At 44.0% G+C, this 72089-nt stretch overlaps 1 protein-coding gene across 5 annotated transcripts; it reads right to left on the bottom strand.

The window, feature by feature from the left end:
- Window positions 1-20670: 20670 nt before the first annotated feature.
- Window positions 20671-49801, bottom strand: il2rb (interleukin 2 receptor, beta). 5 transcript variants are annotated; one of them, XR_009651141.1, is made up of 12 exons: window positions 49456-49801; window positions 47328-47466; window positions 45921-45998; window positions 45701-45836; window positions 44440-44494; window positions 44260-44350; window positions 43517-43650; window positions 43181-43421; window positions 42257-42332; window positions 41647-41731; window positions 26177-26959; window positions 20671-24154 (listed from the first exon to the last, which is right to left on the bottom strand). XR_009651141.1 is itself a non-coding variant. In XM_060904280.1 (11 exons), exons 3-11 carry the CDS (start codon window positions 45988-45990, stop codon window positions 26237-26239), a joined length of 1611 nt encoding a protein of 536 aa, XP_060760263.1. In that variant the 5' UTR covers window positions 45991-45998; window positions 47328-47466; window positions 49456-49801; the 3' UTR covers window positions 20671-26236. The 5 variants fall into 5 exon arrangements, 4 of the variants coding, with proteins under 4 accessions (XP_060760263.1, XP_060760265.1, XP_060760264.1 ...); XM_060904280.1 differs by having other exon boundaries at window positions 20671-26959; XM_060904282.1 differs by having other exon boundaries at window positions 20671-26959; window positions 45921-45995.
- Between the last annotated feature and the right edge of the window lie 22288 nt (window positions 49802-72089).

The raw sequence follows: 72089 nt of genomic DNA, 5'->3' as shown, positions 1-72089 counted from the left end.
TACATTTGTTTGCAGATGATGCCAATTTACTTCTTATCATTGGCGGAGCTACAGGGGTGGCTGGGGGGGCACTAGCCTCCCCTGGAATCTGATTGGCTACCCCAGATGATTGACATGTTACGGCACCGCACGAGAAAAGCCAGTTGCATTGAAGTCTGTGACTGCTAGGTTCCTCCTGTACAGTAGATGGCACAATGCAAGCTACCACAAGGCATTGCAATCCAATTTACAATAGAAGACATGGGAAAGAAGAAAAAGAAGAAGAAGGAACCATTGAACAGAAAAGGCAGCTGCTCCTCAGCCAGATGGATTTTAAGACTGACCTATATCGGTGAGTACACGACCGCAGTTTATCCCAAAATAAGTTAGATGAAGCTAGATGCCTTCTGCACATTCTTAATAAACAGTGGCATCTTTTGCGTCATTTGTAGAGGCTAGCTGCGGATTACAGCTTCTCTGCCTTACAGCTAATAAAAACACATCTCAGGACAACAATGGTCGATGACCGGTTAAATCATCTGGGTATTCTAAGTGTTGAGTCCAGGAGGGCACGTACCCTTAACATGGATGACTTTGTCAGTTATTTTGCCACTTCTCATCACAATAGAAGAATTATGCTTTTTTGAAGCTAAGATGGGTATTGTTAGGCTTTGGTTATGACCAAGCTCTGCACTGTGTCCTGCTTACCTGTGTAGTATGTTCTACTTAGTTAAATCTTGGTGGTCTTCATATGTCATGTCAAATTGGTAATTGGCAATTTATTTATTTATTTTTTGTGGAAAGTTGATGGTTTGATGGACTACTGGCTGTGTGAACAACTGACTATATGTACCTGTGTGTGTGAGTAACTGTGTGACTGTGTAACTGACTCAGTGTGTCAGTAACTGAGTAACTGTGTGACTTGAATTACTATGTGCATTTTAGTTCCAGTCAATGGTGTCAGGGTGTTGGTAAATGCACCATATTCATTTTGTACATTAATAAACTACAAATTACACTCAAAATGACATCTGTGTGCTTAATACGTAGCTACTTAAGCATGATTGTAAATTGAAAGTATTGTTTATAAGTTTATTTATTTAAGAAGGATCACTGTGTATTAATTAACATGTAAATGCACTAGAAATAATCACTGACTAGTTTTCTTTCATCTGTAGTCCCTGGAATTTTAATGTTGAAAGAAAGAAAGGTGTGTATGTACTGTATATATAACAAAAAGACAAAAATAATTAGAAGTCATAACATGGCCAAGAACACAAGACAAGAACAGGTGCAACACCATGTAAGAATAAATAATAATAATAACAATAATGCATAATTTAAACACATAAGATAAAAAACAGATATACAGCACACAATCGCTAACATTAATCGTGAGTGCTCATGCATATTTGTGTGTGTAGTAGTAGGAACCATTGACCCCCCCTGAAATAGTCCTGGCCACCCCCTTGCCCCCCCCAAGGAAAAAAGTCTAGTTCCACCACTGCTTCTTATGGATTCCTCCTTAGACTCTCTACAAGTCAAAATTAATTCAGAACTTGAGAGAGTCAATCTCTGGCTGTGTGCAAACAAAGTATCCCTTAATATAGACAAAACTAATTTTGTGATTTTTCATCCATCTCATCTCATTATCTGTAGCCGCTTTATCCTGTTCTACAGGGTCGCAGGCAAGCTGGAGCCTATCCCAGCTGACTACGGGCGAAAGGCGGGGTACACCCTGGACAAGTCGCCAGGTCATCACAGGGCTGACACATAGACACAGACAACCATTCACACTCACATTCACACCTACGGTCAATTTAGAGTCACCAGTTAACCTAACCTGCATGTCTTTGGACTGTGGGGGAAACCGGAGCACCCGGAGGAAACCCACGCGGACACGGGGAGAACATGCAAACTCCGCACAGAAAGGCCCTCGCTGGCCACGGGGCTCGAGCCCAGACCTTCTTGCTGTGAGGCGACAGCGCTAACCACTACACCACCGTGCCGCCCCTATTTTTCATCCATTTCAAAATAAATTGTTAAGCCCTTTTTATAATTACATTGAATCAGAAGCTAATTAAACAAAAATCTAGTATTAAATATCTTGGAGTAATAATAGATTCTCATCTTATTTGGAAAGAGTATATTAATCAACTGTCAAAGAAAATATCTAGGGGTGTTGGAATCTTGTCTAAACTTCGCTATTATGTTCTTCAGAACATTCTTGTGCAGTGTTATTCTCTTATTTACCCATTTTTAATTTATGGTATTTTAGTATGGGGAAACACCTACCCAACAACTTTAAAGCCCTTAGTAATATTACAAAAGAAAGCTGTAAGAATTATAACTTTTTCTTCATTTACTGAACACAATTCTCATATTTTTAAAAGGCTGAACATTCTCAAATTTTGTGATATAGTCTTTAATTGTAATTCTATATTTATGTATAAATTCAACACAAATGTTTTGCCTTCTTTTTTTGATAATTTTTTCTTAAGTGTCAGAACAAGGCACAAATACAATACCAGGCTGGCCTCAAGGTCAAGTTATTCTCTGCCTCCAGCTCGTACTAATTTTGGTAAATTTAATATTCGATTTAAAGGGGCAGTAATCTGGAATAGTATTAATGAATCATTTAAATCTTTCAATCTCGGTAAATTCAAGTCTTCTACCAAAGCCAATTTTTAAAATTCATATTAGTCTCTTCCAAATTTGTTTGTGTGGTTTTTTTTTTTTTTAGGTTTTTATGTTTTTGCATCTTCATTTTCATTTCTCATTGTTTTTTTCCTTTTTTGTCAATGTTTGATTGTATTTGTGCTTCATCTGACTTTTTCAATGAATCATAAAAAGATTTGCTGCCTAGCTCGATTAGCTTTTCAGTTATTTCTAGGCAGCATCATACTATTTGTCTGTTTTATGTTTTTATTTGTAAATTTTAGTGTTTAGTATGAAATAAAGATATATTGTTCTTGTTGTACAGCTTTGGCATCATCTCGTGGACAAACCATGAGCTTAAGAACATGGATCGCAAGACCAGAAAGCTCCTCACAATGCACAGCCTTCTGCATCGTAGAGCAGAGGTCGAGCATTTAGACATCTTGCAACGTCTAGGAGGCCGAGGACTACTAGAGTTTGAGTCCTCAGAGGAGGATGCCATAGCTGGATTGTGCGAGTACTTGGAATGGACTGACAGGCGCTTCCTGCGACTCTTGTGAGCACACTAAAAAGACATGGACAACCGCAAATCAGTTGTGAAGAGAGGTTGCAAGATCAAAAGGAGGTACGGTTTACCCAAGACCGCGAGCACTAGCAGCGAGATCACCAAGAAACTATTCCGCGTCAAGATCATGGAGGTCAGAATGCAGTGCTGAAACCATTGCATGGTGAGTTTTTTTTACCAGCCTGGACAGGCCATACATTGACAAAGAGCAGACACATGCATGGCTCCGAAGTGCAGGACTCAAGGGTGAAACCGAGAGCCTCATCACAGCCGCACAAGATCAGGCCTTGAACACCCGTCACCACCATGTCATGGGCATGCAGGTCAAAAGCAAGTGCTGTCTATTTGGTGAAGCCGAGGAGACAGTCAGCCACATAGTGTCCGGATGCTGGGTACTGGCTCCAAAAGAGTATCTCTCATGACACAACAGGGTTGGTACCTATGTGCACTGGGCACTGTGTCGGCAACTGGGTGTTCCTGTGGCAGACAGTTGGTATTAACACAAGCCAGATACAGTCATCAATAACAGAGACTACGTGGTCATGTGGGATAAGATGGTGCCCATGGACCAAGCCATATCTGCCAACAGGCCAGACATCATGTTCCAGGATAAAAAGAACAAAACATGCATGTTCATCGATGTGGCCATCCTGGAAGACAACAACATACTGAGTAGGGAGGCCAAGAAGATCATCAAGTACAAAGACCTCAAGATTGAGGTGCAACACATGTGGAACATGAAGATACGAGTGGCCCCAATAGTAGTAGGTGCACTGGGGACTATCAACACCGGGTTCCAAGACCAGCTGGACAAACTCCCATGCAAGAGGAGTGTGAAAAAGATCCAGAAGATCGCACTCCTCAGGACAGCACACATCCTTCATAGAATCCTCAGCTGAGTACCTAGCTGTTCAAAAAGTCTGAGAGGTCTGGTTGACCTCTGGCGAATGAACCACTGTGCTATGCCCCAGGGCGCTGAGAGGAGGGTGTAGAATAATAATAATAACAACTTTGCTTATATAGCTTTTTCCAGCAGTTCAAATACTTAAAGTATTTTATATGCAATTGTATTTATGGTAAAGCATATTAAAAGGATCAAATCCAAATATGAACCCAACACAAACCCAAATATAAACCCAGTATAAACCCAACACAAACCCAAATATCAACCCAAATATAAACCCAACATAAATGTAAATACAAACCCAATATGAACCCAAATATCAACCCAAATATAAACCCAACATAAATGTAAATACAAACCCAATATCAACCCAAATATAAACCCAACACAATCCCAAATATAAACTCAGTATAAACCCAAATATAAACCCAAATATAAACCCAACATGAACCCAAATATAAATCCAACATGATCCCAAATATGAACCCAACTATAAACCCAATATAAACCCAAAACCAACCCAACATAAACCCAAATATAAACCCAACACAAACACAAATATAAGCCCAATGTCAGTCCTGCATGCTGTGGCGTGTGCACCTGAAGGCGCGCCTCGGGCTGCGTGCACACTGAGTGAGCTCCAGCACATGCGCCATGAACAAGGTGCACCTGTTCTCAATTAGAGAACTATGTATTGGGCTATTTAAGGACTGCGCTGATGTGAAGGCGAGGGAAGTATTATGCTACGTTCAGTGCACATTACTGAGCTTTTCCTCCCATCTTTGTGGTTTTTCTGGTTTCTTGATTCTTGTTCCTGTGCCTAGTTCTCATTTTGCCTCTGACATACTGTGTGCGCCTCGATTGACCCTTTGCCTGTTTTCTCGTTTATGATCTTGCCGGCTGATTTGGACTGTTTGCCTTTGTGTTTTTGTATATATATAGCCTCAGCTGAGGAGGCTGTTGCTCCTCCCAGTGGCTGATACAGAGACAGCAAAGGAGGCTGTCTCTTTTGAGCTGGTTTCTCAGCTAGAACCAGCACCTGAATCCATGCCTGAACCCATGCCAGAGGCGCAGTCCCGTTACAAGACCTCAGTCTTAAGGGGGGCTTATGAAATCCACCAGGGGGGCACCACTATTATTAGCTTATTTTTGCACACTATTCAGGCAGCCCTAATCCCGCACAGTAATCATCACATTAAACATAACCAATAGCAAACATGACTGGACCAGCAACAGCCTGCAACATCAGTCCCCTCTCTCTCTCTCTCTCTCTCTCTCTCTCACACACACACACACACACACACACACACACACACACACACACACACACACGTGCACGCACACAACAAGTACACATAAAGTATTAGATCACAAGCAGCATCTCAAACTAAACAACAACAACAAAAAAAACGCCACGGCGGGTGCATTTCAAAGCAACCAAGAGGGGTAGCTACCAATTGCCATTACACACACGCACGCACACACCACCACCAACAACAACAGTGTGCATATGACATATTAGATGACAAGCAGCATCTCAAACTAAACAAAAAAAACACCACGGCAGGTGCATTTCAAAGCAACCAACAGAAGGGTAGCTACCAATTGCCATTACACACACACACACACACACACACACACACACTTTTCAGCGGAATACTCAAGCCAATCCCTGTTCACATACCAGCTAGAGGAAAATGAACGTCTTTTCGAACCAAAAGATCTCACTGGGTATTTTTTCAACAAAACCTGATTGGGTTTATCCATGCCGAGGTCATTCACAGATCCAACATTCGGGGCAGTCACAGTCGTTGACCTGCTCGTGCTAGCCTCCTCTTCGTGGTCGCTGCAGGCCCGGTCAGGCTCCACGGAGCTAGAAATGGGTCCATGGTCTTCTTTGCCAACGACATCATGTGTTGGTTTATCCGAAGTTGCCAGTGTTGGGGTTTTGAACCAATTACGTATATCCATATTTAAGAAAGCGCGGAAACTAGCTGCTGTCTGCTGGCACAAACTCGCACTTCATTTTCCACCCAAAAATGCGGGTAACTGATTGTTGCTTGGCAACACTGACTGACGTAATTACGTAGCCAAACTTTCCAACAAACTCACATGGTTTTAATATGTTTAATGTCTTAGTGATTATGCAACACTGGAAGTTTTAACCCAAAGCGAGTAAAATAAAATGAAATTAGGATTTTATTTATCCATTTATTTATTTGAGATCTGTGATTGTGATCTGGCTTGGGTGGGCAGGCCAGGCGGGCCCACGCATATTGGTGGGCAGGCACTGCCCCCAATGGCCCACCCACAGCGACGGGTGTGCAGAGGCAGAGCCAGAGTCAGCGCCAGCATCTGCTCCCGTGACAGAGGCAGAGCCAGAGTCAGCACCAGCGTCTGCTCCCATGACAGAGGCAGAGCCAGAGTCAATGCCAGCATCTGCTCCCATGCCAGAGCCCGCTCCAGAACCAGAGCCTGCTCCACAGCCAGAGCCTGTGCCAGATCCCGCGTCACAGCCCATGTCAGAGCCTGTGTCTACTCCAGAGCCTACTCCAGTGCCAGAGCCAGTGTCAGTACCTACTCCAAGGCCAGCATCAAAGCCTGCATCAGTCTACTCCAGAGCCAGTGCTGGAGTTAAGGCCAGAATCTGAGCCTGTTCCTGAACCGGTGTCAGAGGACATTGGAACAACCTCTGCCTCAGCTGGCCACAAAGACGTCTGCATTGTCTTGTCACCAGGCCCTAACCCGGACCAAAGCAGTGTGCTGACAGAGCTCGAACCTGTACCTGAGTCAAGTCCAGAGTTCAAAAGAGAGCCAAGTCCACAGTTTGAGCCATCTCCAGAGCCTGATTCTAGTCTCGAGCCATCTCCAGAGCCCAAGTCCAGTCTCGAGCCATCTCCAGAGATCAAGCCCAGTCCAGAGTCCACATCATCTTCAGAGCCCGAGTCAAGTCCCGAGGTCAAGTCTACTCCTAACCAAGAACGCAAGTCGTGTCCAGAGCCTGAGCCCAAACCCCCACCGGGGCCAAGTATGATAGATTTTTGCTCCCAGAGGGAGCTCTTTGGGAGGGGGTTCTGTCAGTCCTGTGTGCTGTGGTGTGTGCACCTGAAGGCGCGCCCCGGGCTGCGCGCACGCCAATTGAGCTCCAGCACGCGCACCGTGAACAAGGTGCACCTGTTCTCAATTAGAGAACTATGTATTGGGCTATTTAAGGACTGCACTGATGCGAAGGCGAGGGAAATATTATGCCACATTCAGTGCGCATTACCAAGCCTTTCTTCCCATGTTTTTGTGGTTTTCCTGGTTTCTCGATTCTTGTTCCTAGTTCTCGTTCTCATTTTGCCTCTGACATACTGTGTGTGCCTTGATTGACCCTTTGCCTGTTTTTTCTCATTTATGACCTTGCCTGCCGAATTGGACTGTTTGCCTTTGTGTGTGTGTGTATACAGGGGCGCCGCTAGAAATCTTGGGCCCTATGGAAGATTACAATTTAGGGCCCCCCCCGGTAAAATTTTTAAGTGCAAGCAACTGAATTTGAAGTCTGTTTTTGGCTGGCACTTCTACTTTACTATGCATGTGATCAGCTGCCTAGCAAGTTTAGGTGATACAATTATTTGGTATATGAACCTTTTAAATGCAGAACTGTCAGAATTAGACTGAATAGACTGTTGCCGGTTTAACAGCATCAATTCTTGCACTCCAGCGAGTGTCAGACAAGCTGTGGAGAGAGCAGCCGGTAGTTTCTTTGTATATGGCCCAACGTTCTGGACTGGCACTTACAAATTTGTAAAGACAATTGATGAAGCCAAAAAAATCTGACACTTCCTCACTTGATCCTGCAGTGTGTACCCCAGCGAGATTTAACACATGAACATTTTGATTGAATTAACTCCATACTAAGTTACCTAAGAATAGTTGCTCATAAAAAAAGAGATGTCTTTTCATTTTAATGTAAGTCTTAATAGTCTAATGCTGCTTACTGTAGCCTAGCAATTAAAATAGTTTTTAACCCTAAATCCTTTATTCATGGATTGTATTGCTCACCTCCTTCTCCTAGGATTTGGGTTGAGGGCTGGGGTCCTATTCCTGAGGCTGAATCTGTGGATGTTGAGGGCACCTCATTAGTTTTGAAACCAGTTATTAGCACCAGTATCATGTAGGCTAGCCTAATATTTTGCCTCACATATTAGCCCAGTAGGCTAGTTTACTGCACAAGTTTAGCTAGTTCTGTGCAGACCTTCTACATTGCATTCATCTGATCTTCCATGGCAATAAACATGAAGTATTTAAATAAAATGACACTGCACTGCTTATTGAAAAGTGTTGTCTTGATATTCCAACTCGGTTAAAATGAAATCTGCTAGTTTATCATTAGCTAACATGCTGTAATGGCATCGAGTGCCAGTGAATAATAGGCTAGCTTTCTCTGGGAAAAACTGAGTCACCAATTGTCGACCCTTTTTCTCCCTTTCAGCTTTCTGCTGCTTCTCCTTCCGTTTTTGATATCCGGACTTCATAATTTATCTCACCACCATCACACCTGCTCCTGCTTCGCAACTTCTAGAATGTTCACCTCTGTTGCGCGCAGAGAGAAACTGCCAGCTGCTGTGAACTGCGCTAATAGCGCCGCTGTGCACACACGGAGCTACACATTTCACTGTCCCCACCCACAATCAGACTGTACCATTACTAAAAAGGGAGGGGGGTGAAATGACAATATCATAAATAATTCAAGGAAAATGTGATAGCAAATCATAACCATGTATAATTTGCATATTTTAACAGATGAAATGAAATATTTTATTTCAAAAACTTACACAAGGCAATACTATTAAAATAATATTAATATCCCTCACAGGCCCCCCTGTCAGTGCCAGGCCCTTAGAATCGTCCTAACTTTCCCCCCCTAGCGGCACTCCTGTGTGTGTGTGTGTGTGTATATATATATATATATATATATATATATATATATATATATGCACTTCATTAGTTTTTTTCGATTGCTTACACACAAAACCTTTATATATTACCCTATTTCTAAACTCTGTCACTCAAACTTCACAACTCCACCTCAAATCAGCAAAACCATAAACTAATTCTCAGCCTTGACACAGTTTTCAATTTAGCTATTCACTTTCTGCAAATCAATGCACACAATTCTCTACCTAACACACGAAAATCTAACAGGAAGTAACTTGATTTCCTATTTCAAACACAACCAATCAAAATGCCACACTTATTCATCAGTGCCTCAGACTATGTCCTCATAGGTGCAAACAATAATTGCTTTAATGAACACCAACCAATCACTGCCTGTCATAGGCCTATAAACAGGGTAAAGGTCAAGTTATCAATCTTGAACAATGGATAACAACAATGCAGAGAGAGCCAGGGGAGTCAGAGGAAGGCACAGAGGATGATGAGGAGTTCGGGTTCGTGGAGGACGCTTTGGAAGGGGAGCAGGAAGAGGACGAGGATGAGTTGAAGGAGGAAGGGATGAAGAACCAAGAAGAATAGTCTCTGATGAGATTAGGGCTACTCTGATTGATCACGTGATCAATCATGGGTTGACCATGAGAGAGGCTGGACTCAGAGTCCAGCCCAACTTGAGTCGATTTACAGTGGCAGCCATAATTTCTCCTTTTCGAAAGGAGAACAGGTATGCAACAATCAACAGTACTGTAATGTACATGTACATGTAATAGCCATTCCTGCATAGCTGTAAAATACATGTATACTATTGTAGCTCCAAGCATCCATTTTACTGCACTACACTATGAATGGTCACAGGGCAGTACAACCTTGACTTTATACAGCACTCTTACAGTACTACTGTATTTCTGAATTTTCTAGAGTGGAAAGACAACAGCGTCATGGAGGACGAGGTCATATATTTTCACAAGAGCAGGAGCCCGCAATTGTGAATATGGGTTTGGCAAATAATGCCATTAGAATCTGTGAGATTCAAAATCATATTTTGGAAGATATCACCATATTCAACAATATTGATGCTGTTAGTCTATCTGTGATACATCGGGTCCTCCAGAGGAATCAGTTACGGATGAAGCAGCTGTACAGGGTCCCATTTGAAAGGAACTGTGACAGAGTCAAGAACCTGCAGTGTGACTATGTGGAGGTATGTACATAGCACTGCCAGTACATCAGACTTTCACCTGCTGAGACAGACTATTGTATTGTGTGTATCCTAATCTATTCTTTTGTCCAATACAGAGAATTTTGGAGATGGATGCCCACCCCATCCTCCATGAATACATTTATGTGGATGAGGTGGGATTCAACCTCACAAAGTCAAGACGGAGGGAGAGAAACATCATTGGACAGAGGGCAATTGTCAATGTCCCAGGCCAACGTGGAGGAAATGTCACCATGTGTGCCGCCATAATGCAGAATGGTGTCCTGCACCACCATGCAACACTTGGCCCCTATAACACTGGTCATATCCTAACATTTCTGGACAATATTCATGGTATTCTTGCTCCAAAAGAAGAGAATCCAGAACAGGCAAGATTTGTGGTTATATGGGATAATGTCAGTTTTCATCGCTCCCAGCTGGTCCAAAATTGGTTTGTCAACCATCCCCATTTTTCTGTTGTCAACCTGCCTCCATATTCACCATTTCTTAACCCGATCGAAGAATTCTTCTCAACATGGCGTTGGAAAGTGTATAATCATTGTCCCTATGCCCGCCTTACACTTCTCCAGGCAATGGAGGAAGCATGTGGTGACACTGATGCTGCTTCTATCCAAGGTTGGATACGCCACACAAGACGATTTTTTCCTCGATGTTTGGCAAGAGAAAATATAGCATGCGATGTTGATGAAATATTGTGGCCAGACCCAGCCCAGAGGAGAGCTTGATCCTAAATACACACCCAACTTGCTCTCCCCATCAACACACACACACACACACACACACACACACACACACACACACACACACACTTTTTCATAAATGTCTATTTTTTGGTTGCTGTATCACCATATGTGGTGGTTGGTGTACTTTGCTTTCTTTTTTTATTATATGCTGTACAATACTGCATTCACAACAGCAACTGATTTATTCAGAAAATTAAATATTTTTGGTTCCAATATTGCTTGTGTTGACTTCTATTTGCATAATACTGTATTTTCATTCTTGTATGGCTATATATATATATATATATATATATATATATATATATAACAAAAGAGCTTTAGATTTAGAGCAACAGTGTGTAAATGATATACACATGTATGTGATACTATGGGAAATGTGTTTGATATGAGACAAATGCTTGCTTTTGAGGTGTGTTTAGGCCGAATCCCATTTCACCCCTTGGACCAACCCCTTGGCCCTTCCCCTCCATTTTGCGCGTTCACGTGAAGGGGTAGGGGTATCCCAGTTAACGGGTAGGGGAAGGGGTAGGGCTTCTGTACCCCTCCAAACGGAGATTTTCCTGGAGCTGACTCCGAACGAAGGGGTTTGAGTGATTTCCCACAATGCCATGCGGATTTCAGCGAGATTTCATGCGGATTTCAGAAAGATGGTGGTTCCCGCGGCGAAAGATTGTCATAAATGTATTTTCTCCATTATTTACGTGTTTTAAGTTGTTATCCAGAGGAAACACGCCGCTTGATTCGCTTTCGAGCTGAGAATGAGCAGCGATTTCTGAAATCCAAGCTGCTGCTAAAAAGCTTTGGGAGTGAGTATTGTTTTCGGTTGCTTGACTGCGTACGTTTTGTTCTGTTATTCTTGCTTTTATTGTTTACATGAGTGTTCTGACACCTCATTCTGTCGGATGTGGTGCACGAAGTGCCAAAGATATTCCATTCAGTGGTGTTAGTTAACAAATCACACCCTGCCAGCAGAGATTTCTGGTTCTGCCTCTGGCTCTGACTGTAGTGGCTGGTCGCAGCCAATGACGCATTTGGTCGCGTTTTGCTAACGTAAACGCTGACGGAGGTACGCGATGACGTATGCGATCGTTGAAGGGCTATCCCAATACATAGGGGTTGAATTTCAAGCCCTATCCCTTGTAGCTCAGTTTCAAGGGGAAGGGCCAAGGGGGAGGGGAAGGGGTAGGGGTAGAAATTGGGATTGGGCCTTAGAATATTCTGAATACTGTGTTTCATTTTGCAGGAGATAGGGCACTTTTTGCATTTCGTGTGAGCAATAGTTGGATTTGTGTGTACAGTTTTGAGAGAAAGACACAGAGCTTTGAAAATGTGTGTAAGCAGTTGAAAAAAACTGTGAAATAAACACTTCTGCACATACATCCGCCTCCCTAGCGTACTTAACACCCAAATATAAACCCAACACAAACCCCAATATAAGCCCAAATATAAACGCAATACAAACCCAAATATAAGCCCAAATATAAACCCAGTACAAACCCAAATATAAACTCAACATAAACTTAGTTTTAAAATGTGTGAAATGGCAGGGCTTCAGTCCACATTATCTCCAACTTTCATGGGTGTGAATCTGCTAGATGGCTTCGCACTTGCTACAACACTAGTGGGCCTCACATGTGATTAACATACACACACACCCATCAGCAAGTATAACAGTTCAGTGTCCAACAGTTCTCTCTTAGGTGGGGTTTACATTAGACCGTATCAGCGGATCATCAGATTAACCTTTTTAAAAACGATTAGCGTGCACACAGCAACGCCAATACACGATTCACGTGCACACAGCAACGCCAATACACGGATACGCTAATCACATGACTAATTTGGCCCGTAAGTTGAAATGTGTCAGTGCGGCTCATCGCTTCCTCCTCAGCGGCTGCGCTCCAAATCACTCCGCCCTGAACAGCGAGTGTAGTGTACGAGCAGTGATTCAGGACTGAGCCGCTGTGCGCAAGTCACTTACCACTTGCAAGTGGAAGGATGGCAAGCCTAAAGACCATCATAACTACACAATGGGCAGTATTTGCATCAGTATTTGCAGTATTTTCATACTTTTATACTCTTTAATGAAAGGTGATACAAGGCGGAAGTCCGCGCCGTTTTTCAGCAGTCGCGTCACATGACCAACGCCAGCGAATCAGGAAGGTGGATGTCACAGTGACGTTGTCCAATGACGATGCCAGCTAGAGCTCAGCACAGCGTATCCGAGTATTCTCAGGCCCGGTCCACACGGCAACGGATTCAGGTGACTCTGATACAATTGCTTATCGTTTAGGCCTGGCGTCCACACGGCACCGGCATTTTGGGTGCCCAAAACGCAATCTTTTTGAGAACGGGTTCCAGAGTGGAAAGATCTGGCAACGTTGCCGTTGTGAAGTCGTCTGGATGAGTAGAATGGATTTGTTTACGATGACGTCACAACCACATGACTGTGAGTGCTTCACGCCGGGTAGAAGTGTAACGAATATCACCAGGATATCACCAGGAAAAAGCCTTACAGAGCACTATCACCCAATCAAGCATTCATCACCCAATCAAGCATCCAGCCAGAGCAGGGTCATGATATATTTTACCATATTAACATGCCATTGTTGTGTGTTATGCCTGATGTAAAGACTCTCGTCTCTGTGAGCCTACCACACAGATTTAATACTTGTCATTTTTAGGGCATACCTAACAACGTGTTTTTTTTTTTCTCTCTCTTCCCCCCCCCCCCCCCCCCCCCCCCAATCAGTCCCTCTGAGTTACATGTTGATCCTGGGATTAAGATGCTGGCCTCTTCTGCCCCTCGGACCTGCTTGATCCATCCTGGTGCCCTGTGTCTGGTCGGAGTTTTATCGCACCGCTCCTGTGAAGGACGGCCCCATGAGGACAGTTGAGGGTTATACCTGTTAAAACTGTTAATATTATAGTCAGGCTGTCTGTTGTTGCCCAAATGAGGGTGGGTTCCCTTTTGAGTCTGGTTCCTCTCAAGGTTTCTTCCTCATGTCGTCTGAGGGAGTTTTTCCTTGCCACCGTCGCCACAGGCTTGCTCATTGGGGATAGATTAGGGATAAAATTAGCTCATGTTTCAAGTCGTTCAAATTCTGTAAAGCTGCTTTGCGACAATGTTTATTGTTAAAAGCGCTATACAAATAAACTTGATTTTGACTAGTGAGAGTGAAACACGAGCTTGGATATTATTATTATTATTATTATTATTATTATTATTATTATTATGTTCAGTGTTAGTTCACAGTAGTAATGCAAGAAGCAGAATAGTGACAGTAATAGTGAAGCAAAAACATGCAATTGTACAAACACTGCAGCTCTACAGCAAAATATTCATTTATAAAATGGTCTGATTCTTAACACCAGTAGTGCCAATGATCTTCTCATTGCGATGCGATGCGAGTTATCAACAAATCCTATAACTTGGTTCATGAAACGCGCTTACAAAATATTTTCACTGTGAATATTTATTGTGTAATGGTGCAAAGTGAGAGATAGAGAGACTCTGCCCTTAGGGCAGAGTCAATCCCGCCAGCAAAAATAGGGAAAAAAAGGAGCGATCTCACCTCTTCAGATGTTGGTTTTAGTCCTACAATACAGTCCTCAAAAAGGGCGTAGAGGAGCAAATTAATCCATCAACGTGTAGCATTCAATTTATTCCGGACCATTAAAGACGCCGCCTTCCGTGTAGAATCATACGTCATCCTCGCCGCCATATTGGATAGGTCAAAGTGGAGAATAAAGATTCATGCGCTGCCTTTAACTGTACCAACAGGTTTACCGTACAAACGAGATCACATGGGATTACCTTTCACAGGTGAGAAACAACAAATTAATCCATCAACGTGTAGCATTCAATTTATTCCGGACCATTAAAGACGCCGCCTTCCGCGTAGAATCATACGTCATCCTCGCCGCCATATTGGAGAGGTCAAAGCGGAGAATAAAGATTAGCTGCGTTTAACTGTACCAACAGGTTTGCCGTCCAAATGAGATCACATGGGATTACCTTTCACAGGTGAGACTGGAAAAATACTTTTCATTGTATTTGGTCATTATAATGTAATTTTACGAACCGATTTTCCTGACTTTGTGGCTAATATGAAGTCTCGCGCATAATAGTTTATGCGCATGCGTCCTTACTTCTTCTATTGTTCTGGTGTCTCTGAAGGGACCGTCTTACAGCGCCCCTAGAGGTGTGGCATGTGTATTGCATCGTTTTCAGCAAGCGTTGCGTTGCCATATGGACCTGATATTTTACTGATCGTTGCCCATTTGGATGCGATATATTTTTAAATAACATCTCATTGCCGTTGTCGTGTGGATGTAGCCTCAATGTTTACACAGCACTGGATCAGACACGATCTGGATTGAATACGTGGACTCTGGCGGATTCCCATTTCCCGGCGTTTCCAGGCGTTTTAATGTAAACGGACAGTGCATCCGCGAAGAAAATGAGACAGATACGGTCTAATGTAAACTTGGCCTTAGGTGATATGATCTTTAACAGTTCTGTAGACTCAGTGCATATGGATTAGCATGGAAAAGCTCTCCACCGAACAACAGATGCAATAATCTGTGTGTGCGCATTAAACCTACCATGTTTCTTCATACTGAGCCTGCAGACAGAGAAAAGAAGAAAAAAATACTTTCTCCACTTTCTACTTCCTGTCTTCCCTCCTTCATCAGTCTCTAACTCCCTCCCTTCCTTTTTTCCTACACATTACACTGTCCTCATTTTCTCTCTCTCTCTCACACACACACACACACACACACTATATATATATATATATATATATATATATATATATATATATGTATATATATATATATATATATATATATACAACAAAATAAAGAGAGAAAATACTTCAATTTGTACGCATAATTTTATAGCTCACGACAAGCCTGTTTCGAGAACGACTTGCTCTCTTCTCAGGTGCAGCGAGAATATCGATACACGGCTGCTTTTGTACTCAAGAGGTGTTTGCTAAAATAAACCTACTAGCGTGCTAGCATGCGCTGGCGAGTTCATTGCACTTGTTTAGTGTGCCTAGGTGTGGTTTGCATACAATGTAATATTTTTCTGCGAGGCACAAGTTACAGCGCTTAGTGCTATTATTGTATGCCGGGGTGCGTGCTATAATGTCCCATGTCAGTGTATAATTTTCTCCGGATTCCTTTAGAATCCATATACTAGTATGTTTGCTCAGCTCTGTCGTGTGACGCTTGCCCTCGTGACAGAATGATGCAGTGTGATTGCTGTAGCGTGACTTGAATGTATCCCCCGTAAGCCCGATATAGGTTTCCTTACCATGCTCGCTCTCAACGGTGGCTTGGTAAATAACATTCCTTGTAAGGCACGCGACGCGCCGTTGAGGGGGCAGGTTGTCTTATTGCGGCAGTTACACATCTTGGGTGGCTCCGATGTTTCCGTCAGTATTTTCTTGTTGTGTGCGCTGATTTTGGCAGCCAGACTTGGCATACAGGAATAACTCAACTTGAGGGTGTTCTTGTTGAAAATCCTGGCCAGGGGATGCCCACGTCTAAAGCAATCCTTGATTGTTGCGAGGAATTTTCTCTCCACGTTTGTTTTGACCTGTTTGTTGTAAGGGAACCCCCACGTTATCTTCCGGCCATGATTTAGTTTGGCGCGGAGTCTTTGGGCATTGGCCGCATCAAAGCATAGACGGTGCCCTTAGCCGCTACTGTCAAGGGCATGTTGGTATTGTGGCGCTGCTCTGTCAAAGCGTTCGGCGGACGAAGATATTTCATTGAGGCATTTATTTACCCCTACTGGAATGTTCTTGGTGATGGTAGGGGGGTGGTTGCTTTCCTTGTGTACATACAGTGGGATGTTGTTAGGTTTAGTGTATGGCTCATATGATTGCTTATTAAGATCTAGAGTCACATCCAGGAAATTAAATATCCACTTTTTTGTTTGCATCTATTGTTATTTTCAGGCCGTTGTTGGTAAATACTTTGCATATTTCCTTCTTTATTCCCTCGATGCGCTGTGGCGTATCATGAAAAGCGCTGAGGCCATCATCTCTGTACAGGCCCACGTGCCCACGGGAGCTGGGGGGAAGTTGATGTAAAAGGAACATTCCCACGAGCTCACACGTTTCTGCCTCGTCGTACGACCCCATTGTGACGTCGAAGCAGTCTTGGGAGTCTTTCTTTATCCAAGCGTTGTTATTGCTGAACAGCAAAGATTGTTTGGCATGCAAGATTATTTCTTTGTCTTCGGCGCTTATGTTGGTGTACGCAGCCGCAAAGTCAAGTGCCTTAATTAGGAGCTCTCATGAGATGGACGGATAAAAGTTCACGATGTCGAAGGCAATAAAATAACAATTGTTCTTGTTTGGGATGGCATTAAACCAGTCTAGCGTGGCCTTTGTGTTTTTCCATTGGAGGATGCCTGTTTTGCTCATTATATCTGTGTTTATTCTATCCAGGATCTTTTTACTAATTATGCCTATTTCTGATTTGGTGGGGTTTATAAGACGGCATGTCGGATTGTTGACAAAGTTTTCTTTATGATCCTTAAGGGTAATAAAGGCATCTTTATGTGCTAGAGATTCGATGCGGTCATCTAATTTGAGGCGGTTGGCGATGGATTTTGCCTTGATGTTAATTTGCTGTTCGAGGTTTCCAGGTGCCTTCTTATATTCCTTATGAGAATGGAATTTTGGCTGAGTGACACATTTCATGGATCTGTCAGTTTGATAAAGTGCTAAAACACACACACGCACAGCTGTTTTGCTTTAACACTATAGGCCAGTGCATTACATTTTCTTTGACTTGTGTAACTGTAATTATATCCCATTCATAAGCACTGCTTCAAAACCTGCTGGATCTTGTGTGTGTTTAATCCATACAAGGTCTCTCTCACACACACACACACACACACACACACACACACACACACACACACACACACACACACACACATGCCAGAAACACACAGAGAATATGGAAATTACTGTCGATAATATATTTCCATTCCCTAACTTGTTTGGTTCTTTTTATTTAGTGGGGCAAGACTGTGTAAAAGTCTTAGCACCCTCATTTTTCAAACTCTATATAGAATAGTTTTGTCTTAGATGTTTACTTTATAACGTCTGCATGATTTGGTCAGTAAAAGAAAATAAAAATAAAAATGTCCAAATATTACCTTTCCAACAAAAATTAAATGCTACAGATTTTTTTTTCTTACTTCAACATAATAAACCACTTTTTAAACAAAAGCATAATGAGGTCTGTCAGGGATTAGTGGCAAAACCTGAAGCAATTTTTTTTCTTTTTTTAAAACCGTACTTTATTAATTTCAGCCAAATTTCCCACACACATAGTCCAGTTCTTTCTCTCCTTAACCCAGGTAGGAATCTTCTGACATTGTCTCTGGTTCAGGAGGCTTGATATTAGGAACGCAACAGTTAGCCAGTTGTACTGAACTAGACCGAGAGTTACACAGGATTTATACAGTTTTACCCAAACTCAAAATCAAATACTCTAATAATTTGAGATATTGGATTTCTGATTTTCATGAGCTATAAGTCATAATCAGCAAAACTGAAACAAAAAAAGGCTTGAAATATTTCACTTTACATGTAATGAATACAGAATATATGAAAGTTTACCATTTGGAATTAAATTATGAAAAAAATGAACTTTTTCACAATATTCCAATATTTTGAGATGCACTAGTATTGCACAAAAAATGTCATGGACTCATGCATTGGAGACGAGGACTTGGATTTTTCCTTAATTTTTTGTAACATGCCATAATAATTTGGTATAAGATATTTATATCTACATTAATTCTATACTAATTTTGTGCAAGAGACTGCACACTCACCTGTTCATACGTCATGTTTGGGAAGAAACTAATGTTAATGATGCTAAAATGCCTGGACAGAACGCCCCTAGGATTGTCCGCTTTGCTTATACAGACTTCTCGTGCAGTGGGAAAAAATGCACTGCTGTGTGTTCCATATGTAGAAGAACTATCGAGGAGACGACAGGGACAACCTTGAACTTCAATCGCCATTTGGCAAGATTCCACCCAGAGAAGTAAGTGACACGCTATGTTCATACCTCTGTTGATAGTGGGCGGGGCTTGCTGAGTGATGAACTAGCTAGTGTTAACCCTCTCTCATGTTATTTGCCCTGTTGATAGTAGGTGGGGCTTGTGTCAAACTCAACTCGGATCAGTAGTGGACTTGACTTGGACTTGAACACTGGGGACTTGTGACTGGACTTGGACTCAAGGTTTAGTGACTCAACTACAACACTATGTTCTAGCCTTCATGCCCCATACAAATCAATGAGCCTTCGACACCCATGACTCTGTCACCGGTTGGCCTTCAGATCCTTGGACCACTTTTCTAACCACTGCATACCGGGAACATCCCACAAGATGTGCCATTTTGGAGATGCTCAGACCCAGTCATCTAGCCATCACAATTTGTCAAAGCTCCTTACTCTCACCTGTTTTTCCTGTTTCCAAAATGTCAACTTCAAGAACTGACTGTTCTCTTGCTGTATAATAAACCCCACCCCCTGACAGGTGCCACTGTAATGAGATAATCAACGTTATTCACTTCTTCACCTGTCATTGGTTTAATGTTATGGCTGATCAGTGTGTATATAAATACACGGAATATCAAGTATTAATAATAAAAACATTAAAGAATATTAAATATATATACTGATTATATATCATATATGATCTCTATTTAGTATCCCTTAATAAATTTCATCTCATCTCATTATCTCTAGCCGCTTTATCCTTCTACAGGGTCGCAGGCAAGCTGGAGCCTATCCCAGCTGACTACGGGCGAAAGGCGGGGTACACCCTGGACAAGTCGCCAGGTCATCACAGGGCTGACACATAGACACAGACAACCATTCACACTCACATTCACACCTACAGTCAATTTAGAGTCACCAGTTAACCTAACCTGCATGTCTTTGGACTGTGGGGGAAACCGGAGCACCCGGAGGAAACCCACGCGGACACGGGGAGAACATGCAAACTCCACACAGAAAGGCCCTCGCCGGCCACGGGGCTCGAACCCGGACCTTCTTGCTGTGAGGCGACAGCACGAACCACTACACCACCGTGCTGCCCCCTTAATAAATTTATTATTAATAATTCATATTATTAATCCTATACCGTACACCATGTTGACCTCAGAAAAGTTTATACACCCCTGGGCAAAAATAAGCAATATTTTTTTACTTCCACCAAAAAACACAGTGCATTAGGAGTAAACTAAATGTTAATGAATTTAAATATTAAAGAATAGCACTTAATAATACTGTATATAAAATGATAGTAATTGAAAGCAAAAATGTAAATGTGGCAACAAATACAAATGGCCGTGTAGTTTCTCTCTCTCCACCCTCTTTCTCTCTCTCTCTCTCTCTCCCCTCTCCCCCTTTTTTCTCTCTCTCTCTCTCTCCCTCCCTCTCTCTGCCCCCCCCCCCACATCTTGTGGTGAATGGAACGGAAACTGCAAACGCTTATAAATGTCACACCACACACTAGTGCATGGCTACACGCTAACACACTCACACCTTGACCTGTAAACATACACATGTGCACACTCTCTCTCTCCTACACACACCCACACACCTGACCACAAGCCACTTTTGTAAACACCCTTTAGACACAGCATTTATTTTCGTATTTAGTGAGAAACATGACACACACAAAGTATCATATCAGAACAGCATATTATAGGAATACAAATGATCTTTCTTTAATGACATATTCATTCTTCCTTCTTATACAGTCGAGTAAATATAGAGAATACATTTCGGGTTAGTTTCCACAGGACAGCTAGACACTGCTGAAAAAAAAGAAAACTGAGCAATACAGTCTGTTATAAGTTCCCACCAAATTCATGAAGAATTTTCTGGTTATGATTAAATATCACTAGAACCAATGAGTATGTGCAAAAGTACATGCACTTCCTGACCATAACACCCATATGTGGTTCTTCCCCCAAACTGTGACCAAAAACTTTAAAGCACACAGTTGTGTAGAATGTCTCTGTATGTTGTAGGATGATGACAATTTCCCTTCACTGGAAATAAGAGGCCCAAATGTGTTCCAGCATGACGATGCTCCTGTGCACAAAGCGTTAAGGTTAAGGTTGGAGTGAAGAACTTGAGTGTCCTGCACAGAGCCCCAACTGAAGTCAACTCCACTGAAGACGTTTGGGATGAACTGGAACTGGAGCCTCAATATCAGAATCTGATCTCACTAATGCTCTTCTAACTGAATGAACACTAATCCCCATAGCCACGCCCCAAAATCTAGTGGAAACCTTCCCAGAAGAGAAGGAAAGAGTTGAGCTCATTATAACAGCAAACCTGGAATAAACATATGGGTGTAATGGTTAGGGGTGCACATACTTTTGGCCATGAAGCTGAATCCTGGAGTCTGATTGGTCAGAATTTATTAACAATGTAATGCCCTATAACAGCAACTCTGACATTAGTGCATGTTTATATTAATGCACTCGTTCTAATACGTTGTTTCTATACCTTCCACATCAGAGCAGCTTGTAATCTCTATTACCAATTGAACCCTTATAGAACCATTATGGAACCCTTATGGAACCCTTGAAGTGCCACGAGTTAAATGTTAAACTCTTGATTGGTTCTTGGTTTCAGGGAAAGACGTGTAGCTTGTACCACATCCCCAGTTAATACAACAAGAGTTGTTTCATTCAGTAGTTCTGGATTCTGAATGATGGGGTTCTCCTGAATAGGGTTCTATGTGGAGGCCTTTTGATAGAACGATTTGTTGTTGGGTTTTAATCTTTAAACAGTAGACACAGCTATTAGAGACACAATAAACGTATATGGAAATATGAATATATTTAAACAGGTAAATGATAAAGCATGTAAATAAGAATTAATATACAGTATTAGTATTGAAATCTTGTACATTTCTGTCAGTCTCTTTTGCTTCGTATGATGAGATATAGATTGCATACATTTGCTTTAATTCTTATCCAACTTTTTACTTTCAGGTCTGTAAAAGTTTGTAAAAGTGTGTTTGTATCAACCACATGATCTGCTGAATGTTATGAGACAGAACAAGTGGTGAAAATTGAGCATGCGCTCATTACATCACTGCTTACTCCAGGTAATCTGTTTCCATCACCATTTACAACACCAACAACAACAGCAACCATCTTTTTCTAATGTTTATCCTTAGCCAGGAATCTAAGAGGACATAACTGCCAGGAAGGATGGCCTACATCTACTTTCCTCTGTCGATCAAAGAAACGCTAGCTTTATATAAAGAATGCGGCTGTTAGCATTCTCGTCCTGTGATGTCAGAAAAAGCACGTGTTCGCCTTTTATTCTCCTGGAAGGAATCTAGTTGGATGGCTATGACCAAATGATGAAAATATTGCTTGAAGAAAAAAATGAAAAGCATAAAAATAACCTGATATATGTGTTAATGCTTTAAAGTAAAGGCAGCACACTGAATCCCTCACTGAATGTAACTTAGCTCTTTAAAGAGCTAGTCTTACGAAAATGACATCACCCCTGAAAATTTTACCTTATAAAACTAGACATGTTAAATAGTTTACTGTCTGAATTGTATTTTAATACGAGACCAGGAACATGTTCTGTTTAGCCGGTAAAGTCTGGCTCTTTGAGTCCGCCGTTACACGAACGCGTTCCTGGTAAGTTATTGTTAATTCAAAGGAAGTGACATCATATGCGCAACACTTGAAAATTCACAGCATTTCTGGCTTCGTCTGCTTTGCAAAGTGCAGCACGTTTTTAATTATTTTTTTAAATTAAAAAAACAAAAAACAAACAAAGCATGCTTCCTAAGAGGTGTGTTGTTCAAGGCTGTTCAAGTGTAGCTGATTAAAAATAATTAAAAAAAAAAAACAGAATTTTGAACCGTTACAGCCTAAAATTGGCAGGAATGAATGGGTTCGATTTGTACGGACAAAGAGAGGTAACGTCAAGCTGACTGGACTTGGAATTTGGTGTCTGCTCCATACATTTTGAAAAAGATAAATTTGTGAGGCGGATTCACACAGAAGGATTTGAGCGGCGTCTGGTACGCAGAGCAGTTCCTACCATCTGGAAACAGAAGTCAGAAGCAGCGTCCCAAAGAGCTCACCGCCATACAGGAAGTGTCAAGCTCATGCTTAACCTGTTGTTTGAATTGATTAGTTGTCCTTCATCAGCTCAATAACATTCTAAGATAGTTTCTATGTGGCCAAATATAATACTTAGATAGACGACAGACAATTACTGATCTAAAAACAAACCAAAACACGCTCACTCTGAGTCACTTCTTCGTCCTTGTTGTCGTCAAGTTGTGTCAAGAGTTTTACAAAAGAAGGCAGTGGCGCGTATGGTGTCACACATGCAGCGCTATTGACCAATAAATCGCTGCGATCTAATGGCGGACAAGCTTTTAATGATTTTTGGAATAGAATTCAGATGCAAAAGAATTATTTTTCAAGCCAATTTTTTATTTACCAGTAAACTTTACAACCTATTTGAGTAGATTACACACAGAAAACCAGGGATTTTATGATGTCGTTTTCGTAAGACTAGCACTTTAAACTCAAACTAGAACCCTGACATAGAATTTAACATAGAATTCATATTCTGGGTCAAGTTTTCCAAAAGCATCATGGTAATCATAGAGTGAGCATCATACTGAACTCTCCTGTGTCCCAGTAAAACGAGAAAGTGTTTGAGATGGTTTTGGGAAACTTAGCCTTGTGTCTGCCGAACTTGGAGGAAGCTTTAAGCATGGAGCTTTCACTGTAATTCAATGAATTCGGCATGAGATCTTCAGTGTGTGTGTGTGTGTGTGTGTGTGTGTGAGAGATTCAGGACAATCGCATGGTGTCCACTAGCAGCAAAAAAACCCAAGAAAAACAGGAACACATGCTGCTCAAAATATAGGTGGAACAAGTTGTATTCCTTAATAATAATAATAATAATAATAATAATAATAATGAAGGTTAGCAACGTTACATGGTAATGATGAGATACAAGTTGAGATACGAGTTGAAATAGTCACAAGTTAGCGCAGTTATCAGGATATCGGTTAAACCCACTGCACACAGGATGAATATCTGAAAACAGATGAAAGACAGCAGACAGTTAAAACTGACGTGAAAATGCTGCTGTCTTTTATACTCTACAATATCAACAGCAGACGTTTTGCAAAAGAATCTGCTTATCTCCCTGTGATCACGAATCACTATACCTTTGTTTATTGTTGACTTGAATTTCCTGCTGGCTTTTGCAGTTTCACAACTAGCTAGTTTAACACGTGATAGTGAACTGAAATCTGTTCTAATTAGCAAATTGGCAAGTGTTTATAGTATGATTTAAACTAGTCAGCTTCACTTTACACTGTTCCAAACTCTTCAAACTCAAATTCCAAGATCATTCCGACTGAGCAGTTTTCCAAGCCTGAACAATTGTTTCATATTTTACATCCTGATATACTTGAAGTGAGTTTGCTACAAGTCAACATATCAGATGCTTGCTGGCCATGGTGTGAAAATTGTCCATGCAGATGCTCATCTGAGTTTCCAAATCTGTCATTGCTTAACTCTTGAATATTTTCTATCATGAATACTCTCATTAAAAAGCTTATAATATCTGCTTTCCACAGAAATGTATCTGGTTAAGATCTGTTCAGTACTTTGGGAGTAGTGGCAGGTTGAAGTCGGTACAACAGAGTAAAAATTCTGCTCGCGTGACAGCGGGAAACTGCCGGTGTTTTTCTTTTTAAGTCACGGCAAAGTGGTCAAGCTCTCTCTCTCTCTCTCTTCTGATTGGTTTCCCACTGGATTACTCATCAATATCAATCAGATCACTTTTATAGGGATGTTCTCTTGCTCTCACTGTTTCTGATGAAGGAGTCAGCAAAATTTTCCCTCTGCTAGTTTTGATGTTATGATTCACGGGAGACTTTGAAGTGAGTTTTCAGAGCTTTACCTACTTATTTTTTCAAATCAAACTGATTCCTGTAAATAAATAACTATTTTAGAATATAACTGGAGTTGGTTTGATGAAAAATATTGAGATCTTAGTGGTCGGAATGAGATTTTAAAAAACCTGAAGTCAGAAACGTACAGTAAGTGTCAATTTCAGTTCAGTTAATGTGAATTGTTTATTGGATGTGGATCAGACAGTTTTTTCGAGGTTCGCCTTGAAAGCTGTGAAAATTAATCGAAATAATCATTTATATTATTTCATACAAACACTAGTAGGCGCTACTGAGAAATACAAAGGCCTACAGAGCACAAAGAGGGGATTATTACTTTTTATTTTGATAGAGAATGGTAGATGTGAATGACATTCAGTACTTATTTCTTCATATTTTATAATTAACACTGATTTCTCCTTCTTTGTGATGTATAAATGAGAGTTAAGATCAGCTTTATATTGCATAAATAAAGCCTTTTGGTGAAACTTTAAGAAGAGTGTACCAATTTAACCTTTGACCTAATTAGCATAATTAATACTAATTTGCCTAATTTGTTTTTACTAATTTTTAACATTTTGTATTCAGTATACAACCATCTATGTTCCTGCCAATTTCCATGTAAATATCTTTAAAAATAAAGAAGTTATTAAGAAAAGAAACATTTGATTTCATTGGTTAATGGCCCATTTTGGACCATGTGATCCTCATACAGAACAACACGGCAGTTTTCTAAAAATTAAGCCGTTTCTTCAATCTTTGATTTGTAATATCTCAAGAACAGGTAAACACATTTTAATTTTTTTAATTAGAAAGTATGTTGTTCTGCATTCAATTCTGAATTCAATTCAATGAGACCAGTTTCAAGCAATTTGGATTGAATTTAGATTTTCACCTGATATGCCGACTACAAGTAATAGACAGATAATGTTTTAATTGGTGAAAAAAGAAGTGTCCTAATTGTCTCACACTTCCATTGATATTCATTCGTCACACTGCCTCACTCATGGCATATGTACATGAAGTTCAACACTGGCCTGCCCACTTCACTCTGCCAGTAATCACTAAACACCCTGTCCTGACACTGAAAATTCGACTCTTGCTGTACACAAATGATAAATTTAACCATGATGGAACAAATCCACACCACATGGGATACCTTAGAAAGCAATTTCCAGATTGGTAGACTATAATTTGAATTTAGTTGTGAAACATGTGATCAGATGGATTTGTTGCTGTATTTCTGCATCTCCTTCAGGGTTAAATAGCCACTGCTGCATGGCTGCACCACCATGGATGAGGGTCGAACTACAGTGCCATCCAGAGACTCAGAGTTCATACTGATCCCAGAAGATTCAGACTCCTCATGCCAGGGTGTGAACTCTGCAAAGGATGGAGGGATGGTGATCCCTGCACTCTCTGGTAAGGACAAAACAAACGAGACCAGGTGCTGCATGTTGACCCCGCTGCATTCCTTCTTCTGTCCTTTTTCTGTCTCGTCTTCTTGTTCTTCCCCATCAGCCTCTTCTTTTTCTGCTTCCATGCCGAAACCAGAGTCTGGGCTTGTTGGTGCTACTTCCATGCCAAAACCGGAGTCCGGGCTTGTCGGCGCTGCCCCTCGTAGACGCTCGTAGGACATACTGGACTGCAGGACACCACCGTCAGGATGGTAAGTGAAGTAGACGGGGCAGGAGTCCAGGCACACAGAGCCTGGCTGGTGTTCGCTGTAGAAGTAACCCATGTTAGAGACACCAGATGAGAGCTGACTGCCATCACTCATTTGCTGGTGCAAAGCCGCTGCCTGATTAGAGTAGACGAGCACTGTGTTGCCAGCCAGAGGGTCGTCCCATGCTTCAGATACTTCATCAACGGGAGAGATTTCACAGTCACATGACTGAGGAGGGAGGAACAAAGAAGCCGAGTGCTGATGACCCAGCCATTCCTGTGAGGAAATAAAGACTTATATCAGACACTAAGCCAGAGGTTTCTTCAAATGTTGATTTTTTTAAACTTATATCTCACTTTGAGTTGCATTCCTGTGAAAAATGTTATTGGGTTATTGGGTCGAATTTAGTTGTGAAATGTGATCAGATGGATTTGATAAAGCATAATAAAGCATATTTGCCTGTCCATAGAAAATAGACATCCAGTCAGATCTATATATTTGGACATTGATTTTTTTTTTTTTATTTTAGCTGTCTACCACAATATATTGGAGCTTACATTATATAATAAATATAAAAAGTACAGAGTTTCTCCTTTGATTTGAGGGGATTTACACCCATATCAGATGAATGCTGTAGGAATTATATACTATTTAGATAACTGGCTGCTCAACTGTTCCAAACCTAGGTGTGTGTTATTCCTTCAGTATTCATCCATCCATCCATCAATTATCTGTAGCCACTTATCCTGTGCAGGGTCGCAGGTGAGCTGGAGCCTATCCCAGCTGACTGTGGGTGAGAAGCGGGGTACACCCTGGACAAGTCACCAGATCATCACAGGGCTGACACATATGCCGCTTTTCCACTACAAACGCGGCTGAGTCGGGCTGAGCCGTGCCGTGCTGAGTCGAGCTGAGCGGGGCTGTTGGAGTTGCATTTCGACTACAACCGCGCTGAACCGTGCTGGCTGGAAGTGGGTGGACACATTGGGTGGAGTTAGCGAAAGTGGGTGGACGTCACGTGATGTCGTTAAGCAGCGCAAACAGTGACATCAGTGAGCTTTTAAGCGGTAGTCTCACGACCCGGATAGTAAACAATAAACATGGAGGACATGGAGTCGTTAGTGTTGCTGGTCTTGGTGCTGTGGCTTGTTGTCACTGACAACGCCGACAGATACTGGCAAGAGTGTATAGATGAGGCGAGGCACATAAGGCTTCAGAAATTCTCGTAATTCGTAATTCTTCTCCTTCCGGGTTTGCGGTGTTTACAGATCCCAGCGTGCTCGCGGGGCGTGTGTGGGCATGTGAGGACACTCCTCCTCACCAATCAGTGCACAGGGGAGTGTCTGCTCACGCCCCCAGCCTCACTCGGCTCGCTTTGGCTCGCTTCAGCCCCACTCCAAAACGGTGCGAGTTTTAGGGGCTAAGCAGGGCTGAAGCGAGCTGAGTCGTGCTGGTTTTTGGTAGTCGAAACGCGAGCCGTGTCGGGCTGAAGTGAGCTGAAGCGAGCTGAAGTGAGCTGAAAAAGGGTAGTGGAAAAGGGCCAATAGACACACAGCCATTCACACTCACATTCACACCTACGGTCAATTTAGAGCCACTAATGGCCCTTTTCCACTACCCTTTTTCAGCTCACTTCAGCTCACTTCAGCTCGCTTCAGCTCACTTCAGCCCGACACGGCTCGCGTTTCGACTACCAAAAACCAGCACGACTCAGCTCGCTTCAGCCCTGCTTAGCCCCTAAAACTCGCACCGTTTTGGAGTGGGGCTGAAGTGAGCCAAACCGTGCCGAGTGAGGCTGGGGGCGTGAGCAGACACTCCCCTGTGCACTGATTGGTGAGGAGGCGTGTCCTTACATGCCCACACACGCCCCGCGAGCACGCTGGGATCTGTAAACACCGCAAACCCGGAAGGAGAAGAATTACGAATTACGAGAATTTCTGAAGCCTTATGTGCCTCGCCTCATCTATACGCTCTTGCCAGTATCTGTCCACGTTGTCGGTGACAACAAGCCACAGCACCAAGACCAGCAACACTAACGACTCCATGTCCTCCATGTTTATTGTTTACTATCCGGGTCGTGAGACTACCACTTAAAAGCTCACTGATGTCACTGTTTGCACTGCTTAACGACATCACCTGACGTCCACCCACTTTCGCTAACTCCACCCAATGTGTCCACCCACTTCCAGCCAGCACGGTTCAGCGCAGTTGTAGTCGAAATGCAACTCCAACAGCCCCGCTCAGCTCGACTCAGCACGGCACGGCTCAGCCCGACTCAGCCGCGTTTGTAGTGGAAAAGCGGCATAATTATCCTAACCTGCATGTCTTTGGACTGTGGGGGAAACTGAAGCACCCAGAGGAAACTCACACAGACACGGGGAGAACATGCAAACTCCACACAGAAAGGCCTTCGTCAGCCACTGGGCTCGAACCCAGAACCTTCTTGCTGTGAGGTGACAATGCTAACCACTACACCACCATGCTGCCTCCTTCAGTATTTCACTCACAATAAACAGATACAAGGTGCAGAGTTGATTTCAAGTGTGGCATTTGCATTTGGAACCTGTTGTGGTTAACATTCAATCCGTGGTTTGGTGAGCTCAGGAACACCAAAAGACCCAGAAGACCATGTAAAACAACTGCAGTAGCTGACAGAAGAATTCTTTGCCTGGTGAAGAAAAAACCTTTCACAACAGAGAAAGCCATGGCCATGGTTAGAGAAGCAGCTTTGGGACCAAAATGTCACCGGTTTGATTCCCTGGACCAGCAGGAAGTGCCCTTGAGCAAGACACCTAACCCCCGACTGCTCTGGGTACATTGTACTTTGCTCTGGAGAAGAGCGTCTGCTAAATGCCTGTAATGTAATGTAACAGTTGGCCAGATCCAGAACACCCTCCAGGATGTAGGCGTATCTGTGTCAAAGTCAACAATCAAGAGAAGTCTTCACCAGAGTAAATACAGTGGGTTTACCACAGGATTTACCATAAGACCATTGGTAAGCCTCAAAAACAGGAAGATCAGATTAGAGTTTATGTTTGTCTAATTACTTTTGGGCAGTGGGTGGGTAGGATGTCACTGTTCACCCAGTTTGACATTCTATAAATCACCTATGGCTGCGGTCTTTACTACTGATATCACTTAGCAATGCTTCACACTAGAGAGAATGGCATCAGACGAATTTCAATCTTGAACTTAAACCATAAAAACAGCCTATATGTGGGTGACCTATTGCTCTACACACAAAATTCATCAGTGTCACTTCAAGAAGCTTTGAAACTCATCAATTAATTCTCAGACATATCAGACTACTCTGTCAACTGAATAAAACCAATAATTCTGCCCCTCGACAAACTTAAGTGGAATGACGCAGTCCAGTGCCAAATCTCACCACCCCTCACTTCAGCAGTGGGAACATCTGATACCTTGGAATTAACATCTCCCCCAGGCTGCCAGAGCTGTTTCAGCTCAATCTCATGCCCCTATTTAAAACAACAGAAGAGAACTTAAAATGTTGGAAGAACCTCCCTCTTTCCCTTATGGGAAGAATCTCCTCAGTAAAAATGAATATTCTACCCACAGTTAATTACTTGATTGTAATGACTCCTGTCCAATCTAACACAAACTGGTTGGTTTTCCCTTTTGAATCAATAATATCTAAACTTTGCTTGAAAAATAAACCACCCCGGATAAAAACATACCATTCTACGAAAAGATAAATCCCACAGAGGCTTCGAGGTGCTGAAATTTCACCATTACTGTTTAGCAAACAGAATGCAGTAGAGTACAAGATGGATCTACAAAAATCAATCGCAGAATCCATGGCTTAAAATCGAACAGTCGGAGTGCAGAGACATAGATATTAAAGAGCTATACTTCCTGAGAAAAAACACACCTGTTACCTGTTGCAGGTGTGTGTATGTGCGTGTGTGTGTGTGCATGAATGTGTGTGTTGGAGCATGTGTGTGTCTATGTCAATGAGCCTGTGTGTGTGTGTATGTCCATGAGCCTGTGTGTGTGTGTATGTCCATGAGCCTGTGTGTATGTGTGTGGTGTCCATGAGTCTGTGAGTGTATGTATATCCATGAGCCTGTGTGTTTATGTATGTCCATGAGCCTGTGTGTGTGCGAATGTGTTTGTGTGTATGTATGTCCATGAACCTGTGTGTGTGTGTGTATGCATGTCCATGAGCCTGTGTGTGTATGTATGTCCATGAGCCTGTGTGTGTGTGTGTCCATGAGCCTGTGTGTGTGTGTGTGTCCATGAGCCTGTGTGTGTGTGTGTGTCCATGAGCCTGTGTGTGTATGTATGTCCATGAGCCTGTGTGTGTGTGTGCATGAATGTGTGTGTTGGAGCATGTGTGTGTGTATGTCCATGAGCCTGTGTGTGTGTGTGTGTGTGTGTATGTCCATGAGCCTGTGTGTATGTATATCCATGAGCCTGTGTGTGTATGGATGTCCATGAGCCTGTGTGTGTATGTATATCCATGAGCCTGTGTGTGTGTTTGTCCATGAGCCTGTGTGTGTATGTATGTCCATGAGCCTGTGTGTGTATGTATGTCCATGAGCCTGTGTGTGTATGTATATCCATGAGCCTGTGTGTGTATGTATGTCCATGAGCCTGTGTGTGTGTGTATGTCCATGAGCCTGTGTGTGTGTGTGTGTGTGTGTGTGTGTGTGTGTGTGTGTGTGTGTGTGTGTCTATGTATGTCCATGAGCCTGTGTGTGTGTGTGTGTCTCCATGAGCCTGTGTGTGTGTGTGTGTCCATGAGCCTGTGTGTGTATGTATGTCCATAAGCCTGTGTGTGTGTGTGTATGTCCATAAGCCTGTGTGTGTGTGTGTGTGTGTGTGTGTGTGTGTGTGTGTGTGTGTGTGTGTGTCCATGAGCCTGTGTGTGTGTATGTCCATGAGCGTGTGTGTGTGTATGTCCATGGGCCTGTGTGTATGTGTGTGTGTATGTCCATGAGCCTGTGTGTGTGTGTGTGTGTGTGTGTGTGTCCATGGGCCTGTGTGTATGTGTGTGTGTGTATGTCCATGAGCCTGTGTGTGTGTGTATGTCCATGGGCCTGTGTGTATGTGTGTGTGTGTGTGTGTGTGTGTGTGTGTGTGTGTGTATGTCCATGAGCCTGTGTGTGTGTGTATGTCCATGAGCCTGTGTGTATGTATATCCATGAGCCTGTGTGTGTGTGTATGTCCATGGGCCTGTGTGTATGTGTGTGTGTGTGTGTGTGTGTGTGTGTGTGTGTGTGTGTGTGTGTATGTCCATGAGTCTGTGAGTGTATGTATATCCATGAGCCTGTGTGTTTATGTATATCCATGAGCCTGTGTGTGTGCGAATGTGTTTGTGTGTATGTATGTCCATGAACCTGTGTGTGTGCGAATGTGTTTGTGTGTATGTATGTCCATGAACCTGTGTGTGTGTGTGTGTATGCATGTCCATGAGCCTGTGTGTGTATGTATGTCCATGAGCCTGTGTGTGTGTGTGTCCATGAGCCTGTGTGTGTGTGTGTGTCCATGAGCCTGTGTGTGTGTGTGTGTCCATGAGCCTGTGTGTGTATGTATGTCCATGAGCCTGTGTGTGTGTGTGCATGAATGTGTGTGTTGGAGCATGTGTGTGTGTATGTCCATGAGCCTGTGTGTGTGTGTGTGTGTGTGTATGTCCATGAGCCTGTGTGTATGTATATCCATGAGCCTGTGTGTGTATGGATGTCCATGAGCCTGTGTGTGTATGTATATCCATGAGCCTGTGTGTGTGTTTGTCCATGAGCCTGTGTGTGTATGTATGTCCATGAGCCTGCGTGTGTATGTATGTCCATGAGCCTGTGTGTGTATGTATATCCATGAGCCTGTGTGTGTATGTATGTCCATGAGCCTGTGTGTGTGTGTATGTCCATGAGCCTGTGTGTGTGTGTATGTCCATGAGCCTGTGTGTGTGTGTGTGTGTGTGTCTATGTATGTCCATGAGCCTGTGTGTGTGTGTGTGTCTCCATGAGCCTGTGTGTGTGTGTGTGTCCATGAGCCTGTGTGTGTATGTATGTCCATAAGCCTGTGTGTGTGTGTGTGTGTGTGTGTGTGTGTGTGTGTGTGTGTGTGTGTGTGTCCATGAGCCTGTGTGTGTGTATGTCCATGAGCGTGTGTGTGTGTATGTCCATGGGCCTGTGTGTATGTGTGTGTGTATGTCCATGAGCCTGTGTGTGTGTGTGTGTGTGTGTGTGTGTGTGTGTGTGTGTGTGTGTGTGTCCATGGGCCTGTGTGTATGTGTGTGTGTGTATGTCCATGAGCCTGTGTGTGTGTGTGTGTGTATGTCCATGAGCCTGTGTGTGTGTGTATGTCCATGGGCCTGTGTGTATGTGTGTGTGTGTGTGTGTGTGTGTGTGTGTGTGTGTGTATGTCCATGAGCCTGTGTGTGTGTGTATGTCCATGAGCCTGTGTGTATGTATATCCATGAGCCTGTGTGTGTGTGTGTATGTCCATGGGCCTGTGTGTATGTGTGTGTGTGTGTGTGTGTGTGTGTATGTCCATGAGCCTGTGTGTGTGTGTATGTCCATGAGCCTGTGTGTATGTATATCCATGAGCCTGTGTGTGTGTGTGTGTGTGTGTATGTCCATGAGCCTGTGTGTGTGTGTGTGTGTGTATGTCCATGAGCCTGTGTGTATGTATATCCATGAGCCTGTGTGTATGTATGTCCATGAGCCTGTGTGTGTGTGTATGTCCATGAGCCTGTGTATGTATATCCATGAGCCTGTGTGTGTGTGTGTGTGTGTGTGTGTGTGTATATCCATGAGCCTGTGTGTGTATGTATATCCATGAGCCTGTGTGTGTATGTATATCCATGAGCCTGTGTGTATGTATATCCATGAGCCTGTGTGTGTATGTATATCCATGAGCCTGTGTGTGTATGTATATCCATGAGCCTGTGTGTGTATGTATATCCATGAGCCTGTGTGTGTATGTATATCCATGAGCCTGTGTGTGTATGTATATCCATGAGCCTGTGTGTATGTATATCCATGAGCCTGTGTGTATGTATATCCATGAGCCTGTGTGTATGTATATCCATGAGCCTGTGTGTGTATGTATATCCATGAGCCTGTGTGTGTATGTATATCCATGAGCCTGTGTGTGTGTGTGTGTGTGTGTGTGTGTGTGTGTATATCCATGAGCCTGTGTGTATGTATATCCATGAGCCTGTGTGTGTATGTATATCCATGAGCCTGTGTGTATGTATATCCATGAGCCTGTGTGTATGTATATCCATGAGCCTGTGTGTGTATGTATATCCATGAGCCTGTGTGTGTATGTATATCCATGAGCCTGTGTGTATGTATATCCATGAGCCTGTGTGTGTATGTATATCCATGAGCCTGTGTGTGTGTGTGTGTGTGTGTGTGTGTGTGTGTGTGTGTGTGTGTGTGTGTGTGTGTGTGTATATCCATGAGCCTGTGTGTGTGTGTATGTCCATGAGCCTGTGTGTATGTATATCCATGAGCCTGTGTGTGTGTGTGTGTGTGTGTGTGTGTGTGTATATCCATGAGCCTGTGTGTATGTATATCCATGAGCCTGTGTGTGTATGTATATCCATGAGCCTGTGTGTATGTATATCCATGAGCCTGTGTGTATGTATATCCATGAGCCTGTGTGTGTATGTATATCCATGAGCCTGTGTGTGTGTGTGTGTGTGTGTGTGTGTGTCTGTGTGTGTGTATATCCATGAGCCTGTGTGTGTATGTATATCCATGAGCCTGTGTGTGTGTGTATGTCCATGAGCCTGTGTGTGTATGTATATCCATGAGCCTGTGTGTATGTATATCCATGAGCCTGTGTGTGTGTGTGTGTGTGTGTGTGTGTGTGTGTGTGTGTGTGTGTGTGTGTGTATATCCATGAGCCTGTGTGTATGTATATCCATGAGCCTGTGTGTGTGTGTATATCCATGAGCCTGTGTGTGTGTGTATGTCCATGAGCCTGTGTGTGTGTGTATATCCATGAGCCTGTGTGTATGTATATCCATGAGCCTGTGTTTATGTATATCCATGAGCCTGTGTGTGTATGTATATCCATGAGCCTGTGTGTGTGTGTATGTCTATGAGCCTGTGTGTGTGTGTATATCCATGAGCCTGTGTGTATGTATATCCATGAGCCTGTGTGTGTGTGTGTGTGTGTGTGTGTGTGTGTGTGTGTGTGTGTGTGTGTGTATATCCATGAGCCTGTGTGTATGTATATCCATGAGCCTGTGTGTGTATGTATATCCATGAGCCTGTGTGTGTGTGTATGTCCATGAGCCTGTGTGTGTGTGTATATCCATGAGCCTGTGTGTATGTATATCCATGAGCCTGTGTGTGTATGTATATCCATGAGCCTGTGTGTGTATGTATATCCATGAGCCTGTGTGTATGTATATCCATGAGCCTGTGTGTATGTATATCCATGAGCCTGTGTGTATGTATATCCATGAGCCTGTGTGTGTGTGTGTGTGTATGTCCATGAGCCTGTGTGTGTGTGTATGTCCATGAGCCTGTGTGTATGTATATCCATGAGCCTGTGTGTGTGTGTATGTCCATGAGCCTGTGTGTGTGTGTATATCCATGAGCCTGTGTGTATGTATATCCATGAGCCTGTGTGTGTGTGTATGTCCATGAGCCTGTGTGTGTGTGTGTGTGTGTGTGTGTGTGTGTGTGTGTGTGTGTATGTCCATGAGCCTGTGTGTATGTATATCCATGAGCCTGTGTGTGTATGTATATCCATGAGCCTGTGTGTGTATGTATATCCATGAGCCTGTGTGTGTATGTATATCCATGAGCCTGTGTGTGTATGTATATCCATGAGCCTGTGTGTGTATGTATATCCATGAGCCTGTGTGTGTATGTATATCCATGAGCCTGTGTGTATGTATATCCATGAGCCTGTGTGTATGTATATCCATGAGCCTGTGTGTGTATGTATATCCATGAGCCTGTGTGTATGTATATCCATGAGCCTGTGTGTGTATGTATATCCATGAGCCTGTGTGTGTATGTATATCCATGAGCCTGTGTGTATGTATATCCATGAGCCTGTGTGTGTATGTATATCCATGAGCCTGTGTGTGTATGTATATCCATGAGCCTGTGTGTGTATGTATATCCATGAGCCTGTGTGTGTATGTATATCCATGAGCCTGTGTGTGTATGTATATCCATGAGCCTGTGTGTGTATGTATATCCATGAGCCTGTGTGTGTGTGTATGTCCATGAGCCTGTGTGTGTATGTATATCCATGAGCCTGTGTGTATGTATATCCATGAGCCTGTGTGTGTGTGTGTGTGTGTGTATGTCCATGAGCCTGTGTGTATGTATATCCATGAGCCTGTGTGTGTGTGTGTGTGTGTGTGTGTGTGTGTATGTATATCCATGAGCCTGTGTGTGTATGTATATCCATGAGCCTGTGTGTGTGTGTATGTCCATGAGCCTGTGTGTGTATGTATATCCATGAGCCTGTGTGTATGTATATCCATGAGCCTGTGTGTGTGTGTGTGTGTGTGTGTGTATGTCCATGAGCCTGTGTGTATGTATATCCATGAGCCTGTGTGTGTATGTATATCCATGAGCCTGTGTGTATGTATATCCATGAGCCTGTGTGTATGTATATCCATGAGCCTGTGTGTGTGTGTATATCCATGAGCCTGTGTGTGTGTATGTCCATGAGCCTGTGTGTGTGTGTATATCCATGAGCCTGTGTGTATGTATATCCATGAGCCTGTGTGTATGTATATCCATGAGCCTGTGTGTGTATGTATATCCATGAGCCTGTGTGTGTGTGTATGTCTATGAGCCTGTGTGTGTGTGTATATCCATGAGCCTGTGTGTATGTATATCCATGAGCCTGTGTGTGTGTGTGTGTGTGTGTGTGTGTGTGTATATCCATGAGCCTGTGTGTATGTATATCCATGAGCCTGTGTGTATGTATATCCATGAGCCTGTGTGTGTATGTATATCCATGAGCCTGTGTGTGTGTGTATGTCCATGAGCCTGTGTGTGTGTGTATATCCATGAGCCTGTGTGTATGTATATCCATGAGCCTGTGTGTGTATGTATATCCATGAGCCTGTGTGTATGTATATCCATGAGCCTGTGTGTATGTATATCCATGAGCCTGTGTGTATGTATATCCATGAGCCTGTGTGTGTGTGTATGTCCATGAGCCTGTGTGTGTGTGTATATCCATGAGCCTGTGTGTATGTATATCCATGAGCCTGTGTGTGTGTGTATGTCCATGAGCCTGTGTGTGTGTGTGTGTGTGTGTGTGTGTGTGTGTGTGTGTGTGTGTCCATGAGCCTGTGTGTATGTATATCCATGAGCCTGTGTGTGTATGTATATCCATGAGCCTGTGTGTGTATGTATATCCATGAGCCTGTGTGTGTATGTATATCCATGAGCCTGTGTGTGTGTGTATGTCCATGAGCCTGTGTGTGTGTGTATATCCATGAGCCTGTGTGTATGTATATCCATGAGCCTGTGTGTGTGTGTATGTCCATGAGCCTGTGTGTATGTATATCCATGAGCCTGTGTGTGTGTGTATGTCCATGAGCCTGTGTGTGTATGTATGTCCATGAGCCTGTGTGTATGTATATCCATGAGCCTGTGTGTGTGTGTATGTCCATGAGCCTGTGTGTGTGTGTATATCCATGAGCCTGTGTGTATGTATATCCATGAGCCTGTGTGTGTGTGTATGTCCATGAGCCTGTGTGTGTGTGTGTGTGTGTGTGTGTGTGTGTGTGTGTCCATGAGCCTGTGTGTATGTATATCCATGAGCCTGTGTGTGTATGTATATCCATGAGCCTGTGTGTGTATGTATATCCATGAGCCTGTGTGTGTATGTATATCCATGAGCCTGTGTGTGTATGTATATCCATGAGCCTGTGTGTGTATGTATATCCATGAGCCTGTGTGTGTATGTATATCCATGAGCCTGTGTGTGTATGTATATCCATGAGCCTGTGTGTGTATGTATATCCATGAGCCTGTGTGTGTATGTATATCCATGAGCCTGTGTGTGTATGTATATCCATGAGCCTGTGTGTGTATGTATATCCATGAGCCTGTGTGTATGTATATCCATGAGCCTGTGTGTGTATGTATATCCATGAGCCTGTGTGTATGTATATCCATGAGCCTGTGTGTGTATGTATATCCATGAGCCTGTGTGTGTATGTATATCCATGAGCCTGTGTGTGTATGTATATCCATGAGCCTGTGTGTGTATGTATATCCATGAGCCTGTGTGTATGTATATCCATGAGCCTGTGTGTGTATGTATATCCATGAGCCTGTGTGTGTATGTATATCCATGAGCCTGTGTGTGTATGTATATCCATGAGCCTGTGTGTGTATGTATATCCATGAGCCTGTGTGTGTATGTATGTCCATGAGCCTGTGTGTGTGTGTGTGTGTGTGTGTGTGTCTATGTATGTCCATGAGCCTGTGTGTGTGTGTCTCCATGAGCCTGTGTGTGTGTGTGTGTGTGTGTGTGTGTGTGTGTGTGTGTGTCCATGAGCCTGTGAGTGTGTGTGTCCATGAGCCTGTGTGTGTGTGTATGTCCATGAGCCTGTGTGTGTGTGTGTGTGTGTGTGTGTGTGTGTGTGTGTGTGTGTGTGTGTGTGTCCATGAGCCTGTGAGTGTGTGTGTCCATGAGCCTGTGTGTGTATGTATATCCATGAGCCTGTGTGTGTATGTATATCCATGAGCCTGTGTGTGTATGTATATCCATGAGCCTGTGTGTATGTATATCCATGAGCCTGTGTGTGTATGTATATCCATGAGCCTGTGTGTGTATGTATATCCATGAGCCTGTGTGTATGTATATCCATGAGCCTGTGTGTGTATGTATATCCATGAGCCTGTGTGTGTATGTATGTCCATGAGCCTGTGTGTGTGTGTGTGTGTGTGTGTGTGTCTATGTATGTCCATGAGCCTGTGTGTGTGTGTCTCCATGAGCCTGTGTGTGTGTGTGTGTGTGTGTGTGTGTGTGTGTGTGTGTGTGTGTGTGTGTCCATGAGCCTGTGAGTGTGTGTGTCCATGAGCCTGTGTGTGTGTGTATGTCCATGAGCCTGTGTGTGTGTGTGTGTGTGTGTGTGTGTGTGTGTGTGTGTGTGTGTGTGTATGTCCATGAGCCTGTGTGTATGTATATCCATGAGCCTGTGTGTGTATGTATATCCATGAGCCTGTGTGTGTATGTATATCCATGAGCCTGTGTGTGTATGTATATCCATGAGCCTGTGTGTGTATGTATATCCATGAGCCTGTGTGTGTATGTATATCCATGAGCCTGTGTGTGTATGTATATCCATGAGCCTGTGTGTGTATGTATATCCATGAGCCTGTGTGTGTATGTATATCCATGAGCCTGTGTGTATGTATATCCATGAGCCTGTGTGTATGTATATCCATGAGCCTGTGTGTGTATGTATATCCATGAGCCTGTGTGTATGTATATCCATGAGCCTGTGTGTGTATGTATATCCATGAGCCTGTGTGTGTATGTATATCCATGAGCCTGTGTGTATGTATATCCATGAGCCTGTGTGTGTATGTATATCCATGAGCCTGTGTGTGTATGTATATCCATGAGCCTGTGTGTGTATGTATATCCATGAGCCTGTGTGTGTATGTATATCCATGAGCCTGTGTGTGTATGTATATCCATGAGCCTGTGTGTGTGTGTATGTCCATGAGCCTGTGTGTGTATGTATATCCATGAGCCTGTGTGTATGTATATCCATGAGCCTGTGTGTGTGTGTGTGTGTGTGTGTGTGTGTGTGTATGTCCATGAGCCTGTGTGTATGTATATCCATGAGCCTGTGTGTGTATGTATATCCATGAGCCTGTGTGTGTGTGTATGTCCATGAGCCTGTGTGTGTATGTATATCCATGAGCCTGTGTGTATGTATATCCATGAGCCTGTGTGTGTGTGTGTGTGTGTGTGTGTATGTCCATGAGCCTGTGTGTATGTATATCCATGAGCCTGTGTGTGTATGTATATCCATGAGCCTGTGTGTATGTATATCCATGAGCCTGTGTGTATGTATATCCATGAGCCTGTGTGTGTGTGTATATCCATGAGCCTGTGTGTGTGTATGTCCATGAGCCTGTGTGTGTGTGTATATCCATGAGCCTGTGTGTATGTATATCCATGAGCCTGTGTGTATGTATATCCATGAGCCTGTGTGTGTATGTATATCCATGAGCCTGTGTGTGTGTGTATGTCTATGAGCCTGTGTGTGTGTGTATATCCATGAGCCTGTGTGTATGTATATCCATGAGCCTGTGTGTGTGTGTGTGTGTGTGTGTGTGTGTGTGTGTGTGTGTGTGTGTATATCCATGAGCCTGTGTGTATGTATATCCATGAGCCTGTGTGTATGTATATCCATGAGCCTGTGTGTGTATGTATATCCATGAGCCTGTGTGTGTGTGTATGTCCATGAGCCTGTGTGTGTGTGTATATCCATGAGCCTGTGTGTATGTATATCCATGAGCCTGTGTGTGTATGTATATCCATGAGCCTGTGTGTATGTATATCCATGAGCCTGTGTGTATGTATATCCATGAGCCTGTGTGTATGTATATCCATGAGCCTGTGTGTGTGTGTATGTCCATGAGCCTGTGTGTATGTATATCCATGAGCCTGTGTGTGTGTGTATGTCCATGAGCCTGTGTGTGTGTGTATATCCATGAGCCTGTGTGTATGTATATCCATGAGCCTGTGTGTGTGTGTATGTCCATGAGCCTGTGTGTGTGTGTGTGTGTGTGTGTGTGTGTCCATGAGCCTGTGTGTATGTATATCCATGAGCCTGTGTGTGTATGTATATCCATGAGCCTGTGTGTGTATGTATATCCATGAGCCTGTGTGTGTATGTATATCCATGAGCCTGTGTGTGTATGTATATCCATGAGCCTGTGTGTGTATGTATATCCATGAGCCTGTGTGTGTATGTATATCCATGAGCCTGTGTGTATGTATATCCATGAGCCTGTGTGTGTATGTATATCCATGAGCCTGTGTGTATGTATATCCATGAGCCTGTGTGTGTATGTATATCCATGAGCCTGTGTGTGTATGTATATCCATGAGCCTGTGTGTGTATGTATATCCATGAGCCTGTGTGTGTATGTATATCCATGAGCCTGTGTGTATGTATATCCATGAGCCTGTGTGTGTATGTATATCCATGAGCCTGTGTGTGTATGTATATCCATGAGCCTGTGTGTATGTATATCCATGAGCCTGTGTGTGTATGTATATCCATGAGCCTGTGTGTGTATGTATGTCCATGAGCCTGTGTGTGTGTGTGTGTGTGTGTGTGTGTGTGTCTATGTATGTCCATGAGCCTGTGTGTGTGTGTCTCCATGAGCCTGTGTGTGTGTGTGTGTGTGTGTGTGTGTGTGTCCATGAGCCTGTGAGTGTGTGTGTCCATGAGCCTGTGTGTGTGTGTGTCCATGAGCCTGTGTGTGTCTGTGTGTCCATGAGCCTGTGTGTGTCTGTGTGTCCATGAGCCTGTGTGTGTATGTATGTCCATGAACCTGTGTGTATGCGTGCGGGTGTGTGTATGTGTGTGTGCATGTGTATGTGCATGTGCGTGTGTATGTGTGTGTGCGTGTGCATCTGTGTGTGCATGAATGTGTGTGTTGGAGCATGTGTGTGTATGTATGTCCATGAGCCTGTGTGTGTGCGGGTATGTGTGTGAGTGCGCATATGTGCGTGCGTGTGTGTGTGTGTGTGTGTACGAATGTGTGTACTTCCTTTACTATGTGTAGCTCAAAGGAACAGAGAAACCGCATAAGGACATCGAGGCACCGGCCTCCAGTGAAACGAAAGGGAAAAAACCCACAGAAAACCTCAAACGCTGTGTGACTTCAGGGGAAGAAATGCTTACACACACACACACACACACACACACACACACACACACACAGAGTTCAACATCATCAGCTCACCTGAAAGTTCCCCTTGTGCTTGATGATGAGAGGCTGAAAGTATTTAGACGGGTCAGGAACGTGCTCACAGCCCCGCTTCATCCCACTGCAACACAACCATCGTAACATTGTCCTGTATGAGCACACAGCTCAGTTTCTGCAGGTGTATAATTACTGACTGTAAAGCAACAGTTAATATGGGCAAAAAGTATTGGCACCCATCTATTCACAACTGGAGCAGCACTGAGCAGATATCTATCTGGTGGTTTTTCTCAGTACAGCAGTAACACATACATGGTACTGTTTGGATGTGTGTGTGTGTGAAATTGAATCAGATTAGTCTTTGAGTTAATCTCGGCCAAAAAACACACCATAGCCAGATAAGTTAAATCAGGCCTCGATCCACGAAGGGCCAGTGTGACTGCAGGTTTTCAATCGACCGAGCAGGAGCCACACTTCAGTCCACTCGTTTAATCACTTCATCATCATCTTCAGTCAATTATCAAATGTGTCTCCTGTTTGGCTGGAATGAAAACCTGCAGCTACACTCTCTGTGGATATGAGTGAAGACTCCTGGTTTAAATCAACACACAGTCACAGAGAAAATAAACACACTTCTTTACACACGTACCATTTGTGTCGGTAGATAGAGAGTGGCATGAGGATGAGGAGAATGAGGATAAGTGCTACAAACCCCACCAGCATTCCTGCTCCAAAAACAACAACAACAATTTTACTCATTTGCTTATTTTTTAAACAAATAGTTACACAATTGGGCCTCATTTATCAATGCTGGATACAAATAAATTTACTCATAAATAATTCACAGGAGCATTTACACAAGAAATCTGGTATTCATAAAAATCCCATAAGTAGACGGAGGACAGGGCAGTCTGTCTGCACACGGCTCTGAGCCATAACACTCAGCTGATGGATGATTTATCACTCGCTTTATATTATACGATTAGTATAGAAGTGAGTCAAAATAACTTCCATATCTGTTTTTCAGTGTTTACCCTGATTATTCAGTTCATGATTCACCTTTTATGGAGTTTTGTGGGCGTTGCTAAATGAGCTGTGTCAGGAACACGCTTTGCATTTTATGTGTGATCAACATACACACACACACAAGTATGATGAAAAATGAGCCATTCCAAAACTTTCACAAATCCAGTGGAAAAATTTTAGTTCGGATCACAAAACTTTACTGAAAGTTTGAGAAATGAGGCCCATTGTATGAAACTAAAACACGCTCATTCATCACGATTGCTACACTCACAGCAGTGTTTTAGAGAAATGTTATTTGATGGATCTGTCAGTAATAAGCCCAGTGTTTACAGTGTGAAAAGTAAAATACTGTATTTACATTTTCATGCTCTCTGTTATCTTGATTCAGGGATAAGTCAAGACCAGTGTACACTATGTGACTATTCGCAGATTTGAAAAAAAAAATACAAGATTTATTCCTGATTCAGTCTCTTATTTTATCGACTCCATCTGCAGTCAAACACTAAATCAGCTCGGGTATAATCAGGATAAAAATCATGTGATGTACCTATGACTTCAGGGCGAGAGATGATAGATGTGTCTGAGTTGTTGCTCAGGTTCTTTTCGTTCACGATTACATCTGACTTCCATGTTACAGCAGGGCTCCAGTCACTCCACTGACCCAGGATCTGGTCCTTTTTCTTCGGTTCGATGGGTTTCACACGTACTCGTGCCTCACACTCCCCCTTACACACCGAGCTGCCATCCATCAGTGCAAATGTTCCATCCACACACCTTGGTTTAACTTCCTTTATCATACACACACACACACACACATACACACACACAGGTAAAGTCTCTTGTCATAGAATATCATCCAATGTATTTAAACACACACACACACCTCCCAGCTCTGCTGCTTGGTTTTGAGCTGCAGCTGGAAGATGTATTTTGTGATGGATTTGGGGAAGTGAGCTCCTCGACTCCACGTCACGTTGTTCCCAGTAACATTCAGCTGCTCAGGAGGGCGGAGCTTAACTGTAAATCAAATCAACACCAGCCAATCATTCAACCACTCAAAATCCTTACATCATGTTATACCTTCTTTAGATACAGTATATCTTTTTTAGATCAAGATTTATAATTCTTTAATCTGTCAGAACTCCAGCAGCACTGGGAGTGCGGCAACGTACCACGTCACTGTGAACATTTTCTGTAAAATGACTTATTCTGAACATTCTGGAAGAATAGTGTGATACCGCCAATCACTAGAAGTTAGAGATTCACCTCTGTTTGTTTGTCTGTTCCTAATGCAACTCAAAAAGTAGTGAACTGATTTTGATCAATTTTGGTGTACAGTTTTAGTATTCTCCTCGATTCCAGTGATTTGATTTTGATGTTGAATGGGAATTTGGTCCCCATATTGGTGACCTCTTATTTGGTCACCATGTTTGAAAAGTACAGCAGTATAAACACATCACCTGAGGCTGGATCGAATGTTTTATCAGGGATGTGCAATAATATAATGCTGCTTTATTACAAACACTTTATTATTATGACTCTGACTTTAATCCCAACTGAGTTCAGGCAGGGAAAAAAGTGTATTAACTGATAATCTCAACAAATTATTAGAGTAAGGAGGCACACCATGGCGGCCGGGGCGGTACTCCTTCACACTGGCCATCCGGGTATTGTTACAGAACACATCCAACACAACCTTCTCAGCGAAACTCAATTTCTGAGAGAGAGAGAAGCATAAAGGAAGACAGTCATCTTAAGTAGATTTTCATCAGCAGATGATGATCTGTGTGTTTATGAAATGCTCACGGATGACACTTTAACCCAGCAGTTTCTTGTGGCGTTCAGGGAACAGCTTTTATTTCTGTAAAACACACACACAGGGTATTTCAGGTAAGGAGATTAGTGTTGGTCCTCACAAATCCCCACATTTGTACAATTATTTCAGTATATGTGGACCCCACAATTTCAACTTCAGTATTTCATTACAAGGACTGCGTAGTGCAAAGTGCTTTAGTATACAATGTTTATATGCAGTGCACTTACTTTAGACAGTTTATTATCCATCCATCCATCCATCCATTATCCATAACTGCTTATCTTGTACAGGGCTGTGGGCGGGCTGGAGCCTATCCCAGCTGACTCTGGGTGAGAGGCAGGGTTCACCCTGGACAAGTCCCCAGGTCATCACAGGACCGACACACAGAGACACAGACAACCGTTCACACTCACATTCACACCTACGGTCAATTTAGAGTCACCAGTTAACCTAACCTGCATGTCTTTGGACTGTGGGGGAAACCGGAGCACCCGGAGGAAACCCACGCGGACACGGGGAGAACATGCAAACTCCGCACAGAAAGGCCCTCGCCGGCCACGGGGCTCGAACCCAGAACCTTCTTGCTGTGAGGCGACAGTGATAACCACTACACCACTGTGCTGCCTAATCTATCTATCTATCTATCTATCTATCTATCTATCTATCTATCTACAAATTCTCACATTTGATCCCCATAAGCCATGGTATTTAGTCACTGGAATTCCTCATATTTACTGCCCACAAGTCCTCATGTTGCCTCACAGCAAGAAAGTTCCAGGTTCCAACCTCATGGCTGACTGGGGTTTGTCTGTGTGGAGTTTGTATGTTCTCTCCTCGTGCCTGTGTGAGTTTCCTCCAGGTGCTCTGGTTTCCTCCCACAGTTCAGACGTGTAGATACAGTCAACTGGCGATTCTGAATGACCTGGAGGTGTGAGTGTAGGTGTGATGGTTCTTCGTCTCTGTGTAGCCCTGTGATAGACTGGTGACCTGCCCACGGTGAACTCCACCTCTCACCTGAAGTTAGCTGTGATTGGATCCAGCTTCACCGTGACCCTGAACTGTAAGCGCTAGAGATAACACATGGACGGATGAATGTCCTTGTATTTGGTTGAAAAAAGTCATTATATTTAGCATCTGTAAGTCTCAACCAACCCTCATAGCTGGGCCAGAGGAATACGATTTAAAATGTCACCAAATACAGTTACTCCTTCTCTTCTTCTAACACACACACACACAGTATATATGACTCACACTTGGCCGTGACGTGTGTCTCTGGTCACCTGGAGCCTGCAGTTCTGGCCCGTGAGCCATGCAGTGTTGTTCCACATACATGAGATGTTGGTCATGTAGTCGTTTACACAGGACAATTCTGATTCTGGTTCTGTTTCTACAAACAATGATTTAATGTGAGGATGTTAAGACTGTTAATAAACATGTACACACACACACACACACCATGGTACACACTTACCCGAGTGTGTGAGACAGGTCCAAGCATGTCCAGGCAATGGAAGGAAAAGAATTAACCAGACAGTCCACATCGCTGCTGCTACACACACACACACACACACACACTGGTTTTCAGGATTTATTTATGTGTATACACGCAGTGGCGTGCACAGATAGACATGAGGTGGTGCTCAAGCACCTGTCCCTCTGCCCTCTGTCCAAAAAAGTGCCCTTTTGAATTTTTTTTTTACAGTTTACTGAGGCCAATGTCGACATGATCTTTTAGAAAAGCTGCAGCATTAAAAGCGTGTGTGAAAATAATGTCCCGATGTGTGCCCCCTCCGCACACACACCGGACCTCTGTCTCTCTTGCTCTGTCACATGAACAAGCGTGCAGTGCATTCAATGTGAGGTTGCAGCAGCATAGCGTCCTGGAAGCCACGGCCTTGTCGTAGAGCAGACAACACATCAGGCAGTCAGTCAGCTCTTCCCCTGCCCCACCAGCCAGGTAACACATGAATCGAGTGAAAATGTATTGTTTGCCCTCTAAGCCCAAGCCGTAATTATTTTGTCGTGAAGTAGCCCGTCGCATACAGAAACAACTGCAAATGGCAGCCTTTGCCAGCTTATTTGCTCCCTTTCCATATGGAGAAACAAACTGAACAACATTTTAAATGTAGCCTAAACCATTGAGGCAACCCCACTCTCCATCAATTCCGACCTGTTTTTATAACATGATTAAGAATATCACGTTATGCTAGTATGCACGCCGTTATGCAAATAAAGGAGAGCTCCGTTGAGCCCATTGAGTGTGTATATTTCGTTACAAATTTTAAGATGATCTCACGGAAATCTGTGAATAAACAGTCTTGAGACTCAAGTCAGTGACGGGAAGATCAGACTTTCAGACTTTATCAGACTTTTTAAAGATGGAACTACAGAAAAATACCCAAAACTTTGATATGATTATGAACACAAGAGGAGGGTTAAATCTCAGACTTTTATAATAAGGTGTTCCACATGCGCAAAAAAGTGCCCTTTTTTCCCCCCAGAGCACTTGCCCCCCAAAATGTCTGTGCACGCCACTGTATACACACATATACATATATGTATATATATTCACTATTCCCTTTTTTTCCCTGAGGGAACCCTCCCAAAGGGATCAATAAAGTTCTATCTAATCTAATCTAATCTAATCTAATCTAATCTATATGCGTGTGCATATATATATATATATATATATATATATATATACACACACAAATATATATAAAACATGGTCTTAGTGACCCCCCCAACATCATCACTGTTGAAAGTACCCTCTCATGTCAACCCCCCCCCCCCCCCCCCCCCCCCCACACACACACACACACACACACACACACTCATAAGCAAAATAATTCATCAGGTAGCAAAAACAGGACAGTACTTTTATTAAGTGCTGTGACACCCAGGCCCAGAGTGTGAAGTGAAGAGTCTGGGGACGTTACATTTGTCTCCTTTCTTGATTTTGTTCTTTTTTTTCCTTTTGTTCCTTTAGATCTCTGGTGCAGGATGTTGCATCAGTCCTACAACCATAGCAACAAACAACACATACACATACCTCTAAGGACTAATCTTAATGCGCGCATGTGTGTGTGTGTGTGTGTGTGTGTGTTAAAAAGCTCTTTTAAGTTCGTAGTCAATTAGCATAAGAGGTGAATTCAGCTGAAACACACAGCATGGGTGACGGCTCCCCGCCTACACGATGCTCAGAGAGATGCTGAGCCATTCGGAAAATCGCGAAACCCCTCTCCTTTACGGCACAGACGCACTGACAAACGTGTAAAAGTCACTAAGTTATCATTTCCTCTGACGCATGTCATAATGCTGTATATAGCTAAACTACGGTAACTGCATCCAACCCTAACCTTCACCTCAATAACCAAAATCAAATCTTAGTAACTAAAATAAAACAGGCTGTTTGTGACTAAAGCAACCAAACTTTCAAATCTTTCTAAAATAAAAAAGGGGGAATCTTCGGAATCTTCATAACCAATCATCTCTGGGATCTTAGTAAGACCTTAGAGCTCAAATCTTAGAAGAAAATTTGAGTAACCTCAGTAACAAAAATCTTTGAAACCACAGCAAAGAACAGGGAATGTTGGGAGTTTTAATAGCCAAAATGTAATCTTAGGAATGTTCGTATTCCAAAGAAAATATTGTGAATCTTTCAAAATAAAAAGGAAACTTGAGAAAGCTGAGTAATCAAAATCGGATCTTTATTATCTTCAGAACCAAACCGGAATCTCGGAGATCTTAGTAACAAAAAGGCAATGGGTGAAATCGTGAGACGCAAAACGGGAATCTTGTGACCTTTTTGGCAGCAAATTTCTGGAGTCCTGTAACAATGAGGAAATCTCGCTTCTCAAAAGAGAATCTCTGAAATCATATTTACGGTATATCTGAATATAAAAAGGAATCTGAATATCCAAAAGGGAATGTTTAGTGACTTCATACCAGCCAAAAGCCAACTGTTGGAACCAAAATATTATTAACGAAAAGATAATTTCAGTAGGTGAAGCCATGGCCTAATGGTTAGAGACGCAGCTTTGGGACCACTGGTTCAATTCCCTAGACCAGCAGGAATGGCTAAAGTGCTCTTAAGCAAGGCACTGAACCCTCAACTGCCCCCAGGCTGCTCTGGGATAAAAGCATCTGCTGAATGTCTGTAAAGTAACAAGACTGGGATCTCAGTATCCACAATGGAGTCTTTGGAATTTTCATAATGAAAACAGAAACTTCACGATGCTCGTAAGAAAAAAGTGAATGTCTGTGATCTTGGTAACCCCAAGTGGCACTGATGGTTCAAATCACAGGTTCATATTAATGCGCTCGCTCTAATGCCTTAAGGTTTTGATAGTAGTGACTCGTACAGCGGACACACCACGTAAACGTATTAAACCCTGTTTAAACTGTGTAATCGTTGATGTGGTGAAGTTTTCTGTCAAGAGAAATGTGTTTGTTTATGTATCCTCTCTGGAAGGAGTCTCCAGTGTCAGCGCTCTGTAACGCTCAGAGGTGAAGCGGCAACTTTAAGTTTTCTGACGTCTTCATCTTCAGGACAGAGGAGTTTAGTACACTTTGTGGTTTCTCGAGCTCGATAAAATGACAAGCTGAATCTCTAAGATCTTAGTCACCAAACCGGAATCTTTATCTATCAACCAGAGAGGAAGCTTTAAATCTTTACCTTTTTATTTGCTATGAAACTTTTTCTTTTTTCTCTCTCTCTCTATTTTTTTTACAAAACCCAAATCACTATACAAGGTAAACGTTAGCATGTATTACTACTATTAAAGGAACAGTTTAATCCTCATAACATGGCAAATACATGGTCTCGCGCACACACACACACACACACACAGAGTCGTCCTGATGCATCTAAGATATTTTTAAACTTGAGAACGCATCATCAATAACTCAGAAGCAGATGTTTACTCATATCAAGATCGCAATTAAACAAAGCATCACGCTATCACTGTGTGTGTGTGTGTGTGTGTGTGTGTGTGTACACTCACCTGTCCGTAGCAGGTCCAGGCTGAGATGCTTCACGTACCTGTATGAGCAGGAGCCATGAAAGTGGAAATAAATCCCACCTTGTGACCTGCTTAGTGATACCTCCTCCTCATCATCATCATCATCTCTCTCTCTCTCTCTCTCTCTCTCTCTCTCTTTCAGTCAGTCAGTTGGCCCCTCCCTTCCTGCTTCTGTCCATTCGTTCATCTTTTGTTCTCACTTATCTCTTTAAGATCTCTAACTTTTGTCCCAAGAAGGGTTAACACCCTGTTTGTGTGTGTGTGTGTGTGTGTGTGTTCCTGTCTGAAGCTTTATGTGGGAGTAAAATCGGTCACACTCTCGATCTGGAGTGACAAGAAAAGAAAAAAAAGTCTGATGAGGACCACATCCTGTTTCAGGCAAACATTTAAACACACACACACACACACACATAGTGGGTCAGTGTTCACGTGTGTATACCTGCACCTTGTTTGTGAAATGTGTGTGCTCCTGCAGAGCGAGTGTGTGGTGTGTGTTAAAGGGCAGAGACGTTTTACAGGTGAAAAGAAAGGAACATTTCGCAATCAGCAAGCGCTCATGCACACAACTTCATCTTTTTGATGCTGTAACTGCTGCTGCTGTGTGTGTGTGCTGCTGTGTGTGTGTGTGTGTGTGCTGCTGTGTGTGTGTGTGTGTGTGCTGCTATGTGTGTGCTCTGTGTGTGTGTGTGTGCTGCTATGTGTGTGTGTGTGTGTGTGTGTGCTGCTGTGTGCTCTGTGTGTGTGTGTGTGTGTGTGCGCTGCTGTGTTCCTGTAAAGGTCAGACTTCTCAGTGACGGAAACGAGAATGTGGCTTTTGTATTGACACAAAACAATTCAGCAGCATCACTCATCAGACCACAAGGAGAGCTGTGTGAAGGGGCTTCAGGGTGTGTGTGTGTGTGTGTGAGACTAGACTAATGAATACAGACAAACAGCCCTAATATATACTGACTCTTCACTCCACGGTTCTCTGTATCCAGCTGCAATTCGAGTTTCAGCACCCTGCCTAACATGATCCGATCACAACGGTGCCATTAATGCACCAACGTTATGATTCTGAATTCTGAACATTTAACCCGTCAGGTTTTCCAAGAACATACGACATAAGCTCTGCAGGTGTTTCTTCAACGTTCCTGCAACATTGCCATTATCATTAGCCTAACATTTCTATACTACTGTGTCATTAAAGCTGTCCTGCCTTTCAGATTTTTCAAGTGTAGGTCATAAAAATAATTTTCCTGACACCCAATTATTTGTGTTTAGTGACCGAAAGCTACTGAATTCGAATCACAGGCTTCCAATTTTATTAGTTTTTTAAATAGAACAATTAATGAATTTCGAGTCATGTGACCCTAAATTCTCCGCTATTTTTTCCTGCTTCACCATGACCCAATACAAGACATTACGTCATGCATCACATGGTGGGCTTTCCCCGTTCACGCAAGGCATTGTGGGATACAAATTTGAAACAGGAGAGAAAAATGGAGGGCGTGAGTGTGCGAATGAAACATGAAAGACCAACTATAGTAACAGAAAGAAAGTGAGAAGAAAAGACGTTATGTTCTATACGAAGGAAAGGAAACGCAGGACCAAACTAATAAATATGGGCGCTCAGCGAGCACCTCGGTGTGATCAGCTGTTCGTTTAGTGACAGAATGATGGAACTGTCAGTGCACGCTCAAAGGTAAACCTGTAGCTGGCAGTAATGCAGTAGTGAAATGTGGTGATTGTGATATATGTTTATTTCTGTAATATCTCACAAAATATCAGGCCATTCTGTGGCTGGGAAGTTATTTAATTTGAGGGGATTAAAGCAAATAATGTGCATGAAATCGCTTGCTTGGCTCAGTCAAGCAGACAGAGGAAGTCCGTGTGCGCATGCACAGGTTTACCTTCTTCTTCTTTTGGGTTTTACGGCAGCTGGCATCCACAGTGTTGCATTACTGCCATCTACAGGTTTACCTTTGAGCGTGCACTGACAGTTCCATCATTCTGTCGCTAAACGAACAGCTGATCACACTGAGGTGCTCGCTGAGCGCCCATATTTATTAGTTTGGTCTTGCATTTCCTTTCCTTCCTTTATAACATAATGCCTTTTCTTCTTGCTTTCCGTTACTGTAGTCCAGTGGCGGCTGCTGGTTTTTAAAACAGGGGAAGCCCATTTTACGCATTCATCGTAAAACCTGTAGGCCGGATATCAAAGCATAGAAAGGTGTGCCCCATTAGCATAGTGAACTAGACAACCCTACCTAGTGGCAGAAAGTATTTTTGCTTGTACATTTCATGTTATAGTCTGGCTTGCCAGGCTAGTGCCTCATATCCTTAAGCAAAAATATCAAACATCCAAAAATCACTGGCTATTCAACAAAGAGCCTTGAACATCATACCCTGATATGCAACACAGAGTCTTTAACACAACACCCAGCTGTGCAACACATCCTTGAACATCTTCTGCAACACAGTCTGGAAATTCATAACCAGGTAGGCTATGCAACACACAGAACCTTGAATATTATACCCAGGTATAACCTATAACACAGAGCCCACCATTCTCTTAACATTACTGAACGATATACACACTTCAGATTCATGAACATGAACACTATTTATACACAAATTCTGCCCTCCGCTCCTTTTCCAGAAAATGGTCTGTGACCCTGTCATACCAGCTGGTTGTGCTTTCCAGAGACTTTACCAATTTCTGTTAGCAGCTAGCACTGCAGATCCCAATAAGGCTCAAGCTAGCCTACAACCAGATTGAACTACAAATGAAATAAACAAGTGAATTCACAAATGATCAAACTGATAGAATGGATGAAAGTTAACGGAGCACAGCAAGTAATATTTACATTTATTTACAGAGTAATGTACAGAGACATCAATGAGAAGAACCGTTTATATGAAAAGAAATTCGGACAGCACTTTAGCACACGACTACACTTTCTCGACATCCGCTAGGGACTGACTGATCATACTTCCGTGTTCCTCGCCGAAGTACCGCCCTCCTCATGTCTTTCAAACACTACCTCCAATAATCCTTTATCAGCCCGGCTTCTTGTCCCTCCCACTGTCTCGTTTAGTCCCAGAGAAGCCCGGCTTCCCTGGAAGTGACGATTTTGTTGATTTTAACCAATAACAACTAGCCGAAATTGGCTGTTCAGAGCCGTCTCGTAGACTGCAACGGATACCTGGCTGCCAGTCAGTGTTGCCAGATACTGCTGATGTTTTCCACCCAAAATATGTTCAAAACCCGCCAAAATGCACTTAAAACCACCCAATCTGGCAACACTGCTGCCAGTCCATAGAGCCCATTGAAATAAGAAAGGTTACAGCCTGGCAGCAAAGGTGATTCTCATAGCAAACTGCAAGTTCGTCAGACATCACTCAAATAAGTTACAGGATAGTTATGAACATAAATACAATCTTGGGCATATATTATGTTATGCAAGTTATTGTTTTAATGAGAATTCAACGTCGTAGACGCCGCAGTTTGGGGAGAGAATTTTAGGGGAAGCTCGGCTTCCCTTGTTGTCTCTGAGAAATCGCCCCTGCTGTAGTCGCTCTTTCACGTTTCATTCGCACACTCACGTCCTCCATTTTTCTCTCCTGTTTCAAATTTGTATCCCACAATGCCTTGCATGAACGGGGAAAGCCCACCACGTGATGCGTGACGTAGTATCTTGAATTGGATCATGGTGAAGCAGGAAAAAACAGCGGAGAATTTAGGGCCATGTGGAGATAAATTCATTAATTGTTCTATTTAAAAAATAATAATAATCGTAATAAAATTGGAAGTCTGTGATTTGAATTCAGTAGCTTTCAGTCCACTGAACAAAAATAATTGGGTGTCGGGAAAATTATTTTTATGACCTACACTTGAAAAATCTGAAAGGCCATCTACCTTTAAAGTGTTTAAAAAATGTGTGACATAATTTTGGCAGATTTACATCTAATATGAATGGAATACTTGGTGAAGGGCTGGGATGGGAAAATAATCAGCTTTGCGATTGTAGCAGTAGCCTGTCACTGATTATTTTACTATGACTGCACCATACAGTATTTTATTCATTATTTATTCATTATGTATCCAGTGTTTGTGATGTGCTATTAATCCTCATTTCACACTTTCACTCACTCTTCATGATACACACACAGAGTTGTCTTCATTAACTTGTGTTGTCAGTTTAAAGGGTGATGATGCTGTATAATGATCATCCTATGGTCTCTGAACATTGTTGGATTTATGAAAAAAAAAGTGGCAGAGCCAAGGATGACATATCATTCCTCAGTGGCCTGGGTAAACAACAACAACAACAACAATAGATTTCAACACACAGCTCTGATTACGACTCTCAGTTAACACAAATAGCTACAACAGACCTCAGATGTGTGTAAAAAGTAAAGACTGCTCCAAGACCGCTTTTCCTTCCTCACTGATGACAGATAAACAGAAAAATACATCACTGAAGACACAAAGCCACACATTATCTTGTGAAGGAAAGCCTCATTAATTTTTGTCACAGAAATCATCGCAGTATGGCATGATATTGTCAGTAGATAGTACTTGATATACTCTGATATAAATCTATGTCTCAGTTGGTTTGCTCAGTTGTTTGTTTGTGTGTGCGTGTGTGTGTGTGTGTGTGCGCACGCACTTTCACACCAAGCTGTACGACACCGAAGAAAGAGGCCAGCGGCTGTGGTTGGGGCCCTGAAAGGGAAACACATGTGAAGTGAAGAGACACATGTTTGTCTGTTCCAAACATATAATAGTAACTACATTGATTTACACCATGGGCTAAAAGTTTTTAGACATATTCTCGACCCAAGTTTGAGAAATGGGGTAACATGTAAGTAAGAAATAGATATGAATTGAACTGAGAAATAATAAAATAAAATCTAGATGCAACTAGAAAAGGCTGATCTGTCTATGTATTGCCAAGCATTTCAAACATATGGGCTTATATTTTACTCCAAAATCAGTTTTTATATGTGTGTTTGTGCTGATAGATAGATAGATAGATAGATAGATAGATAGATAGATAGATAGATAGATAGATAGATAGATAGATAGAATACTGTATATTCTAAAAGTAAAATACAGAGAATCTAATTTATCTGTGTTAAAAAGAATGATGGCTAATTCTGTATGTGTATATATTATTATTATTATTATTATTATTATTATTATTATTATATAAAGACAATATATTCACAATGTAAGGTTGGAACTAAATTCTTCAGGTAGAGACAGAGAGAGAGAGAGGAGGGTGGAAAAAAGTTTCGGTGGTTTTTATGATCAAACCACGTCAGTGAAGTTTTCAGCTTTACGTTACGATGTTACCACATCTTAGAGTATAAAAGACATCAATCAACAAAATTTCCACATGATATGCTCAGGCTTTCTGCTGTTCCACACTTTATCGGCTTCATATTAGTTATATTACTGTTTCTTACACACACACACACACACACCTGAATGTACATTTTACTGTAAACACATTTTGCTAATCTTTCTTGATTGAAGGAAAAATATCTAAAATTGTCAAAATGATATATTCACATCAAAAAGCCAAACATCCTCAACATACCTATTATATATTTAAATAATATTGGCTGGTGTTGAGTGGTCTACCAGATATATTCCATTCAGCTAGCATGATACTGAATGAGTCGAAGGTGAATAGCTGAATGGAATATATCTGATAGACCACGAAAAAAAGGCAGTTGATATTATTATTATACATACACACTCTCTTCATATCAGCATATTCGAGGGCCAATGCTAGCTTACCCACAACTCATTGCTGTGAGCATGGCAGTCCAGTTACCTTCCAGCCAGTGTTGCAGTAGCATTAGCGAAGGCCAACGCTAGCTTACCCATGACTCGGTGCTGTTAGTGCATCAGTCCAGTTACCTTCCAGACAGTGTAATGTTACCAAAGGCCAGTACTAGCGCAGTCAAGCATTATTATTATTATTATTATTATTATTATTATTAATATTTCCCTGTGTAATTTACTTATTTACTTTTAAAATCAACATTGACAGCTACACACAACAGAGTGAGCTGGCAGCCAAAATTTTCTCAAAATCTTTCATTTTTAATGAAGCAAACCTGGCAGCCATATTTGTTTACAAATTGTCAATGTCACTCGCTAATGCAGAAGTTTTATGTCTTTGATGTGTGACATCATCATCATCATCATAGTTTCCCGCCTGGTGCATTTCCGGCCTTGGGGTGCTTCTGAATGGATGGAGGTGGAAATCTGACATCCATCAGTCACAGGCTTGCCTTTTCCATTATGGCTTTTCTTGCCTGTTGGGTGTCAACTCCCAGTATCTTTTCAACATTCATCCATACTCTGCTAGATGTTCTTACATCAAAGAGTGCCTGTTTTTGCAGGGCATCATTGTCAAGTAGGCAGATATGGCCAATATATTTAAAATGTTGGCAGTAGCAGAACTTGCAGATAGGTAGTGTGTTGGTGATCTCCCGCAGGCATTGATTAGAGATTGTAAAGCTCCAATCGTGACATTGTGTTGTCTTGACAACGTGCAATATTGTAACAATATTGCATGCTCATTCTCCATTGGGTACAGTGGCGTAATACACATAGGATAAGCGATATGATAACAATATTGCATGCTATCAAACCAAATGAATGAAACCCACTAGAAGGGAATAGAACACGTTTTTATTCCATCGAAAAAGTGTCCTGTATGTATCATAATTTCTTTTACTGCACTCATTGATTAATATCGTGGTTCTTACAAATAAGTGTGCTGCTGCTAATTACACCACAGCGCTGCTGAATTCTGGATTCTAATTGGTCAGAAAAGGTTTTACAACTGATGTTTCACGAAACTGAGAACTGATTATTTCTTTAGTGACTGACTTTGTATTTTTCATGTTTATACATAAGGGGCTACAATGTAAAAAACAATGAATGAACTAATGAGTGGGAGTAACAAACAAATACAACCTAAAAAAACCCTGTATGGTTCAGATAGTAATTTTGCTTCCACATTGACTTGGAACATCAGTGCTGGCATGGATAATTAATGGCTGACATGAGTGATGTGGGGATCAAGGTAGAAGCGTTCACATCGCAATCCCCATCGAGTAATATTACCAATGTTACTTGTGAATTCTACCAAACACTTTGAAGCTGAGCCAAAAGACAAATGATGTCCAGAAGCCCAATAAATGGCAGTAGCCCATTAGCCTGGAACAGGAAGAGAGGCCAACGCCTGCCCCCCAAGGCCAGCTTTGACCATCATATCTCTAAATGTTGAAGGACTGTCTGCAATTAAAGAAGAACTTGTTGCCAAACTCTGCAGAGAGCATCAGTGTGATATTCTCTGCCTTCAAGAAACCCACTGTGGACCCAAACATCCCCGCCCTCGAATGGAAGGCATGACCACCCTCATAGAAAGACCTCATGAGAAACATGGAAGCATCGTGCTAGCAAAAAATGGGACAGTCATCGAATCAACATCAAAGAGCTGTTAGGACTTGGACTGTTTTGGCCTCTAGAGGCCGCTGTTATTTCCTTTTTGTGTCATGTTTATTTTGGCCTCTAGAGGCCGCCACTGTTCCTGTGTTTTGTGTTTTTGTTAATTGCCTGTTAGGCCTAATTATCTTCACCTGTGTCCTTAATTAGTTTGTGTATTTATACCCCTGAGTTCAGTCCTCTTGTCACGGAGTCTTTGTGCTGTTATGTTTATCTCCAGTTTCCTCTATACCGTGTTCTTTGTTTTGCACTTTGCTTTTCTTTTGGATTTAGTAGTGACTGTGTTTTGTGGATCTTCTGAGCTTTTGCATTTTTGCCTTTTTCTTTTTGAACTTTTGGACTATACTCTTTGTTTTTGTTTTTTTGTTTTGCCCTGGATTGTATATAGTGTACATAGTATAAATAAACCTTTTGATACTTTTTCTACTTCCGCCTCACGCCTCTGCATTTGAGTCATCCCCCTGGTGGCTTAGTGGGGGTTTGCTGGATCATCACACCAACGAACCAGGTTCGAATCCCAGCAAAACCCTAACAGAAAGACTCCGTCATGACCGACTCAGCAGAGGCTGCTTCAACTGTCTACCCGGCCAACCTTCAGGGAATTATGGCAGCTTTGACACGCTTCGGAGCGACCATGGACGCTCATGGACGTACGCTCACCAGCCAACGTGAGGCCCTTGCTCGCCACGAGGAACTGCTTCAGCAAATTGGGAAAACCCTGGCACAGCTGACATCTCTGCCTGCATCTCCTCCTCCTGATCCTGCTCCAGTGCCTCCTGCCATGCTGCCTTCTTCACCTCGCGAACCCAGCCTTCCTGCACCACAGAGGTATGACGGCAAGCACAGTGAGTGCCAAGAGTTCCTTACCCAGTGTCAACTCACCTTTGAGCTTCAGCCTACCACCTACACTATGGATCGCCGCAAGATTGCCTTTGTGATAACCTTATTAGCTGGTAAGGCACGAGCCTGGGCTACTGCTATCTGGCAGAGACAGGGACCTGAGTGCCTTGACTTCCAGCTGTTTTCTGAAGAGATGCTTCGGGTCTTCGATCAGACAGACATCAGTACCGACGCAGCCCGAAAGCTCATGTCCATCCGGCAAGGAGGAAGCGTTGCAGATTACGCCATCTCGTTCCGAACGCTCGCAGCAGTAAGTGGATGGAACGAGACTGCCCTGGTGTCAGCCTTCCACCATGGTCTGTCTGACCCTATCAAGGACGGTCTGGCCTCTATTGGATGCCCAAGTGACCTCGAAACCCTCATCTCACATGCTATTCGTCTGGACAACAGGATGAGAGAACGCCACCAAGCCTTGAGCCCCCCCAGCCTCCCTACCTCTACCTGGAAACCATCTACCTCCTTCAGTGACTGTCCAGAACCCATGCAAGTGGGTCGTACTCGCCTCTCCGCATCTGAGAGGGAGCGCAGAAGGAGGGATAAGTGCTGCATCTACTGTGGCAAGCCTGGTCACTTCCGAGCATCATGTCCCAAACTCTTGGGAAAAGGACCACCCCGTCCAGCCGAGGGAGGGTTGTGACGGGGCCTACCCTCTCTCCCAGACTCCCTGGCCAAGGAATCTACATCCCGGTCTCCATCTCCTGGGGTGAGTCTGTCCACTCTTGTCAAGCTTTGATAGACTCAGGGGCGGCTGGGAACTTTATGGATATTCACTTCGCCCAAAGCATCAATATACCTACTGCACCTCTTGAAGTCCCTCTGTCTGTGTCTGCCCTCGATGGCCAAGCGTTAGGTGATGGAAGAGTCACCCAAGTTACTTCTCCAGTCTTCCTCCAGTCTCAAGGTCACAAGGAAGAAATATCCCTGCACCTGATTCCTTCACCTGAGTTCCCAGTTATTCTAGGCCTTCCTTGGCTTACTCGCCACAACCCTCGCATAGACTGGGTAACAAGCCAGGTTGTGGAATGGGGCCCTGCATGCCATGCCTCTTGTCTGCTCTCTAGCTCTCCTGTGTCTCCTGCCGAGCCCCCTGATCTCACCGAGTTATCTCAAGTTCCCACAGAGTACTGGGATCTCAAGGAGGTATTCAGCAAGAGCAGGGCCGCCGTTCTTCCTCCGCACCGGGCCTACGACTGTGCCATCGACTTGCTCCCTGGGACTACCCCTCCTTGTGGCAGACTGTTTTCCCTCTCTCAGCCAGAACGCAAGGCCATGGAGGAATACCTCAAAGACGCCCTGGTCTCTGGGTTCATTCGACCCTCCACCTCACCTGCTGGTGCCGGCTTCTTCTTTGTCGGCAAGAAGGATGGGGGGCTCCGACCATGTATTGACTACAGGGGCCTGAACAAGATCACTGTGCGCAACCGATATCCCCTTCCGCTGATGTCCACTGCTTTCGACCTGCTCCAAGGCGCCACCGTCTTCACCAAGTTGGACCTACGGAACGCATACCACCTCATCCGTATCCGACAGGGAGACGAGTGGAAGACTGCCTTTAACACCCCGTCTGGGCACTACGAATACCAGGTGATGCCCTTCGGACTCACCAACGCACCAGCTGTTTTTCAGGCCCTAATCAACGACATCTTAAGGGACATGATTAACCTGTACGTTTTTGTCTACCTCGACGACATCCTTATCTTCTCCAAGACCGTGCAGGAGCACCGCCACCATGTCCGCCAGGTTCTCCAGAGGCTGCTACAGAACAATCTGTTCGCCAAGGCCCAGAAATGCGAATTTCATGTTCCCGAGGTCTCCTTTCTGGGATTTATTGTACGGACAGGCCAACTCCAAATGGACCCTGCCAAGACCCTGGCCATCCGGGATTGGCCTACTCCCAAGTCCGTTAAGGAGGTTCAGCGGTTCTTAGGATTCGCTAACTTCTACCGCAAGTTCATCAGGAACTTCAGTTCTGTGGCAGCACCCATGTCAGACCTCACCAAAAGGACAGGTGGATCTTATGTCTGGTCTCCTCAGGCAGAAAAGGCATTCAAAGACCTCAAGGACCGCTTCTGCACGGCACCCATTCTGGTCCTCCCAGACACCTCCCAACCATTCATCATGGAGGTGGACGCCTCGGACAGTGGTGTCGGCGCGGTGCTCTCTCAACGTTCGGAAGGAAAGCTGCACCCCTGCGCTTACTTCTCCCACCGCCTGAGTCCTGCGGAGTCCCGGTACGATGTGGGGGATCGAGAACTGCTAGCGGTCAAACTGGCCCTTGAGGAGTGGAGGCACTGGCTGGAGGGAGCGCAACATCCATTCCTGGTTTGGACTGACCACAAGAACCTGGAGTACCTCCAGCAAGCCAAGAGACTGAACCCTCGACAGGCTAGGTGGGCCCTGTTTTTCAGTCGGTTTGACTTCACCCTCTCGTACCGCCCCGGCTCCAAGAACACCAAACCTGACGCACTGTCCAGGCTGTTCTCTGCCACTAACAGGGAGAATGAAGTCGGGCCTATTATCCCGGTGTCCCGGATTGTGGCCCCTGTCCGCTGGGGTATTGAGGAGGCTGTTCGACGAGCCCAACGCCAGGACCCCGGTCCTGGGACGGGGCCACCGGGCCTCTTGTACGTCCCACATCAAGCCCGGGCCAAGGTTCTCCAGTGGGGTCACTCTTCCTCTCTCACCGCCCACCCGGGAGCTCGGAGGACCCTGGACTTCCTGAAAAGACGCTTCTGGTGGCCTAACATGGAGAAGGAAGTAAGGTCATTTGTCCTGTCCTGTGAGGTTTGCACCAGAACCAAGAACCCACGACAGCGTCCCCAGGGTCTCCTGCATCCTCTGACCATTCCCCGGCGTCCCTGGTCCCACGTGGCAGTCGACTTCATCACAGGTCTCCCTGAGTCACAAGGTAACACGGTCATTTTGGTCATAGTTGACAGATTCTCCAAGGCCTGCCGCTTCATACCACTGTGCAAACTCCCCTCTGCTCTTGAAACAGCTAAACTTATGTTCAACCATGTCTTCCGAGTCTTGGGTCTTCCACAGGACATCGTCTCAGACCGAGGGCCCCAGTTCTCCTCCCGAGTGTGGCACGGGTTCTGCAAGGTCATCGGAGCCACTGCCAGCCTCTCCTCTGGGTTTCACCCACAGTCCAATGGTCAGACGGAGAGGCTCAACCAGGACATGGAAACCACCCTGCGAGGCCTGGCTATGGATAACTCGACATCGTGGAGCACCTGGCTGCCATGGGCAGAGTACGCCCACAACACCCTGCAGTCATCGGCCACCAAGCTGTCGCCATTCCAGTGCCAATTCGGGTTCCAGCCACCTCTATTTCCAGACCAGGAGGAAGACGTGGGGGTGCCCTCGGTCAACCAATATGTGAGACGGTGTCGCAAGACCTGGAGCAAGGTCAGGAAGACCCTCATCCAGACCTCCAGAACCAACCAGACTCAGGCCAACCGCCATAGAAGACCTGCACACGCTTTCCGCCCTGGGCAGCGGGTTTGGCTGTCCACTAAGGACCTTCCGCTGCGGGTGGAGAACCGCAAGCTTGCTCCTCGCTACATTGGCCCCTTCAAGGTGGTGCGCAGGGTGAACCCTGTCTCCTACCGGCTCCAGTTGCCCCGGACTCTGAGGATCAACCCCACTTTCCATGTTTCCCTGTTGTGGCCCGTACTTACATCTACGTATGCCCCTGCCCCTAGGAACCCCCCACCCCCCCGCATCTTCCAGGGGCAGACTGTGTTCACTGTGCATCGCCTGCTTGACTCCCGCCGGGTCCGCGGCGGGTTGCAATACCTGGTGGACTGGGAGGGCTATGGTCCTGAGGAGTGCTGCTGGGTTCCTGCTAGGGATGTCCTAGATAAAGAACTGTGTCGGGACTTCCATTCGGCCCATCCGGATCGCCCTGGGAACGTCAGGAGACACTCCTAGAGGGGGGGGTCCTGTTAGGACTTGGACTGTTTTGGCCTCTAGAGGCCGCTGTTATTTCCTTTTTGTGTCATGTTTATTTTGGCCTCTAGAGGCCGCCACTGTTCCTGTGTTTTGTGTTTTTGTTAATTGCCTGTTAGGCCTAATTATCTTCACCTGTGTCCTTAATTAGTTTGTGTATTTATACCCCTGAGTTCAGTCCTCTTGTCACGGAGTCTTTGTGCTGTTATGTTTATCTCCAGTTTCCTCTATACCGTGTTCTTTGTTTTGCACTTTGCTTTTCTTTTGGATTTAGTAGTGACTGTGTTTTGTGGATCTTCTGAGCTTTTGCATTTTTGCCTTTTTCTTTTTGAACTTTTGGACTATACTCTTTGTTTTTGTTTTTTTGTTTTGCCCTGGATTGTATATAGTGTACATAGTATAAATAAACCTTTTGATACTTTTTCTACTTACGCCTCTGCATCTGAGTCATCCCCCTGGTGGCTTAGTGGGGGTTTGCTGGATTATCACACCAACGAGCCAGGTTCGAATCCCAACAAAACCCTAACAAGAGCGATGAAAACAACATTGAGGTCTTAACTGCTGAGCTCAGAGGAATTACAGTGGTGCTTGAAAGTTTGTGAACCCTTTAGAATTTTCTATATTTCTGCATAAATATGACCTAAAACAACATCAGATTTTCACACAAGTCCTAAAAGTAGATAAAGAGAACCCAGTTAAACAAAAGAGACAGAAATATTATACTTGGTCATTTATTTATTGAGGAAAATGATCCAATATTACATATCTGTGAGTGGCAAAAGTATGTGAACCTTTGCTTTCAGTATCTGCTGTGACCCCCTTGTGCAGCAACAACTGCAACGAAACGCTTCCGGTAACTGTTGATCAGTCCTGCACACTGGCTTGGAGGAATTTTAGCCCATTCCTCTGTACAGAACAGCTTCCACTCTGGGATGTTGGTGGGTTTCCTCACATGAACTGCTCGCTTCAGGTCCTTCCACAACATTTCGATTGGATTAAGGTCAGGATTTTGACTTGGCCATTCCAAAACATTAACTTTATTCTTCTTTAACCATTCTTTGGTAGAACAACCTGTGTGCTTAGGTTCGTTGTCTTGCTGCATGACCCAACTTCTCTTGAGATTCAGTTCATGAACAGGTGTCCTGACATTTTCCTTTAGAATTTGCTGGTCCTGTATAATTCAGAATTCATTGTTCCATCAATGATGGCAAGCCATCCTGACCCAGATGCAGCAAAACAGGCCCAAATCATGATACTACCACCACCATGTTTCACAGATGGGATAAGGTTCTTATGCTGGAATGCAGTGTTTTCCTTTCTCCAAACATAACGCTTCGCATTTAAACCAAAAAGTTTTATTTTGGTCTCATCCGTCCACAAAACATTTTTCCAATAGCCTTTTGGCTTGTCCATGTGATCTTTAGCAAACTGCAGATGAGCAGCAATGTTCTTTTTGAAGAGCAGTGGCTTCTCTTTGCAACCCTGCCATGCACACAATTGTTGTTCAGTGTCCTCCTGATGGTGGACTCATGAACATTAATATTAGCCAATGTGAGAGAGGCCTTCAGTTGCTTAGAAGTTACCCTGGGGTCCTTTGTGACCTCGCAGACTATTACACGCCTTGCTCTTGGAGTGATCTTTGTTGGTCGACCACTCCGGAGGAAGGTAACAATGGTTTTGAATTTCCTCCACAAGCTGTCTGACTGTGTATTGGTGGAGTCCAAACTCTTTAGAGATGGTTTTGTAACCTTTTCCAGCCTGATGAGCATCAATAACACTTTTTCTGAGGTCCTCAGAAATCTTCTTTGTTCGTGCCATGATACACTTCCACAAACATGTGTTGTGAGGATCAGACATTGATAGATCCCTGTTCTTTAAATAAAACAGGGTGCCCACTCATGCCTGATTGTCATCCCATTGATTGAAAACACCTGACTCTAATTTCACCTTCAAATTAACTGCTAATCCTCGAGGTTCACATACTTTTGCCACTCACAGATATGTAAAATCGGATCATTTTCCTCAATAAATAAATGACCAAGTATAATATTTTTGTCTCATTTGTTTAACTGGGTTCTCTTTATCTACTTTTAGGACTTGTGTGAAAATCTGATGATGTTTTTGGTCATATTTATGCAGAAATATAGAAAATTCTAAAGGGTTCACAAACTTTCAAGCACCACTGTACCATCACCTCCATCTACAAACCACCTCCTACACTTTTCCTGATGCCAGAAATACCATCATCTGGGAAATCAAGGATAGTGATTGGAGACTTCAACAGCCACAGCTCACAATGGGGATATGTCAGTAACAATGCAGATGGAGATGCAGTGGAAGTATGGGCTGAAACCAACCAGCTCAGCCTGATCCATGATACCAAACAACGACAGTCCTTCAATAGCAGGCGATGGAAAGCAGGCTACATCCCTGATATCGTGTTTGTCAGCCATAGCATCTCTAGATTAAGCAAGAAGCTGGTACTGGAGCCACTGCCAAAAACCCAACATCGCTCCATTGGCCTTAGAGTAAATGCTGCAGTTACCCCAGCCACAGTTCCTTTCTGGAGAAGATTCAACTTTGGGAAAGCAAATTGGCCTGGCTTCCAAGAAGATCTTGAACGGAAGGTCACCCACCTCCCAGCGGACCCCAAAAACTATTAAATCTTCACTAAGCTAGTGCACCAGGCAGCCAAGAAGAACATCCCAAGAGGCTGCTGCACTCAATACATCCCCCGCCTTGATGCTCCAAGCAGCAAACTATATGAGCAATACCAACAGTTCTATGAATTTGACCCCTTTGCTGAAAGCACCATCGAAGTAGGTGAGAGACTCATGACCTCCCTCTCAGAAAGCTGCCAGCAGAAATGGCAAACTCTACTGGAGACAACTGATATGGCCAAAAACAGCAAAAAGGCATGGAGCCTCATCTGAAAAATCAGCAATGACTCATCAACCCTAACACAGCAACAGTATACCACCATGGCCAACCAAGCTGCGCATCAATTGCTGCTCAATGGAAAATCCACCACCAAGCAGCCAAGACCAAAGGTAGACCGACCTCAGCACTCCCAAACCACCAGACCGACTGAGCCGTTCTCCCCTGAAGAGCTCAATATCAGCATCAAAGCCCTTAAAACTGGCAAAGCCATCAGCCTGGACAATATTTTCACAAAGGAGATCAAGCACTTTGGACCTCTAACATGGAAGTGGGTCCTTGAGCTGATGAACAACTGTATGTTGACAAGAAACATCCCAAAGATCTGGAGAAAAAACAGAATCATCACTCTTCTAAAACCGGGTAAAGATCCAGCATATGCAAAGAGCTTCCGCCCAATCTCCCTGCTATGTCACCCATACAAGCTGTTTGAGCGCCTGATCCTCAACAGGCTTGCCCCAGTCATTGAACCAGCCATCATCCCTCAACAAGCTGGATTCCGACCTGGCAAATCCACAACAAGTCAACTTCTGAATCTTACACAGTACATTGAAGACGGGTTCCAGAAAGGACTGGTGACAGGAGCCATCTTTGTTGATCTGTCTGCCATGTATGACACTGTGAACCACCACCTCCTCCTGAAAAAGATCTTGGAGATGACAAAAGACCTAGCGCTCACAGACCTCATAGGAGCCCTTCTGAAAGATAGGTGCTTCTATGTTGTCCTTAACAACATGCAAAGTCGCTAGCAACAACAACGGAATGGCTTGCCTCAAGGTAGCTTGCTGGCTCCACAACTACAGTATATAACTTCTACACCAATGACCAGCCAATGGACCAGAACACTGAGCGGTTCATCTACGCTGACAACCTCTGTGTAACATCCCAAGAGAGTACGTTTGAAGCTGTAGAAGCAAATCTCACCTCAGCCCTAGATGAGCTACACCTCTACTATGAGTGCAACCACCTACATGCAAACCCTGTGAAGACCCAAGTCTGTTCATTCCATCTCAGGAACCGGGAAGCAAACTGACCCCTTAACATCACATGGTCTGGAACACCTCTTGATCACTGTACCAACCCTGTCTACCTTGGTGTAACACTGGATCGCACTCTCTCCTATAAGGAACACATCAAAACCACCAAACTGAAAGTTAACTCCCGAAATAACATCCTCCAGAAGCTGACCAACTCCAAATGGGGAGCCATGGCACACACGCTAAGATCTACTGCTCTGGCTCTGCACTACTTCTCTGTGGAGTATGCATGTCCTGTTTGGGAGAGATCATCCCATGCCAAGAAACTAGACCCAGCGTTGAATAACACCTGCCACTTAATCACTGGCTGCTTGAAGCCCACCAACATAAACAACCTGTACCTCCTCGCTGGCATTGCCCCTGCTGATGTGAGACGGGAAGTTGCCAGCTGAGTAGAGATGACCAAGACCACCAGTGAACGCCACCTCCTCTAGAGACATGTACCCCCGGCCCAACGGCTGAAGTCCAGGAGAAGCTTTCTCAGCCATGTCCAGCCCCTAGTAGCATCACGGGAAGAAACCAGACTCCAACTATGGACAAAAAGGCTTGAGAATGATCCCCCTCCCATTGACATAGGTATCCCCCTTCTGAAGCCCTCCCTCCAGGCTCAGAAGCACCATGGGTCCAGTGGAAGACGCTCAACCACCTGAGAACAGGAACAGGGTGATCTTCCATGGCCAGATGAGGCTATGAAACTGGCCAAACCATCTGTGAATGTGGAGAAGAGGACCATATAATGCAGCACTGCCTTGTCTGCCCCTTACTACCCAATCAGTGCAGCTCAAAGGATCTCGCAGTGTTCAATAAAAATGCAAAGGACTGTGTAAAGAAATGGGAAACTGTCATATTACCAACCAACTTCAAAGACATGAAAAGAAGAAGAATGAGTAATGTGTCAGGTCCATGGTTAAGATTCTAGTGAAAATGCTATAATGTGGGAGGCATATTGATGGGTCCACTAGAAGGAAAAAATGTGCTCAGCGAGAGAGTGAGGAATGTCATTTCATCATTGTGTCAGAGCTTAAATTCTGTGATGACTGTTTAATTTACTCATAAAGCAGCTCTATGTTCCATTTGAACATGAGCACCCACATGAACATATGATGGATGCTTGTGTATAGTGGGAATGAAGCAACACCTCAGAACAAAATTGTGGTGGCCTGGCACTGACAGAGCTGCTTAAAAACATTGCAAAGCTTGCTACAGCTGCCAAATAATAGCTAGACCTGATCCACCAGAACCACTGAGACCAACACTGCTAGCTGATGGAACCTGGTAAGATGATGCCATTGATATACTTGGACCTCTCCCATCAAGTCATTCCATTCGAGTGGCAGTGGACAAAAAAGGTCATAGTCTGGAGTCAACCTTCAGTAGACATGGACCACCCGTTATCTGCAAATCTAATGGTGGACCACAGTTCAGACAATAGTGCGAAGATAACGGAATCACACATATAAAAGCCACAGGAAAGTGAACTCAGGCCAATGGAGAACACATCACTGTTGGAGAGAATCAGGATTGTTCAATCAGAAGGACTGGACTGGAAAAGGAGTGGAGAAAAAATATGACTGTTGACAGAAGCATTGGCCATGACACAACACTTCCTCGCTGTCAGTTCAAAACCTGCTATGTGACAATTTAGGTCAAATTGGATTCGCTTTTGCAATTTACACTAATATAATGCTGCAATTAGCTATTTTGATGGATATTTAACTGACCACGCTAATAATAGAACAAGTAAATGTCAGGTTCTGTGGACATTTTAGCCTGCTGTTCATTTACCTGGCCACTAGATGTCACCATTCAGCATTGTATTTTCTTTTACCCTTGTTTTTCTTGGGTTACACTTGTCTTCATGCTATTGGTTAATTGAATCATTGATGGTGAGTAGTTGATTGGTTGGCCTATATATATGAGTCTGTTTTCTTTTCACTCTGCTGAGTTCTCCTGTGAGCCACCATGTGAGTACTTGTCCTTGTTTTTCACTATAGCTGTTTGCTCCACTGTTCTGAACTGCCTTTTTTGACCACTGCATCTGTTTTTGCTAAGAAGAGGATTGTTTTGCTTTGGACTATCTCTATTGGACATAAACTTTGAACTCTGACTTATTTTTTTGGACACTTAGAAGCTTGTGATTTTTCTGTTGGATTTTGTAACCTGAGACTTGATCGTTTAGATTACCATGGACTGCTGATTATGAATGATTTTTGAACTTTGAACTTTTGTGCCAAGAACTGTTTTGCCATTTTTGGATTCCTAATATTTTTGTGCGTTTTAATGACTGACCTTTTTGCCTTATTGGATCTGGAGTTATACATGCTAAAGATTTATTTGGATTTTTTGTAATGTGATCTGGTGCTCTCAGTAAAGACTTCCATTTTGAAAACGCTAATTCTCTGCCTCCTTCTGAGGGTGGCCTGTCAGGACAAACAGACGAGGACCCAAGAGCACAGGTTAAATGTAGAGTTTATTGATAGCAGGGGAAAAAGAGTTGGGAGGATGTGTGTGTGAAGTTCAGTGGCAGGAGGACTGAGAAGCAGGGATGGCTGGTGGGAGCGTGGTGGTGACGTCTGAGGTCTCCCCTCCAAGTACTAACCAGGCCCAACCCTGCTTAGCAGCTGAGATCAGACAGGATCAGGTGTTGTCAGAGTAGTTTGGCTGTAAGCTGACAGCACTTGGTATTCAGGCAGTCTCCCAGCGAGCAGTCTCTCAGCAGGCAGACAGGAAAGCATGACAGACAGGAGTTTGGGAACAGGCTGAAACACAGTCACAGGTCAGGTAGCGAGAATGGGGACAGAAATGCAGGGTCAGATTACCAGGGCTGAAGAGTTGATGGAGTCAATGCCTTGAAGACGATCTGACACTGAAGCTTGGGAGGACTGCAGTTTAAATACACACAGAGAAGGCAGCAGGTGATAGGAAACAGCCAATGACAGCCACTGAAAGTCCATGAGAGTCAATGATGGTAAATTGACAGCAGGTGAGCCTGATAGAGAAGGAGCATGCGGGTGTGGCAGGTAATACTGAGTGGAGAGGAGTGGAATGTTACCTGATGAGAGGAAAGCCACAGGTAGGACCATGACAGTGGCCTGGTCTAAGATGTTCAATCCCCATCTCAACCAAAACCGTGACAGAAGAACTCAGCCAGCAATGGATGGAGCAGAGGATATACCACTTCCCAAATCCGATTCTGTGCCAGTGCCTGACCCCTTACCAGCAACTGCCCCTGCATACGACCCGGCACTCACCCTCCAGCACCTGGTAGCAGCCGTCACCAGCCAAGAGGACACCATGCGCCATCATGAAGAGGTCTTAGCCCAGTGGGGGGCTGAAATGGGAAGACAAGCTGGCATGCTGACCGAGATCCACCAGGCCCTCCAACTTCGTCAACCTACACAACCAGCCCCTTCAGCTCCTCCAGCCCCTACAGCCACATCTTCCAACGAGCCAACAGTGTCTCTTCCTGTGCCCAGCCGTGAGCCCCGCCTGCCTGCCCCAGAGAGGTACAGTGGAGACCCTAAAGGTTGCAGGGGCTTTCTAACCCAGTGCCGTCTGTCCTTCGACCTCCAGCCTGCTGCCTACCCAACAGAGCATTCCCGAGTGGCCTACGTCATCACACTCTTGACTGGAAGAGCCCTGGCCTGGGCCACAGCCCTCTATGAAAGCAACAGCCCTGTTTGCACTTCCTTCTTGTCCTTCTCCAAGGAGATGTTGAAGGTCTTCTCCCCAGAAGTCAGCGGTCGCACAGCAGCCAACAAACTTCTCCAACTTCGCCAAGGCCATCAGTCGGCAGCGGACTATGCCATTCAGTTCCGCACCCTAGCAGCGGAAAGCGGCTGGGGAGAGCAGGCCTTGCTCGCTACCTTCTACAGTGGATTGGCTGACCGCATCGAGGATGAGCTAGCTTCGTGGGAGGAGGCTGAAGACCTCGAGTCGTTGATCTCTCGAGTCATCTGGTTGGACAATCGGCTGCAGGAACGAAACAAAGCCCCGAAAAGCTCCTTTTACCAAGCAGTTCCAGTCCGTAGTAGCCCAGCAGTTGACTCCTCTGATGGAGGACCGGAGCCCATGCAGCTGGGGGGAACGCGACTGTCTCAGGCAGAATGTGATAGGCGAATGAGGGAGCATTGCTGCATTTACTGCGGAAAGCCTGGACATTTTCGCAGCACCTGCCCATAACTCCTGGGAAAAGCCAAACCCCGTACAGCCCCAGGAGATCTGTGACGGGGGTGACATCGTCTCCTGATCTCCCATCCACCGGATTCTTTGTTCCTGTAACTCTCTCCTGGGATCACCAGCTGCACTCTCTCCAGGCCTTTATTGACTCTGGTGCTGCCGGCAATTTCATGGACCTCTCTGTAGCACAACATCTTGAGATTCCCACATCTGGCCTTGATCCCCCTCTGTCAGTGACTGCCTTAGATGGATGGCCTTTGGGTGGGGGTCTAGTAGATCTAATTATCTCTACTGTTCACGTACGGATCGACACTCACCAGGAGGAACTGTCATTCCATTTAATCCAGTCCCCAGAGTTTCCCATAATCCTTGGATTCCCCTGGCTGACTCGCCACAACCCTCATCTAGATTGGGGCTCACGCACGATCCTCCAGTGGGGCCCCACTTGCCATTTCAGCTGTCTTGTCTCAAGTACCTGTCCCAAGTTTCTCAAGCCTCCCGAGTTGTCCCAAGCCCCTCCCAGGTTGTCCCGAGTGCCTCCCAAGTATCATGACTTGAGAGAAGTGTTCTGCAAAGGAAAAGCAGCAGCCCTACCACCTCACAGACCCTATGATTGTGCCATTGACCTGCTGCCCAGCACTTGTCCACCTAGGGGTCGCATCTTCTCACTCTCTGCGCCAGAACGCCTAGCCATGGAACAGTATATCAAGGAGTCACTGTCCTCAGGCTTCATTCCACCTTACTCTTCTCCAGCCGGAGCTGGCTTCTTCTTTGTGGGCAAGAAGGATGGAGGCCTGAGGCCTTGCATCAATTACAGAGGACTCAACAAGATTACTATCCATAACCGTTACCCCCTGCCACTAATGTCATCAGTTTTCGAACTCCTGCAAGGCGTCACCATCTTTACCAAATTGGATCTTCGCAACGCCTACCATCTGGTCCGAATTCGTGAAGGAGATGAGTGGAAGACTGTGTTTAACACCCCAACTGGCCACTATGAATACCAGGTCATGCCCTTTGGACTCACAAACGCCCCTGCTGTGTTCCATGCCCTAATTCAGGGGTGTCAAACCTGATCCATAAAGGGCCTTGTGGCTGCAGGTTTTCATTCCAGCCATGCAACAGCACACCTGACTTGGCTCATTCAATCAACTGAACTGTCTTCACACAGTCAAATACTTGCAGCCACACCCACCCTTAATTAAAGGGTGGGTGTGTCAGTTGATTGAATAAGCCAAATCAGGGTGCTGCTGCATGGCTGGAATGAAAACCTGCAGCCACACGGCCCTTTATGGATCAGGTTTGACACCCCTGCCCTAATTAATGATGTCCTTCGTGACATGCTGGACAGATTTGTTTTTGTTTATTTAGATGACATTTTGATTTTTTCTAAGACCCCCTCCGAGCACGTCCAGCATGTCCGACAGGTTCTCAGTCGCCTCCTCAAGAACAACCTTTTTGTTAAAGCTGAGAAATGTGAATTTCATGTTCCCAAGGTGTCTTTTCTCGGCTATGTCATCTCTGAGGGGAGGATTCTCATGGACCCTAAGAAGGTGGAAGCAGTACAGGATTGGCCTGTCCCCAACACAATCAAGGAGACACAGAGATTCTTGGGCTTTGCAAATTTCTACCGGAGGTTCATCCGTAACATCAGCTCCATTGCTGCCCCCATCTCTGCGCTCACTCGAAAATGCCACTCCCCCTTCTCATGGACTCCTGAGGCTGGCCAGGCATTCAGGGCTCTCAAGCAGCACTTCACCTCCGCTCCCATCCTCCATCATCCTGACCCCACTCGACCATTCATTGTGGAGGTGGATGCCTCTAATGTAGGGGTTGTAGCAGTCTTATCCCAGAGATCCTCTGAGGGCAAAGTCCACCCTTGTGCCTATTTCTCTCGCAAATTGTCTCAGTCAGAGGAGAACTATAACATTGGCAACCGGGAACTCCTGGCAGTTAAGCTGGCATTGGAAGAGTGGAGACAGTGGCTATAGGGGGCTCATCATCCCTTCCTAGTGTGGACTGACCATAAGAATCTGCAATATATCCAGCAAGCTAAGCGGCTGAACCCTCGCCAGGCAAGATGGGCTCTTTTC

This window comes from Neoarius graeffei, chromosome 22, assembly GCF_027579695.1.
Source record: "Neoarius graeffei isolate fNeoGra1 chromosome 22, fNeoGra1.pri, whole genome shotgun sequence".
NCBI classification, from domain to species: Eukaryota; Metazoa; Chordata; class Actinopteri; order Siluriformes; family Ariidae; genus Neoarius; species Neoarius graeffei.
The sequence above is the reverse complement of the archived record's forward strand: the minus strand, read 5'-3'. Positions and strand labels throughout refer to the sequence as shown.

Excerpts from the sequence above, each read along its gene's own strand:
- il2rb (XM_060904280.1), bottom strand. The coding sequence starts at position 45,990 with ATGTGGACTGTCTGGTTAATTCTTTTCCTTCCATTGCCTGGACATGCT. Across the intron at positions 45,837-45,920 it reads GACCTGTCTCACACACTCGG|AAACAGAACCAGAATCAGAA; the intron begins GTAAGTGTGTAC and ends CATTGTTTGTAG. Across the intron at positions 43,422-43,516 it reads CCAAGCAGCAGAGCTGGGAG|GAAGTTAAACCAAGGTGTGT; the intron begins GTGTGTGTGTGT and ends TGTATGATAAAG.